The following is a 72089-nucleotide window of genomic DNA, read 5'->3' on the forward strand; positions in this document are numbered from 1 at the left end:
TAGGCACCGATTTGTAATGTATTTAAGAGAGTCGTGGAATATAGTTGACTAGTTTGACTAATGCTCTCTACATTCATGTGGTTAATTGTTCACATTCTTGGTATTCATGAGATCTAGGATCCTACAATTGGTATTAGAGCTTACGCCTTCATCACATGAAGGAGATCTCTATGAATATTCATGAATATTTTTCATCCACCTTCAAACTCAAACCTTCAAATCTTCATCATCTTCATCGTGAAGATATGAAGATCTTCAATTTTTTTCGAAAAATTTTCGAAAAAATTTTCGGTACCGAATTTCACCGAAACTTATTCAAACTTCATAATTCAAAACACAACAACACATACACTATTTTGATTTCATATATCACTTTTATTTCACAACAACAAATTACAAAATTCTCAGATTCATTCTTATTTCAAACAGCTACAGTACTCGTGAGTTTATTCATATTCATCATTCTAATATTCAAGTGTTCAACAACACCTTCAACATTCAGAATATTAGATTCAAGTGATGGTATATTGCTACTGCTCGTGCTTTTTATTCAAGTTCATCATGAACTTCATAAATTGGAATGATCAAATTGATGAATCTCTATGTTAATCAAGCTTAGATTCGTGATTCTATATAGAATCCTATCCTTCGTGATCATTCAGTTGTGATTAACAACTTCAAATTCACATAGATTGAGATCATGTTCATCGAAGTTCGATAACTCAATGTGATTTGGTCCTCAGAATAAATCATCATGTTTTGGATCAGTTCACGTGTAGATTCTGATTCACGATCAATCACACAAGCTATCTGATGCTTCATTTCGAATTAAAACAACAGGAGATCATTGATTCGAGTTCGTTTAACTTTTCTTAAAAGTCAAAGATTAAACAATTGATGAGATTAAGTTGTTTTCAGGAAGTGAAAATGATTTTCGAGTGTTTTGTGATAGATTTGCAACAACATTCATGAATAAATCGAGGGCTAACAAATCTAAATCACAAAATCAATTTTGTGTTCATAAAGATGAATGTCGATACTGTTTCAAGTCTGAATTCACTTGTTGATGATGTTTTGGCCTTGGATGCTATACAAAATCTTCAAATCGCTAAATTTGGAAGCTTCAATGATCGATTTCAAGACTCAATTTGATAGATTCATGATTCTTCAATTGTTGTTCATCGATCTTCAAAAGGAGCTGATACGTACACCACTTACTTTTTGCCATACACCACCAAAATTTAATTTTAGACCATTTTACCCTTTCTCATAATTAATTTAGGGAAAAGGGCCTTGAGTTAGAAAGGGTAAAATAGTCAAAGATTGTAGTTTGGTGGTGTATGGCAAAAAACAAGTGGTGTACGGATCAACACCCATCTTCAAACGGTTACAGCACATTTGGTACATGAATCACATTCGGTATATTTGCCGTATGAGATTCGGTATGTGATTCAATATGGATGTTACTAATTATGATTCGGTGTTGGTGATCACATGATTTTCTTCATTCGGTATGATTGATGATTATCATTAGGTATTGATGATGATGCTTATGATTCGGTATGGCTGATTCATTGATTGACTCGTTGCATTCGGTATGAGTTATGATTTTGACTCGGTTCTATGATTTGGTTCTATAGATGTGGATGACTCAGTATTTACCGAAGGATATTGATGATGAATCTGATTTGTAGAACAATAGATTCGGTACAGTGGCTCCTATCATAATTTGGTTACTGGATTTAATTCTCTTAATTGGGCCTAATTGATTCTGATGGCCCATGATATTTTCATAAGGCTTGCTTGAGTCCCCTTACCGAATTTGGTGGGTCCTATGTGCATTTTAACAAGTTCAGTCCCTGACAGTTTCAAAATTTTGCAAGGTCAGTCCAAATACCGAATTTGGCTCAGATTTAACAGTTTTGGTCCCTTGTACTTATCAGAATTTTCAGGAATGATCCTTTACCGAATCTAGACCTCCAAAGCATATTTTTAAACTACTTTTGAGGCTCGGATTTACACGGCTTTTCTCATACACATTATTTGCGATATTTTGGAGATTTGCCGAGCACGTCAACCATTTTAAACAATGAAGCTCTTAATTCATGCGAGCATCATTGTGGGGGAGATATGTATATATGGTTGATGTGCATATGACTTCTATACATGTACGGTATAGGACTCGGACCTTAAAGAAAGAATTGTATGTTTGGGGGGGAGCTAGAGACTCGAAGAAGATCCTACATCATATGGAGAGTTTTCTTATGACTAGTATCGAAAGTACTCTTTGGAATGATGAAAGTTCAAGAGGTGTGTCTCGGTATTGAAACCGACGGTATATATGTCATGACACTTTGATGAGAGCCCATGTACTTTGAGGGGGAGCTTCTAAAGTTTCTGTGATGATCGCTCCAAATCCATATGGACGAACACGTCATTCATCGATTTCATTGCAAGGTATTTGACCTCTATATGATATGTTTTGTAAACATTGCATTCTTTTGAAAAGGCACACCATAAATGAATATTTAAATCAAAGATTTTTGACATTTGATGATTTCTACATATAGACAATCACCGTAAATAATAGGCTACAATAGTAATTCCGTTGACAATGCAGTCAAAATAAGATACATGGTGATGATTTGGTGAATGCAACGTTTCCTTGATAAATATGCCATGTAAGAATCCATGCACATAGCTTGTCTAACATATAAGCAAACATCGGAAGACTTCTAGGGAACCTGAGAATAAACATGCTAACAAGTGTCAACACAAAGGTTGGTGAGTTCATAGTTTTAGTGTTTCGTATAATCTGTATATAAAGGTGGATCACAAGATTTCAGTTGTTTCATCCGAAACGTTTATCAAAATATTCTACGAAATTGAGCACCCTGGTAACTAAACTTAACGTATATATAATTTATACCCTTTGTATAATCATCTTAATAATACACATAAACCAACGTGTACGCTTCTCAAATAGCATACGTCCGTTAAAAGGCTAGTGCTCTAGCTCAGACGGGGATATCAAGCCCTATGGATCCATATACTACTACTCGCGCCCACCAGTTCTTATAATCGGCAGTTACTAGTTACCAAAGCTAAGGGATTTTCGGTTCAAACTCGGTGTAAAATTTAGTATGTACTTGTATCCATTGCGTTTAAAATAAAGTGCATGTATTCTCAGCCCAAAAATATAGATTACAAAAACAATTAAAAAGGGAGCAAATGACACTCACCTTAGCAGCACATAAGGTCATTCATCAAAAAGTGACCGTAGCTCGGAATGCAAGATTAACCGTAGATCTCAACCTAGAGAACATATGTTGGTCAATACATGTCTAATAAACTAGGTTGGGTTATAGTGTATCAAAATCCTAATGCTCGAGATCGACATACAAAAGTTATCAAAAGTCATTTCAAAAAGTCAATTTTGATAATTGTTCAACAAAACGAGACGTGCCTTATATAAGGATTCATTTACTTGGCTAGTAGTATTTTATCAATCTCATAAACAGGTTGTTTAAATATTAATTGTAGATTCAAAAGCAATTCCAATTAACGTCAATTATAATTCAGTTGACCATATCTTTTGTTTCGTTCATCGAAATTACGCGATTTCTAAATGAAAAGTTATTGATTTTTCGCCAGCTTTTCGAAAACATGTATATCATATACCTTTTACCAGTAATATATGTATTTAATTCGTGATTCATTATAAACTGTTTAACGAAGAAATTTAGCATACAAGCATGTATAAATATATACTCGAGCACTAGACATGTATACACTATTAATATATAAAAGATAAGATATGAATGCTCACGTATCAATATTGAGATTCAATATTGCAGGAAAGTATGTAGACGCAACAGAGATGATAAATACTAGGTTTGACTTGCGAACAATACCCATGAACATTACCCATAACCTCCATAGCTATAACCCATAATTTCCTTAGTTCTATCCCGTTTGAAGCTTGTTTTGAAAGTGACACGCTCATGACCTCGTCGTAATATTTTATGTATAATATTACTAAAAATATTAAGATTAATAATAATATAATAATAATCTTAATAATAATAATAATAATAATAATAATAATAATAATAATTACTTACGGAGTAATATGTGTAAAAAAATATGCGCAAGAAACCTGGTATTTATAGCCATAATTCCCGATTCTGATGCCCATGCGATCGCATGGGTTTTATGCCTATTTCTCATGCGATCGCATGGCCATCAGATCCAGCTCACATATTTTTTGTTTTCTTGTTTGTCGACATAATTAAATATAATATATATAATATATATAATTTAAATAATTAATTATATATTATATTAAATTCATGTGCATAGTTGACTTGTAATTTTCGTTCCGATGACTCGTACGTTGTCACTCGACTTATGTCCCAATTCCGGTTTCTCGAACGCATTTTCGTACGCTTAGAAAACTCGCAATTTACGTTTTGTGACTCGTACTTTTGTCAAAATATAGTCTTAAATTATCAATAAACTATATCATTCAAAGTGTATCTTAAACTTTCGAGTGTTTTGGTCATTTACTTCTATAAATCATTGTCTCGCTATTTGTTAATATATATATTTTATATATATATATATATATATATAAACAAATCATTTTATGACCAAGTTAATATATATTTTCAACATTCATAAACACGTTTTAAATATACGTCGTAAGTTATTCATACAATTAATATTCAAACTTATCATATATATTCAAATAAATATTTAAACCAATAAGTTTAATGTACGGTATCAAAAAAATTAATACATTGTTACATTTTCAAGTTATAGTATATATATATATATGTATCTATATACATATAATTGTTCGCGAATCATCGAGAACAACCGAAAGGTATTTGAATATATGAAAATAGTTCAAAAATTTTGAGATTCAGTTTTACAGACTTTGTTTATCGTGTCAAAAATGTTACTCATACAAAGATTAAGTTTAAATTTGGTCAGAAATTTCCGGGTCATCACAGTACCTACCCGTTAAAGAAATTTCGTCCCGAAATTTGAGTGAGGTCGTCATGACTAACAATAAAAATGTTTTCATGCCGTATATGTGTTGATAAATAGAGTTTTATCACCGCTGAATAATATGGATAAAACAATCCGATTATTCGAAGCGTATGAGAGAAGTTATCGTAAAAGAGTGAAATGGAGAATAGAGATTCGCCTTAACTCTTGACGTATTAACGATTGATTTCCGTAATTTAAGGAATAGAAAATCTTCATAATCTAAATAAGATTTGATTCTTCGGAATTTAAGGAAATTAAGATTTCTTTTGATTAAATGCGTAATTTGCCTCGATTGCTATGTTTGATATTTCGCTATAAATTGACCTCTTCCGTTTCATTATTTTCATCACTCTTACATCTTCTTCCTCATTTCCTATTTTCAAAAGATTGTAAAAGTGCTTCATCCAGTTCTGATTCTTGATATACTCCTAACTTTCATATCTGTCATTCTTCTTTTTCATCTACCACCGGAGGAAGTTATTTTCTTCTACCATTACCTTGGGGTTATAGTGTTTTTCATTCTCCCGTATCTTTATATTGCTATACGCATTGATATACACGGTTTGTAATTTCTGGGTGGTTGTTGGGTTTTATATCTTCCCTTATATTTCGATGTCTCTGCTTCTGTCTTTCCATAATCATTGACATCCACAGTTAATACTCTCTCCAATTTACTGTGATTTATATATACTCCCATTGATATTTTGAAGCTTCATGCTTTTGTTTCATCTTCCCGACTTTAAATCAAGCGAATAATGGTTCAGAATTCGTAGGTATAAATTTCGGAATGAACATAATTAATGTTCTACAAAAAACGGTAATAGCACAATCTGACTTGTCAAATTACCAGAATACCTCGAAAAAGACCGAATCATTAAGAAAATATTTTCTTGATAGTTTAGAGGTTAAATAGAATGAAAGAGTTATGTAACATGGTTTATAATGAGGGTATGATCTGTAAACCTTTATCACGTTCCATTAGAAACTCAGCATGAGTTACTGTAATATAATCACGTTGATCAAGTGTCATTATATTATACTAACTCATGCTTCAGTTCCCAACACCACTTCAAAAATATTCATATTTTAAACTCGAAGGTTTCAGAATTTAGAAACTAAAATAGTTTTTTTTATGATGTTACACAGATATCGCAAGGAGAAAATTGATTTCCGATGAGAATGATTATGGAATTATCTCCAGAAATATGGAGGATATTTATAATGAAAGATACGATGATATCTTAGAATTTCTAATATCAGAGGATGATGAAGAATATTGTCCGCAAGGGTTTAGATTCGGAAGCAAGGTATTCGTTAATGGCTTCAACAAATACTGAATAATTTAGATTCTTTGAAGGCAGGTTTAGTCTTTGTGATTTATCCACAGTCTCCTTCATACTTTGCTCAATCCGTTTTCCAGTTCCAAACCTTCTCTTTTTCTGAGCTTTGCCAACACACTATTCTTTATCATCAAATTTTTGACTGTTAAGGTCGTTTACAGTTTTTTGCTGCTTCATCAGCATTCAAAGTTATCATAACCGAATCGTTGGTTATTAATCCGAGGTGTTTTCAAAAGTTTGAAGGGTTTGCATGAAGATTGTAATTGTCAAGATACATATGATGTTCTAGAATATTGAACGATACAAATTTCTTTTTCTTTTTTTTTTCTTTTTTTTTCTGGGTTTATGAATAGAAGTGATGTTCTAGCACAGTTTTGAAGTCAAAGTATAGCATTTGAAAGATGTAAGAATCTAAGAGTGATGTTTTCTGTTAAATCTTGGCTTGAATTCTGATTTTTCAAAATCAGAATATGTAATTGAATTTGTATGGAAACGATTGTATATCGCTGTGAGCATAGTTAATAATTTTTGAATCAAAGTTGAAGAATGTACAGTATAACATATTAATTATGAACTTATATATTTCCCGAGTATTACCTACCAGTTAAAGATTTAATAATTAATACTTTGTACAAAAGAATTTTTTTATTACCGTCTTTATGAAAATATATGTATGTATATTTTCTTCAGATGTAATACAGATTTGATGAGTTAATATCATATTAAGCTCATTTGATTTTTGAATTGAATGAATAATCTCTAAAACAATAAGGATTACATAATCTTCGCGGAGTATTTCACTAATGAAATCAATACTTCATTATTTATTCTTATTCCTCGGTGAAGGATGTTGATGCTCGTGGAATTCTTATGAACTTCATAAGATATAAATGATGTTTTCTAGAAAGTTTCGAGTACATCGAAGATAAAAGTGTAAAATCAAACATGTAATTGATTAATACACTAAGTTCATTATGAAATGGAATTCATTGAGTTGAAACAGATATTTGTAGTTAACGATGGTTAAGTTGTTAACGAATGATGTACATTATAGCATATTAGTAATATGAATTAACCGAGTAGTATCTACCCCTTAAAATTCACACGTAATAGCTTAGTACGAAAAGATTCATGATGGTTTTAAAATTTATATATATAAGATATACATATAAATTCTTTAGATGAATTGAGTTATTACTTCATAACTCATTGATATAATATACTCGTTGTTGACTCGTAATGATGTCCACGGTGCTTTCTTAAACTAACGGAGCTTGTGATGTTAGAGGTGCTGCTGATTCTGACGATGTTGACAGCACTGACGGTGCTGGTGAGGCTAAGGGTACTGTTGATGCTGTTGGTAAAACAAGTCTAGCTTGTATCTTACACCATTCGGATAAGGGTTTCTACTCTATCTGATTTAGGGTTAAGGCTAGAATAGATAATCTCTAAACTTTAGAAATTACATAATCGCAGTAGAATGTTTCTCCGATGAAGTTATGAATTCATACTTCATCGTTTGTCGTTGCTGGTACTTCTTGGTACCTATGGTTCGTATGATGTTGATATCTGAGGTACAAATTATGATGTTGAGGCGTGTGATGCGGATGTGGTTGTTGGTGGTGGTAATGATCCTATTGGTGTGGATGATGGTGGTACTGGTTATGCTGCGGGTGCTGCTGCTGGTGTTCGTAACCCTTGCACCATATTCTCCAAAGCCACTACCCGAGCACGAAGCTCGTTGACTTCTTCTATTATACCGGGATGATCGGTGGTTCGGACAATCGGATAAATAAGATTTATAATATGGGATAGTATATAATCATGATGAGATACTCTGGAAATGAGAGAGAAAATAGTATTACGAATAGATTTGCCGGTAAGTGCTTCAGGTTCTTCACCAAGAGGTGAATGTGGTGGATGGAAGGGATCACCTTCTTCTTGCCTCCAACGATTAAGTAGGCTACGAACCCATCCCCAATTCATCCAGAATAGGTGATGGCTGATTGATTGATCCATTCCGGTTACACTTTCTTCAGAGTTCAGGTGAATATCCATATCGGAATAGCTGTCGAAATTTAAGGAATTTGAACTAGATACGGGATCCATCTTGTATAATTAGAGAGATAATTTTTGATATGAAATAGATTATAGAATTTGATTGGTACTCTTCAATACATTATACACATATGTATATATAATACCAAAATCCCGTAAATTACGGAGAAATTTTCGGAAGATGGCAGTCAAAGTTTACTGTAATAGATATGCCAAGATATGAATTTTGTCTATACACTATCTATGCAATCAATGCAATAAGACGCGTTTAGACTTAAGATGATAGACAGGTAATTTCTGACAAGAAATGATAAGCAAAACTTTTGACATGCAGACACAGTCGAAGTCCAGACTTACTAATGCATCCTAACAACTATCAGTTAGACACACTTATGCAAGACCTGGTTCACTAGGACCAACGCTCTGATACCAACTATGACGATTGCTCCAAATCCATATGGATGAACACGTCATTCTTCGATTTCATTGCGAGGTATTTGACCTCTATATGATACGTTTTGTAAACATTGCATTCTTTTGAAAAGGCACACCATAAATGAATATTTAAATCAAAGGTTTTCGACATCTGATGATTTCTACATATAGACAATCACCGTAAATAATAGTTTACAATAGTAATTCCGTTGACAATGCAGTCAAAATAAGATACATGGTGATGATTTGGTGAATGCAACGTTTCCTTGATAAATATGCCATGTAAGACTCCATGCACATAGCTTGTCTAACATATAAGCAAACAGCGGAAGACTTCTAGGGAACCTGAGAATAAACATGCTAACAAGTGTCAACACAAAGGTTGGTGAGTTCATAGTTTTAGTGTTTCGCATAATCTGTATATAAAGGTGGATCACAAGATTTCAGTTGTTTCATCCGAAACGTTTATCAAAATATTCTACGAAATTGAGCACCCTGGTAACTAAACTTAACGTATATATAATTTATACCCTTTGTATAATCATCTTAATAATACACGCAAACCAACGTGTACACTTCTCAAATAGCATACGTCCGTTAAAAGGCTAGTGCTCTAGCTCAGACGGGGATATCAAGCCCTATGGATCCATATACTACTACTCGCACCCACCAGTTCTTATAACCGGCAGTTACTAGTTACCAAAGCTAAGGAATTTTCGGTTCAAACTCGGTGTAGAATTTAGTATGTACTTGTATCCATTGCATTTAAAATAAAGTGCATGTATTCTCAGCCCAAAAATATATATTGCAAAAACAATTAAAAAGGGAGCAAATGAAACTCACCTTAGCAGCACACAAGGTCATTCATCAAAAAGTGACCGTAACTCGGAATGCAAGATTAACCGTAGATCTCAACCTAGAGAACATATGTTGGTCAATACATGTCTAATAAATTAGGTTGGGTTATAGTGTATCACAATCCTAATGCTCGAGATCGACATACAAAAGCTATCAAAAGTCATTTCAAAAAGTCAATTTTGACAATTGTTCAACAAAACGAGACATGCCTTATATAAGGATTCATTTACTTGGCTAGTAGTATTTTATCAATCTCATAAATAGGTTATTTAAATATTAATTGCAGATTCAAAAGCAATTTCAATTAACATCAATTATAATTCAGTAGACCATATCTTTTGATTCGTTCATCGAAATTACGCGATTTCTAAATGAAAAGTTATTGATTTTTCGCCAGCTTTCCGAAAACATGTATATCATATACCTTTTACCAGTAATATATGTATTTAATTAGTGATTCATTATAAACTGTTTAACGACGAAATTTAGCATACAAGCATGTATAAATATATACTCGAGCACTAGACATGTATACACTATTAATATATAAAAGATAAGATATTAATGCTTACGTATCAATATTGAGATTCAATATTGCAGGATCCTACAATTAACCATGAATGTGAACAATTAACCACATTGTAGGATCCTAGATCTCATGAATACCATGAATGTGAACAATTAACCACATGAATGTAGAGAGCATTAGTCAAACTAGTCAACTATATTCCACGGCTCTCTTGAATACATTACAAATCGGTGGCCAATGTTAGTGACTAAGGGAGCCTTGGTGTTCTATATATAGCCCTCATCTATAGAACACCTCCCTTACAATCTAAGGGATATAGTTAGCTCTTTTTAGAGACCTAACAATCTCCCCCTAAGAGATAACTATGTCTCGAAGATTGCTCACTAGGTAAAATGCATACAAAATTACAATGAGAAAGAATTAACTATTTCTAACTAACTCCCCCTCGAATATTGCATGGCCGTTGAAGTAGATCTTTGAAACTTGGAGTTCTTCTACATTCAATGGTCTTTGAGTTTGCATAGCGGAATGCGCATAATCTTGACATTCATCGAAGCATCACTTTATGTTGATGAAGAACTCAACTCCCCCTCAACATTTGCCTTGATTAGTAAGCTCGAAAAACTTTGAGAAACTCCCCCTTTAAAGTATATGGGGCACGATTTAAAGCATATAGATCGTTGGCTCCTTCGAAGTTCCTAACATCTCATGTACTCCCCCAAGGATATGGAAGTCTCATTCAGTTTCGCGTGCTCACTCGTCAAAGAAGTAATGCTTTAACTTTGTCTCTTTGAAGTCGAGTCCAATACCGTACGTGTATTGAAGTCACACGCATATCAACCATATCTATATCTCCCCCACAATGATGCTCGCATGAAATAAGAGCTTCACTGTTTAAAATGGTTGATGTGCTCGGTAATTCTCCAAAATATTGTAATTAACGCGTATGAGAAAAGTCGTGTGAATCCGAGCCTCAAAATTAGTGGAAAAATAAGCTTTGGAGGGCTAGATTCGGTAAAGGACTAGGCCTGAAAAATTCTATCAAAAGTCAGGGGCCAAAACTGTAAAAATTTGAGCAAGATTCGGTAAGGGACTGGTCTTGCAAAAATCTGAAAACTTTCAGGGACTGAAAGTGTCAAAATAGCTCTCAGATTCAGTCAGTAGGCTTGTCACAGATTCGGTAGCCTGTTGGGCTTAATACTAGATTCGGTAGCCAATAACATTTTTGACAGAAACCGAATGTAATGTAACCTCGTTCATCTTCATCAAGCCTTCAAATTGAGATTTCAAAATTGAACGAATTAACTTGTAAAATCGATTGAGACAGCAACTAAATGTAGCAATTTAAGCTTTTTGTGAGCAAATCAGAGTCATAACAGCAAAAATATCCGAAATCACAGCATGAACAGGAGCTTCTTCAACTATTGAACTCGAAATCCAAATTAACAATCTAAGGAATGCTCGGGATTGATTTATAACATCTGAAGATTTCATAATCTCACCAATTCGAATTTTGAAATAGCAGTTGACTTTTTCTTCGTATGCTTTGACTCTAAAATTAGATCTCAAATAATGATGATATGATCTGAGATTTTGCAAACACGTTCAAGAGATAAAGATGAAGAGATCTACATTTTTACTTTTTCTCAAATTGTTACAAATTTTTTCGAAGCTCAAATCAGTTAGTGATGAATATAAATAACGAACACAAACAAAATTTCTTCGATTCTGTTGTTGTGAAGCGAAATTAGTTGATCACAAGGATTCATTTCTGGATTAGGAACAAACTTATGAGCTCAATTCGTGATAATGATTATCAGTTGTGGAAATCAATTTGAAGCTCAAGGAGGTGAATGACGAGTACTGTAGGTTTGAGATGAGAAGTTGATTTTGATCTGCTCATGATATTTTACTCTGATTTAATGATGAAATTGTTCTTGATAAACAGATTCGGTAATCTGTATTTTGATTAGGATGTTTTAGATTGAAAACTTGTTGATCGATGTTGATGATATGAGATAGATGATGATGTTCGATGTACAGTAATTAGGAGAGAGATGAGATAGATCTGGTACAGTAGGTGTCAGATGGAGATTCGGTATATTGATTTTTTATTTTTGTTTTTGTGTTTTAGAATTTATGAATTTTAATATGTGGATATAAGATTCGGTAAGTGATAAAAATAGGATTCGGTCCGAAAAAATTTTGAAAATTTTTCAAAAAAGTTTGAAGATCTTCATATCTTCATGATGAAGATGATGAAGGTTTGAAGATTTGGTTAAAGATATATGTGTTTGGTGTTTGAAGGTTTGAAGGTGGAGGGAAAACATTCATAATATTCATAAAGATCTCCTTCATGTGATGAAGGCCTAAGCTCTGATACCAATTGTAGGATCCTAGATCTCATGAATACCATGAATGTGAACAATTAACCACATGAATGTAGAGAGCATTAGTCAAACTAGTTAACTATATTCCACGGCTCTCTTGAATACATTACAAATCGGTGGTCAATGTTAGTGACTAAGGGAGGCTTGGTGTTCTATATATAGCCCTCATCTATAGAACACCTCCCTTACAATCTAAGGGATATAGTTAGCTCTTTCTAGAGACCTGATAAATTTGATTTATGAAATGTGTTTAGTTATATTCCTTGTCAAAATACCCTTCCAACGATATAAGATACGTGTTTTGAGTGTTTTCGGTTCATAATTTGTGTTTAAAAGTGTTTTTGTTCGAGACTTGTGAAATTTCAGCATTCAACAGCCCAGGTGTTTTTGGACGCCATCCCAACCCTTGGACGCCATCCAGGCCTTCTTTGCTGGACGCCGTCCAGCCATTTTGGACGCCGTCCAGATGGTCTGTCAAGGGTTGTCCAAATTTTCGTTTTCACGTTTAATTCTAACTATGCTACGCACCTCTGATTAACATGAAACTTGTTCTAACATGCTCATATATGATTATGAAACTCAGAAAAATTGTCCGAGACCCGACCCGAATGTGTTGACTTTTTCGTTGACTTTGACTTTGACCAAAGTTGACTTTTATTCAAACTTAACCAATACATTGTTTAATCGTTATAACCTCTCTCTTGTACTTATATCTTGTATGAAACTTGACAACGTGATTCACATGCTATATAATCGAGTCGTAACGAGCCATAAACCTAATTGAACACATTTCGCCCGACCTTGTGTCGTAACCGGTAATTGATACAACTTATTTGTTTAGGTCAAGGCTAAGCGACTTTCATTTGTACAATGTTTAATTACAAGTACTTTGGCATGCAACTACGGTGAGATCATAGTCCCATCTTTTCAACAACTTTTATACTTTTAAATCATGAGATGAGAAACATATACGGTTTATACTTTTATACTTTGAACACAAGTACGAGACAAACATTCCACGCACGAGTTAGAACAAAAATCCTCAAGTCTAATTATCATCAGTTACACTTGCAGGGTGTAAGTGTAAGCGTGAACTTATGTTGTGCGACCATACGGGTTTGACAAACCCTCATTTGGACGGTTCGCTACCGTCGGTGGATGAAATATATTTTCAGGTATAGTGTAGGTTCTAACACAATGATTCAGAGGTACCATTCAGTTAAGCCTTGATAATTGGGTGCTCGAAAAACGTACAACATCTTCGGAATGCAAACGATTTGGATAATCAACATATACTAAATCTTGTGGTTCAAAAACAACGTTTACAAATACACCTATGATTTCACCAACGTTTTTCGTTGACAGTTTTCTATATGTTTCTCAGGTTCATACTTGGCTACTTGATACATACTTCCGCACACTTTGATTACTTGCTTGAGGTCAAGCATACATGCATACGCTAGTGATAGCACCTTTGGATTCAAACTTAAAGCATACATACTTACGCTATTTATAGCAATCGTGATTTTCAACTTATATTATGTCGCAAGTTATTTCATTTATACTTATTAACTTTTGTAAACTTATACATGTTGTCAAACCATTTGGTTTACTTAAAACTTTGCAAGTCTTATACATTTCCAATGAATGCGACATAATTTTGGTCAACCGCGTCTCATTTAGGGACTATGACCATGTAGCGGGACCTAAGTTAACGGCGCCGTCAATGGCGATTTTTTCAGGGCGTCACAGTTGGTATCAGAGCATTGGTTGTAGGGATCTAGGATGTGCATTAGTGTGTCTGACAGAGTCGTTAGGACGCATTAGTGAATCTAGACTACAACCGGATAGTTAACTATTGCATTCTGACTTGCATTTGCTATATATAGCACTTACTTGACTACTTGTGCATTATACTTGAATCTTTCTTAGGTGAATTTCTTAATTGTACCTAACTCTCGTCATGCGAACCTGTACTCTGCCACTCACTGGCAACACACATAAATTCAAGATTCATACACGTAAGGATGACGACGACTTCATTAATTATACTAGTTCAGGAACTTGTCTCCCAGGTTGTTATTCACCACCGTCCCAGCTTACTATCCACAAGTGTTGTGAAGTTCCCACCACTATGGCAATCACTAACCACTATCGATGTTACACCGGTAATCTTCACTATCTCCATCTTCTTGTTACTACCACCACTACTCTAGATGAGTATCGTCATCACTGCTTGTCACTACGGTTACGTACTACTCGTTATCATAATTCGTAACTCTTTTCATACCTAAGGACATTATTGTTTGACTTGAACCGCATTGACGTGAACAACCAATTATACACTTCCCTAGGGAAAATCATCTTCAGAGTTACACTAGTTCTTTCGATTAAATACGAGCCACATTAGAGATGCCGTTATACTTTGTCCATTTTAAATCTTCACGATTACACGAACTTGATTCTATGGAGTGATGTGGGAATGGAGGTATAAGTTAGCGTAATATAACGACACTCGATCAATGTGGTTATATTATGGTAAGTCATACCAAAGTTCTAATGACTCATGATGGTGATTGGACTCGATCAACCTAGTCACCACCATGTGCCATGTACATGAATTTATTCTTTTTGTTGTTTGAACATCCAAAAACTTTGAGAATATTGATAACAACCATAACAAGGACACACCTTTGGCTATTGCCAAACCATATTGATACTTCTGAATAAACGACCAATTCTTTCAACTTCAACATATATGTTACACGTGTACACTATCTCGTTTTCGCACACTCTTATCGACGAACTACGAAATGCTTGATATGCTCTCATCGAGGCAGAAATTTCTCTCGCATTACACTCGTACTTTCGTGTAAGGAAATCCTTTATCTAAATTCTCAATGGAGAGAGAGACTCTTCACGTTATACCAGTATTCACCACGAGGGTGAATAGTCCTAACAAACGTTTTTTAGAAGCCGATAAGAAACTTGTCCTAACAAACGTCTCTTAGAAACCGACAAGATGGGAAATACTTGTACAACTATACCTTATAGGAATTCTATCTCGACACGGTGTGTCATTGTCATTTATTTCAGATCGAGATGCTCGTTTCACTTCTAGACTTACAAAAAGCCTTGGAAACACGTTTAGACATGAGTACCGCGCATCATCCACAAACCGACGGACCAAGCTAACGTACGATTCAAACCTTGGAGGACATATTACAAACTTGTATTGTTGCTTTTGGCCGATTTCCGCATACAATGATATTCATCATTCGAGTATTAACGCCGCACCTTCCAAAGCTTTATATGGCCACAAATATCGTTCTCCTATTCGTTAGGCCGAAGTAGGTGACAAGAAAATCACAGGACCCGAACTCATTCATGAAATAACCGTTAAGATCATTCAAATCCAAGAAAGACCCAAGACGGCTCATAATCGCCGCTATGCCGATGTTAGATGTAAGCCTCTCGAATTCCTAGTGGGTGATCGCGTAATATTAAAAATTGCACCTCAGAAAGGTGTAATCCGTATCGAAAAATGTAGAACGCTAAATTCGCGATATTTTGATCCTTTTGAAATCTTGGAGCGTATTGGACCCGTTGCTTACCGTTTCGAACCCCCAACTCAATCGAATCCCGTTCATCCTACATTCCATGTATCAAACTTAAAGAAGTGTCTTGCCGAACAAGAACTTGTTATTCCTTTCGATGAGCTTAATATCGATGATAAACTCTACTTCATAGGAGAACCGGTTGAAATTATGAATCGTGGAACCAAACTTTAAAACAATGTAAAATCCCGATTTTTGAAGTTCGTTAGGGATGCCAAAAGAGGACCCGAGTTTACATGGGAAAGACAAGATCAAATGCAAAGGAAGTACCCTCACTTATTCGTAGAATTTGCAACGCAAGGTCTCGAGGAAGAAACAATGACTACTACTTCCAACTAAATTTCAGGATGAAATTTCTTTTAATGTGTAGGCAATGTAATGACCCGCCTTTTTTCATTAAATTATTTTAACGCCCGTCTTTTTTTTATTTAGATAATACCTTTCGTTATCTAAATTCGTATCTTCCGTTAACTAATGTTCTTAATATTCCCATTATGTAATTATAATATCTCCCGTTACTCTCGCATATTTAAAATAATTTGTTTGGTTAATTCACGAACCCGCTTTCAAACTCGAGGGACCAAAGTTTCCAAGGGACCAAACTAGTTGACTAGGTCAACTAGTCACGCCCCTCCCCACCATTCATTCATTTCACCTCTCATTTTCCATATTGATACTTCCATATTTTTCTCTCAACACCCAAATTCATTCAATCATCATCTAAATCGAATCTAGGAAGCTCATCACAAAACAAGTTACGTATTTGGAATCCTTGCATCTTTCTCTACAACTTGATACTAATTTCATCTGGTTTGGGTAACTTTCTAAAAACTCTAGATTTCATATTCTTAGTGTTCTTGACTTAAAAGTGTGTTAGTTGGTGTCTATGGCTTAAGTCTAGCATGAATATGTGATTTGTTTGCTTGATCTCGTTATTTTGCATAACTAGCATGAACACTTAAAATGGGTTTGTCAAATCTTTGATTTTGGTTGATTAAATATTGTTAGATGTTAAACCTTATGTGTTAAAAGTGTTACTAGCATCATTAGCTTCGTTTTGGTATGTGGGATGACATGAAAACCTTACATTAACATGATTATCGATTTTGTGATTTTTGGTTAGGGTTTGATAGACTTAAATACGAACTTTTGATGCATTGAACGCTATGAAATATTGTTGTTAAGTGTTTAGTTGCAATGTATGTTTAATTACCTTCGAAATGGCGTATCGTATGTGTAAATTGGATTCCCGAGTCATGAAATGCATTTTATGAACTTGAAACTTCGATAATGAACTTTTAACGATCATTCGATGAGGATTTTGTTGTTGTAAATGATGAATTTGATTTATGAAATGTGTTTAGTTTTATTCCTTGTCAAATACCTTTTCAACGATATAAGATACGTGTTTTGAGTGTTCTCGGTTCATAATCTGTGTTTAAAAGTGTTTTGATTCGAGACTTGTGAAATTTCAGCATTCAGCAGCCCAGGTGTTTTTGGACGCCATCCTAACCCTTGGATGCCATCCAGGCCTTCTTTGCTGGATGCCGTCCAACCATTTTGGACGCCGTCCAGATGGTCTGTCTAGGGCTGTCCAAATTTTCGTTTTCACGTTTAATTCTAACTATGCTACGCACCTTTGATTAACATGAAACTTGTTATAACATGCTCATATATGATTACGAAACTCAGAAAAATTGTCCGAGACCCGACCCGAACGTGTTGACTTTTTCGTTGACTTTGACTTTGATCAAAATTGACTTTTATTCAAACTTAACCAATACATTGTTTAATCGTTATAACCTCTCTCTTGTACTTGTATCTTGCATGAAACTTGATAACGTGATTCACATGCTATATAATCGAGTCGTAACGAGCCATAAGACTAATTGAACACATTTCGCCCGACCTTGTGTCGTAACTGGTAATTGATACAGCTTATTTGTTTAGGTCAAGGCTAAGCAACTTTCATTTGCACAACGTTTAATTACAAGTACTTTGACATGCAACTACGGTGAGATCATAGTCCCATCTTTTCAACAATTTTTATACTTTTAAATCGTGGGATGAGAAACATATACGGCTTATACTTTTATACTTTGAACACAAGTACGAGACAAACATTCCACGCACGAGTTAGAACAAAAATCCTCAAGTCCAATTATCATCAGTTACACTTGCAGGGTGTAAGTGTAAGCGTGAACTTATGTTGTGTAGCCATACGGGTTTGACAAACCCTCATTCGGACGGTTCGCTACCGTCGGTGGATGAAATATATTTTCGGGTATAGTGTAGGTTCTAACACTATGATTCAGAGGTACAATTCAGTTAAGCCTTGATAATTGGGTGCTTGGCAAACGTACAACATCTTTGGAATGCAAATGATTTGGATAATCAACATATACTAAATCTTGTGGTTCAAAAACAACGTTTACAAATACACCTATGATTTCACCAACGTTTTTCGTTGACAGTTTTCTATATGTTTCTCAGGTTCATACTTGGCTAATTGATACATGCTTCCACACACTTTGATTACTTGCTTGGGGTCAAGCATACATGCATACGCTAGTGATAACACCTTTGGATTCAAACTTAAAGCATACATACTTACGCTATTTATAGCAATCGTGATTTTCAACTTATATTATGTCGCAAGTTATTTCATTTATACTTATTAACTTTTGTAAACTTATACATGTTGTCGAACAATTTGGTTTACTTAAAACCTTGCAAGTCTTATACATATCAAATGAATGTGGCATAATTTTGATCAACCGCATCTCATTTAGGGACTATGACCACGTAACGGGACCTAAGTTGACGGCCCGTCAATGGCGATTTTGTAGGGTCGTCACAATTAGGCAAGCCTAATAATCATATCTAAGCTAATCATATCGTGAAACTTAGTCGTCACCCTCTTGCACGGATGCAATCCGGGAGCACTAAGCCACTTTTGACCCGCCCAAATTACCCCCTATAAACTCACCTTGCTCTAAAGAACCTTCTTGTTTCCTTTTTGCTTCTTTTCCTTGAGTAGCACCTATTATTATGCCAATTTCATTAATATCTTACTTAACTTAAACAAGCAAAAAACTTAAACCATTAACCCCCTTTTTTTTTCTTATAATTAAGACTTTAAACATTTTATCTATAAAAATACCTCATGACTAGCTCATGAGTCTTTTCTATGCAATTTAGTTCCAAAAAACCATATTTTCATTTTCATTTTCATTGAGACATTATACAAACACCTTATGTGCATAAACTTGGTTTTAACCAATAACACATCAAAACATCCATTTTTCTCATCATACTTGTTATTTCAACAAGTTCTTCAAACAGGTTCTTACATAAACACATCATTCAATAACTTCTCTAGTATGTAAAATTCATAAACATCCCTAAACTCACAAACCCACTTTCATATATTTCTAAAAATAACATTAACTTGTACATTAGCATTCAAATCCGAATTTTAACAAGTAGTAAACATAAATCATGGATAAAACTATGGACTAAACACTTATTAATCATGAACCTTAATCAATTTCACATGTACAAGTATTACCTCAACTTTCTTAAAAAGACTCTAACTTGGAATAGATGAAGAGAGGATGTTGATGATGATATCCTTACTTCCTTTGAGTTACTAGCACCCTTGATTACTCAAATTCTTGCTTACATGAGTTAAAATCACAAATTTTGAAAACCCTAAATTATCTCTTGTATTCACCACCATTTTTTTTCTAACTTCTTTAAATTTCTAGAATGAGCTACTATAGTTTTCTCTATATAGTATAACAACTAACACATATGGTCAACTTGGGTCCCTCCCTACCATATCAAAGGTGGTCCTAGTCCTTAACTAACCTTAATATCTAGTTAACATTGCAAGACTAGTCCTTTTTCCTTTACTTATTAATACAAAATATCAATTATAATATTACCTTGAAAATTGGGGTGTTACATTTTTCTTTCTTTTAAAAGGCAAATAACTTTCTATTATATAAAAATGATAAAACTGTTGTATGCAGACATCATACAGAAAAACATATTGGAGCAACAAAACAATTGCCAAGATTACATCAGAAGAAAAAATGGAAAAAAAAACACTACACGAACTATAAAGCTTATCACTAAATTACATATTAACTATGATCATCAAACGAATTTGGATTAAGAAGCCACTGATTCCAATCTAGCTTGATTTTCTTCACACGTTTTGATAGCCATTCAAATGATTTTAATTAGATCTCATTTTGTGCCATCGTCCCATTTCCTCTTTTCTTCCGAAATACCATCGAGTTCCTAATTAACCCTTTAAGTTCGTTTCCTCTTTTCTTCGAAAATACCATCTCATTAATATGGTGATAATAAGTGTTCATAAGAGTTTTTAAGATTTCGTGTTATTGTATAAAGAATGAAAGGATGATTTCAAAGAAGATATGAAAATTAAAAAAAAAATTAAATGGCTTAAATGATGCATTTATGGAATGGTTTTAATTAAATGCTGTATAATAATAATAATTTTTTGAATTTCTTGAATTGCTTATTTACTTTTTAATTTTGAAAATTAATATTAATATAGTTATGACATAAGCACTATTGAATTATACAATCTAACATGGTAACTATTAAAAGATTCTTATTTCTGGGTTAAGAATATATTTCAGGTTGCATTGAATATCGCTGAAGCATGCACGGTTGTTGAATTTAGTAGAAGCTGTTAATGAAAGAGTTTAGCAGAAGCTGTTAATGAAAGAGTTTAATTTAAAAGCCCAATTATAATTTATTCATGGATTAAAAGAAAAAAGGCTATTTCAACTAAAGCCCAATGAAAGCCCAAGAGGAAAAAGCCCACACTCTATTATACCTCTAGTATATAAGAGTTTTTTAACTTATTTTATTTATTCAATTTTTCATTTTTCTGTTTTTCATCAGTATCCGTTCATCATTCTCTCTCAAGATTAGGGTTTTCATTCAATTGTTTTAATCGTGAGAAATAACAAGATCAAACTGTATTGATGTTGTTGAGAGTGAATATTTGTATACTGTATGAACTGGATCGAGTATTTGTGCTTATTTCAATTTGTTTAACCTCTTGTGATTAGAGCTTTTACCTTCTGTAATTGAAGGATTATATCTTATGATTCTTCTACTTGTTCGTTCATGGTATCAGAGCGCTGGTTCTGGTAATCATCTACTGTGTTAGTGATTTCATTCATTTTGAGTGAAATTGAGGTTTCTGTGATTTGGTCAAGTGTATTTGATCGAACCATGTTCTTGACTGTGTTTGGGTTTGAGAAGGATCTGTGGGTGTTGATTTTCGTTAATCTCAGTTAGATCTAGAGTTTTTCATTCAAAAACCCCAGATCTGGTAAATTAGGGTTTTCTCAAATCCTAATTTAGTCTTCCGCTGTTGGTATTGATTCTGATCTCTTTTCTTTTGTCTCAAAAAGGACGCACTCACTGTAAGTCTTCTTTCATTATCCACTTATCTGAGTCAAAGTGAGTTCTTTTGGGAGAAGATAATCCTCGATTTGCTAACAAGATTAGTGTGAAAACCTGGCCCTGTCTTCTCAGTTCAAAATTACTTACTGTCATTGGAGTAGTCAAGAAGAACACTCTTCTTGACCTTATTACTCTGTTATGTATCGAGTTTTTTTTAACAATCTATTTTTTGTTATATATTGTTGATCCTAATATTGCAGGTTGCCTGGCTAGTAGCCAGTCGATTGGAGTTTGTATTTCTATCATTACAGGTGTCTGAACCGTGGATTTGTTGAAGTTTTAAATACTATTTGTGATTATTCTTTATTTTGTGATATTGCATGGTATCTGATTTACTGTTTTACTGCATATCTTTCAGTTTTCTTGGTGTTTAATTTCTTTTTAGACTATGTTTTTCCCGCTATTTGTTTGTTGTGCTTGCAATCATGTCTGAAAGTGATTCTACTACTTCTGGTATTACTAAAATTAGTAGTTTAGAATTTAATGATCCACTATATCTTCAACCTAGTGACACTTCTGGTGCATCTTTAATTACTCATAAATTAAAAGGAACAGAGAATTATAATGTATGGTCATGTGCTTTAAAACTTGCTTTTCAAACTAAAAACAAACTTGGTTTTATAGATTGTACATGTATTAGAATTAGATATGAGTATGAAGATGATGAAGTGTTATTAAATCAATGGGATATGTGTAATTCTGTAGTTCTTACTTGGATTTTGATTTCATTATCTGAGGATGTGTATAATGGACAAATATTTTCTAAAACTGCTGAATCTGTGTGAAATGAACTTAAAGAAACCTATGATAAGGTTGATGCATCTGTTACTTTTAATCTTTATCATAAAATTAATTCTTGTAGTCAGTGTGGTCAATCTTTTTCTGATTATTATCATAAGTTGAATGCAATGTGGAGAGAATATGATGATATGATTAAAATAGATGATATTGTGTTTGCAAATAAGTCATATCAAGAACATAGTCAGTTTTTAAAATTAATGCAGTTTTTGGGTTTAGATGATGTATACACTTCTGTTAGAAGGCAAATTTTAACTAGTGATCATGTCCCTTCTGTCAAAGTTGCTTTTTCAATCATATTTAGGGATGAGTCACACATGATGCACTCTAATAATACAGTCTAAAAACAACCTGCTGCATTTGTTAGTAAAGCTAGCTATAATAATTTCAACAATGGTAATAACTAGTTTTCGAACCCTCGCTTCGCGTCGAGGGTTCAGTTTTCAATGTATTTTATTGCGTTTAGTTTGTAAAATTATTTCGTGGCTAACGATGATGTCGTTGAAGCGCAACTCGAGTTAAACTAAAATGTATAACCCACGAAAGATTTAAATGTTATTTTAAATTAACAATATATGTGCATCTCCGCGTTTCGCTATGGAATTTTTGACTTTTAAAAATTTAACGCAAAATCAACATGTATGAAAAGTAACTCAAATATTTAGCGTTTTTTAAAAAGCGTCCGTTTTGTGTATAGTTAGTGACATTGTATTCCTAAAATTATTTCGAGTTTAATAATGGCTTTGGAAAAATTTAACTCTTTGCGAGCGAGAAGATATGCCCCGTTGAATTTTCGGTGGAGTTTATTTAAGATTTTTTTATAAAAATGGTTATTTGACAGTTTACCCCCTATTTGGGGGATCGTTTTGAATTTATGAAAAAAGTGTAGGGCGCTTTATTGGTGTAATGAAAGTTAGTTAAAATTAAAAAAAAAGTGAAATGACGAAAATACCACTAGTTATTATTCACCATTTTTGTCTATTAGATAATATAGTAATAACAGGAAAAAAAAATACAAGAATCCATCTCTCAAGTGTACAAAGTGTAACATGCTAGGTCATATTGTTGATAGATGTTATAAATTGATTTGTTATCCTCCAGAGAATATTAATAAGCTTTTCAATCAAGGTTCTCTTAGGTTTAATAGTAATAATTGTGTTACTGACAAAAATGATTGTATAATTCAATAAGCATGATTTTTGTAGAAATGTGATGTGATATTTTAGAAGTTAAGATTAGGTAAGAATAGATTGATAGATTTAGACAATCAACCAAACTTAACTAAAAAAGGACTAATGAACACACGTCCTTTACTTAAAAAAAAACTGGCATGCTATCCCATCATATATTTTATCTTTTTTAATTTTCTTATCCAACTTGTAATCCATCCCATTTTTACGAATCTCACTCCTGCCCATGCCATCTCATGCCATGCCATACTATATCTCAGGGGCGGAAACAGAAGGGGGCCGAGTGAGGCGCTTGTCTCAAGTGGATTTGAAATTTTTTTAGCTCGATAATTTTTTCTTTTGCCATCAAAGCCTCAATATTTTTCCTTCAAAGTCTTCATATTTTATTCCAAAACCTTCATATTTTGCCTAAAAGCCTCCATACTTGCCCAAAATCCTCTATATTTTTCCAAAAAAAGTTACTTCGCTTTTAAAAAAGATTTCTCCCCCAGTGAAAAAAAAATTATGATTCCGCCACTGATCCCATGCCATGCCATCATCTTTCTGTCTCGAATTTGATTATTGTAAAAAAAAATAATTTTTAGTATCGATTAAAGTTAAATTTTATTACCGTAAGTATGACGCCGAATGAGAATCTCTGTATAATCAACAAGATATGTATCTTCAACTTAGACGTCTCAATTATAAATCTTCTTTTGTAGATCTTTCTTATTAGTGAACTAATGTAATATTGTGTTATTGTTAATTTTTTGTTTTTATATATTTAAGTTAAATTATTGTCACTACCTCCGTACTAATTTGATTGTATTGTTTTTATTGTTGAGATGTCCAAAATTAATAATTCACTTTTATATAGATAAGAATAATGAGATGAGTTTTTTTAACTTTATGTATGTTAAACAAATACGTATGTAAAAAGTTAATGCAACAGCGTATCTAATAATGTACAAGCAAACTGCTTATATCATTATTATATTGTCTAACTAGTTTTTAATCCGCGTTTTCGCGGGACTACCATATGATTTAATATTAAATCCGATAGATTGTTAAAACAAATGTAACGTTTGTTTTAACAATCTATCGGATTTAATATTAAATCTAAGGCTGAAAGTACATAGGATGTTGAAATTAACGACATCATATTGTCATGTAAATCAAAATTATATAAAACTGAAAGGTCAAATAATCCATACAATTAAACATGTTGTATAATCAGAAATTGTACTGACAATACTTTGTAAATAAAAAACAAAACATACGAAGTATAACCATAACCATATAGATGAGGAAAAATGGCTCGTAAAGGTAACATAAGTTACAGGTTTTGTCAATAACGGTATATGAGTTTTGCTGATGTTCGAAAAGGATTACGTGTTCTAATTTTTTCCCAAAAAAGATTATGATTTAAAAAAATGTGCAATTGAGGGTAATATTGTCAAATTCATTAACGCCCGTTAATCAAATTTTATTAAATGCTTACAGGTGTTTAGCATGTGAGGGACAAAATTGCACGATTGATCCTTATAATACATTCTTTTCCATCTTTGAAAGGACCCGTCCTAATCCATCTGGACGAATACATTACATTTGGTTACATCGCGAGGTTCTGACCTCTATATGATACATTTTACAAACATTGCATTCATTTTTAAAAGACAAACTTTCATCACATCGAAAGTTGACAGACATGTGTAGTGACCCGAACTTTTCCATGTTTATATATATATATATTAAATGAAATTGTTAATTACATGATTAAGTATTTCCAACATGTTAAGCAATCAAACTTGTTAAGACTTGATTAATTGAAATAGGTTTCATATAGACAATTGACCACCCAAGTTGACCGGTGATTCACGAACGTTAAAACTTGCAAAAAATATATGATGACATATATATGGTTATATATATAGTTAACATGATATTATGATAAGTAAACATATCATTAAGTATATTAATAATGAACTACATATGTAAAAACAAGACTACTAACTTAATGATTTTGAAACGAGACATATATGTAACGATTATCATTGTAACGACATTTAATGTATATATATCATATTAAGATATATTCGTACATCATAATTTCATGATAATATAATAATTTAAAATCTCATTTGATATTATAAACATTGGGTTAACAACATTTAACAAGATCGTTAACCTAAAGGTTTCAAAACAACACTTACATGTAACGACTAACGATGACTTAACGACTCAGTTAAAATGTATATACATGTAGTGTTTTAATATGTATTCATAAACTTTTGAAAGACTTCAAGACACTTATCAAAATACTTCTACTTAACAAAAATGCTTACAATTACATCCTCGTTCAGTTTCATCAACAATTCTACTCGTATGCACCCGTATTCGTACTCGTACAATACACAGCTTTTAGATGTATGTACTATTGGTATATACACTCCAATGATCAGCTATTAGCAGCCCATGTGAGTCACCTAACACATGTGGGAACCATCATTTGGCAACTAGCATGAAATATCTCATAAAATTACAAAAATATGAGTAATCATTCATGACTTATTTACATGAAAACAAAATTACATATCCTTTATATCTAATCCATACACCAACGACGAAAAACACCTACAAACACTTTCATTCTTCAATTTTCTTCATCTAATTGATCTCTCTCAAGTTATATCTTCAAGTTCTAAGTGTTCTTCATAAATTCTGCAAGTTCTAGTTTCATAAAATCAAGAATACTTCCAAGTTTGCTAGCTTACTTCCAATCTTGTAGAGTGATCATCCAACCTCAAGAAATCTTTCTTATTTACAGTAAGATATCTTTCTAATACAAGGTAATACTCATATTCAAACTTTGATTCAATTTCTATAACTATAACAATCTTATTTCGAGTGTTTCGAGTGAAAATCTTACTTGAACTGTTTTCGTGTCATGATTCTGCTTCAAGAACTTTCAAGCCATCCAAGGATCCTTTGAAGCTAGATCCATTTTTCTCATTTCCAGTAGCTTTATCCAGAAAACTTGAGGTATTAATGATGTTCATAACATCATTCGATTCATACATATAAAACTATCTTATTCGAAGGTTTAAACTTGTAATCACTAGAACATAGTTTAGTTAATTCTAAACTTGTTCGCAAACAAAAGTTAATCCTTCTAACTTGACTTTTAAAATCAACTAAACACATGTTCTATATCTATATGATATGCTAACTTAATGATTTAAAACCTGGAAACACGAAAAACACCGTAAAACCGGATTTACGCCGTCGTAGTAACACCGCGGGCTGTTTTGGGTTAGTTAATTAAAAACTATGATAAACTTTGATTTAAAAGTTTTTCTTCTGGAAAAATGATTTTTCTTATGAACATGAAACTATATCCAAAAATCATGGTTAAACTCAAAGTGGAAGTATGTTTTCTAAAATGGTCATCTAGACGTCGTTCTTTCGACTGAAATGACTACCTTTACAAAAACGACTTGTAACTTATATTTCCGACTATAAACCTATATTTTTTCTGTTTAGATTCATAAAATAGAGTTCAACATGAAACCATATCAATTTGATTCACTCAAAACGGATTTAAAATGAAGAAGTTATGGGTAAAACAAGATTGGATAATTTTTCTTGTTGTAGCAACGTGAAAATTGGTAACAAATCTATATTAATCATATCCTAGCTAACTTATATTGTATTATACATGTATTCTAATATATTATGTAATCTTGGGATACCATAGACACGTATGTAAATGTTTTGACATATCATATCGACCCATGTGTATATATTATTTGGAACAACCATAGACACTCTATATGCAGTAATGTGGGAGTTAGCTATACAGGGTTGAGGTTGATTCCAAAAATATATATACTTTGAGTTGTGATCTAGCCTGAGACGTGTATACACTGGGTCGTGGATTGATTCAAGATAATATATATCAATTTTTTTTCTGTACATCTAACTTTGGACAACTAGTTGTAGGTTACTTACGAGGACAGCTCACTTAATGAACTTAAAACATCAAAATGTATTAAAAGTGTTGTAAATATATTTTGAACATACTTTGATATATATGTACATATTTGTTATAGGTTCATGAATCGACCAGTGGCCAAGTCTTACTTCCCGACGAAGTAAAAATCTGTGAAAGTGAGTTATAGTTCCACTTTTAAAATCTAATATTTTTGGGATGAGAATACATGCAGGTTTTATAAATGATTTACAAAATAGACACAAGTACGTGAAACTATATTCTATGGTTGAATTATCGAAATTGAATATGCCCCTTTTTATTAAGTCTGGTAATCTAAGAATTAGGGAACAGACACCCTAATTGACGCGAATCCTAAAGATAGATCTATCGGGCCCAACAAGCCCTATCCAAAGTACCGGATGCTTTAGTACTTCGAAATTTATATCATGTCCAAAGGAGGATCCCGGAATGATGGGGATATTCTTATATATGCATCTTGTTAATGTCGGTTACCAGGTGTTCACCATATGAATGATTTTTATCTCTATGTATGGGATGTATATTGAAATATGAAATCTTGTGGTCTATTGTTACGATTTGATATATATAGGTTAAACCTATAACTCACCAACATTTTTTGTTGACGTTTTAAGCATGTTTATTCTCAGGTGATTATTAAGAGCTTCCGCTGTCGCATACTTAAATAAGGACAAGATTTGGAGTCCATGCTTGTATGATATTGTGTAAAAACTGCATTCAAGAAACTTATTTCGTTGTAACATATTTGTATTGTAAACCATTATGTAATAGTCGTGTGTAAACAGGATATTTTAGATTATCATTATTTGATAATCTACGTAAAGCTTTTTAAACCTTTATTGATGAAATAAAGGTTATGGTTTGTTTTAAAATGAATGCAGTCTTTGAAAAACGTCTCATCTAGAGGTCAAAACCTCGCAACGAAATCAATTAATATGGAACGTTTTTAATCAATAAGAACGGGACATTTCAACATGCATACCATTTCAGAATATATCTAACTATAATTGACTTAATAATAATCTTGATGAACTCAATGACTCGAATGCAACGTCTTTTGAAATGTGTCATGAATGACTCCAAGTAATATCTCTAAAATGAGCAAATGCATAGCGGAAGATTCCTTTAATACCTGAGAATAAACATGCTTTCAAGTGTCAACCAAAAGGTTGGTGAGTTCATTAGTTTATCATAAATATTCATTTCCATCATTTTTAATAGACCACAAGATTTTCATTTTCATTTCTCATAAATATACGTCCCATGCATAGATACAAAAATCATTCATATGTATTGAACACCTGGTAACCGACATTAACAAGATGCATATAAGAATATCCCCTATCATTCCGGGACATCCATCGGACATGATAAAACAACATCGAAGTACTAAAGCATCTGCTACAACGGATGGGGTTCGTTAGGCCCAATAAATCTATCTTTAGGATTCGCGTCAATTAGTAGACTGGTTTACTAATTCTTAGGTTACCAAGAAAAAGGGGCATATTCGGCTTCGGTCATTCAACTATATAATGTAGTTTCGATTACTTGTGTCTATTTTGTAAAACATTTATAAAAGCAGCGCATGTATTCTCAGTCTCAAAAATATATATTGCAAAAGCATTTAAAAATGGAGCAAATGAAACTCACTATACTGTATTTTGTAGTAAAAATACATATGACGACATTGAACAAGTACAGGGTTGACCTTGGATTCACAAACCTATATCAAGTATATACATTAACACATATAATCGTAATCGAACAAATTTATATATTGTTATTATTAATTGTTATTTTAGTAAATTATATGTTTCATTAATAATTTAATTCACTATATTTATTTTATATACTTTAGATACATAACTAATATTTATTATGAAAATATTAATATAGTTATGTTATATGTAATTATTTATATATATAATGTTAATATGTTTAGTATATGATTATATGTAATATTAGAGTATATGTAAAAAGTATATTTTTATATAAATAATATTCATTTGTTATGATAATAGTAGTAATAATAATAATAACAATAATAATATATTTATCAAAATTAAATTTATATCTAAATCATAATTCTAATACTTTTAATATCATATCTGTACATACACTTTATTATCCTATCAATTTAATAACTTTGCTATTACATGGATACTTAATTTACTTTGCCATCCCGAATTATAATTAATGTATTTTAATCACGATAATCTCTTTAGTTTCCATTCATTAATATTTTATAAATCTTTTACTCAAAATTATATTATCTAATGTAATAATATTAACGATAATACTAATAATACTTATAGTACTAGGAATAATAATAATACTAGTAATGATAATAATAATTAAAATCATAATAATAATAATGATACTAATACCTAATTAATAATAATAATAATAACAATAATAATAATAATAATAATAATAATAGATATAAAAATAAGAAGTATACCCTCTTTAAGGAGTTTTTACAAAAAGAATGCTCCAAACCATAATCGAACCCAAGACCTCTCGCTCCACAACTACTCCCGTAACCGCTGCTCCGTTTTTTTTATTTTATGTTTTAACTAATCATCTAAACTAATTTAACCCATTTACGAAATAGAAATCCAAGTAGAAGGAATTGTTTGGCCCGCTCAATAGCCCAATCTATAACAACCCAAGTATATGATCCAAATGGCAGTAAATAATAACGATCGAGGGTATTGTAGGGTTCGGTTTTTGTGTGAACGGTTCCAATTAACAGGAAATAGAAGCAGCTCACGATTGTGTCTGCAACAGAAATAATTCGAATAGTAGCAGATGATGGTTTTATCGAGTCATCACGTATCGTTATCATCCATGGATCCTTTTCTTGTCACGTCACCTTGATTCATAGACACACCATGGTCAAATAAAAGAAAAAAACGCGTATGAATTTGTTTAATCATGGGGCCGGTTGCTTTTCCCCCCTTCGATTAAGTTATTATTACTTTCCAATATTGATTTAATACCACTAATAAAATAATTGGCAAGTGGGTATTCTCTTGTTTGGTAAGTGTCGGCAATAATATAAGCAAGCAACAACGATTTTATTAGCTCATGGTTTGGTTAAAGGAGAAGAAAAAGATGGTGGTGATGTGGTGGTTTAAATAGAAACGGAAAACATAAGTAGCAGTTGCGGCATAAACAACTTGTATCATCATCAAGCTTGTACAGTGACGTATAGCAGCAGTCCAGGTTCAATTATAAATAGGAAATAGTGAAGGAGCTGTAGCAGTGGTTGCATTAACGAGTTGCAGCAGGAGAAAACAAAATATCAAGCAAACGTGCTATTGGGTGGGTCTTGGTTTCAAACCGATTAGAAATAGGAGCAAACAGATGTAGTAGTTCAATGAGAATGATGTGGTTGTGTGGGTGTGCGTGTGGTTCATCGTCTTCTTCAGATCGAAACAGAAAAGAACTAGCCATTCGAATGGTTGGAGATAACAGTAGCTCGTTAATCATCTTCATCATTCATTATCTTACGGATTATTATTAATTACAATCACCATTATCATTATATTTTCAAATCACCATAATCACGTGGTTGTTTATCATTAATCTTTATGATCGTCATTATCACCAACATCATACATCTCCAGTTATTATTGTCACCGTAATAGTAAACAAGAGTAAGAAAGATATGCAGCTGTAACAGTTTAAATGGTGATTAATTGGGTGTTAATGGAAATGGTGGCGATGGATAATTGAAAGACTTTTTCAATATCCTTAACAATTCGATTCATTTAGAGGGTGGAGTGGTTGACAGCCTTTATGAATCAGACAAAGAAGGAGGAATAAAAGTACAATACAGAATTAAAGTAGATATGGACTCCTAACAAAATTTTGGATTGTATCTTGTGATTAAACACTGATTTGTACGATTTTGAGAAAGAAGAGTAAATCATAAACAGGTTGAAAGTGATTTGGAACTGAATATGTAATTATTTGTATATATAAAATTTGTATATAACAGTAATTATATCTATATATAACTGTATATGTAATTATATATATATATATAACTGTATTTATGTACGTATATGCATCTGTATTATATACCTATATCTAAAAGGTAAAGTGCAAATGAATAGTACTATTCCTTTTTCAATTTCCACAAACTTAACCCCTAACTTTCATTATAATACAAATCGAACCATACATATATCTAAAAGGTAAAGTGGAAACGAATAGTACTATTCCTTTTTCAATTTCCACAAACTTAACCCCTAACTTTCATTATAATACAAATCGAACCCCCACTTTATACGTATATTTTTTTCCCAAATTTCACAAGCTTAACCCCCTAACTTTTATTAAAATACAAATCGAACTCCCACTTTACTAACTTTTTTTTTTTTTACTAATATTCAATTTTCACATACTTAACCCCCTAACTTTTATTAAAATACAAATCGAACCTAACTTTTATTAAAATACAAATCGAACCCCCACTTTACTAACTTTTTTTTTTAAAATAAAACTCGAACGCTAAAAGAGGCAACTTTCACAAAAGGAACAACCCTTCAATGTTATGTCGAAAAAAATTCTTTTTTACAAAATAGATCAAGACTTTTTTTTTTAACTCGCATTCAAAACGGAGCCCCGACGCGAAGCTAGGGCTCCACAACTAGTTAATACTATATACGTATATTAATAACAATATCAATACTAATAATAACTATATAAATAATAATAATAATAAGTTAATAATAATGATAATAATATCAATAATTCTAATAATAATAATAAATATACTAATAATAATAATGATAAAAAGGATAATTTTAATAAGTATAATAATAATTTCGTAATAAGAATGATAGTAATCATATTATTAATATTGCCATTAATAACACTACTTATAATAATAATAATAATAATAATAATTCTTAATAATAATGATAATGATAATATCTGATAATAATACTAATATTAATCATAATAACTAAAATTATAATTTTATTACTAGTTATAATAATAATAATAATGATATTAACATTGATAATTATAATGTCAATAATAATAATAATAACATAACAAATCAATTGTATCAATTTTCATATATATATATATATATATATAATAATATTAATAATACTGATATTAATATTAATATTAATATTAATGTTTATGAAAGTAATAATATTAATATAATAACTATATTCTAACTTGTATTATATTTTAATTATGTAATATTTAATAATCATATAATATATTATATAATAACTTTTATTGAATATTTATTATTTATAAATTTTATATATAATACAATATACATATAATAATAATTATACATAGAAATCATATATATTTATATATGGATTCATTTTAAATTACACTTAATTATTTCGTATCTTATTTTAATATTTAATTCTAATGATTAGTTTTTTTTTATTTTATTATTATTTCACATTATTATATATATACCCTTATCTTTATATATATATATATATATATATATATATATATATATATATATATATATATATATATATATATATATATAGTGGTAGGATCAAGAGGGAAGTAACCATTCGGGGGGAAGCGGGGGGAAGCAAAAAAATTTTTTTTTTTTCGTTTTTTGAAAAAACTTTGTTCACGAACATTATAGATGAGATGAAAATATGAACATTTAGTAGAGACACTTTGTGATAAATATTTTTATTTTGGCGGGAAAACGCTCGAAGAAGTAATATATAACAATTATCGTGTTTTTCGAGCGTATTTTGAGGTTTTAGCTATTGGGGTTTAGATATTAGGGTTTAGATATTAGGGTTTATAGGGTTTAGATATCAGGGTTTAGAAATTTAGGGTTTAGGGTTTAGATTTAGGGTTTAGATTTAGGATTTAGATTGAGTTTTTAACACGAACGGTTTAGAGTTTAGGGTTTAGGGTTTAGGGTTTGGTGTTTTGGGTTTATGGAATAAACCCAAAACACCAAACCCTAAACCCTAAACTCTAAATCGGGCTAAATTTTACTTCACAAAACATGAAAAAAAACGTTCATATTCTTCACGAACAATATTATCTTGAATGTTATTTTTGTCGATCGTTTTTCCGCCTAAATAATAACATTCATCACGAAGTGTCTCTTCTAAATGTTAATATTTTCATGTGATCTTGATGCCGGAAAAAAAAATTTCAAAAAAAAAAAAAACGAAAAAAAAAAAAATTTTGCTTCTCCCCGCTTCCCCCGATTGGTTACTTCCCAATTGATCCTGTCCATATATATATATATATATATATATATATATATATATATATATATACATACATATTTATTTACACACAATTGTTCGTGAATCGACGGGTATAGTCAAAGGGCAAATGCATTCATGAAAAAATAGTTCAAACATTTTGAGACTCGATTAAATAGACTTTGCTTATCATGTCAGAATCATTAAAAGATTAAGTTTAAATTTGGTCAGAAATTCCCGGGTCGTCACAAACTTTACACCATTCAAAACATATTTACCAAATTCATGCATTTTATAAATTATATAGCAAAATAACATATATTTTACTTTTAAGGTTAATGACTTTTATCTACAGAATCGTTTTTAATCACGTCATCTCTTATATTTATGTTTTCAACAATACCAATCTCGAAGAAGCAAAGATCAAATTACTAAAAATCTCATCATTTGAGCCATAAAGTTTTGTTATACATGTCTTTTCAAGTTTGTGTGTATATGGCTTGATTTTATTTTATTTTATTTTTTTGCAAAAAACATGAAATTAAATATATAATACCTACTCACGCAAAGTGAATAGCCAAGCATTACAAAGGTGTATATGGCTTGATTGTTCATATTACTATTTACTATCTCATAATATAATGTGCGTGAATTTATAGCTTTAAATATATGACGATAATACAAATGAAGGGGATTAATAACTTCATTCTAACTTTTTTCCTCCAATTCCATTGGGGTGATTTCGATTAAGGGGAAAAAAATACACGTGATTGAGGAAATTTGATTAGAACTCGGAGACACATTTTGTATCGGAAGAGATTTAGATCTAAATCATGTTATTTTAGATCTAACGGTCTACTTTTAATTATACTTTTTAATCCAAGGGCTATTATTTTGTCATGTCAACTTTTATTAAGTTTGCTTTGCTAATATTACTTCTATTATAATATATAAAAAGAAAAGAAAGATTACCACCGAACTATTGGTTGAGTGGTAAAAAGTCTCAGTTGGTTGTGGACATGTATCATTGAAAAAATAGGTGCATGTTTAAATCATGAGGGGGGGAGTTTTCTCCAAGGTTGTACCTCTGGTATCCTTCACTCTGTCCGGAACAAGCATTTAACCTAAAACATTCCGGGTACGCTTTGCACGATGGATGCGAGAAGTTTCTTCTTAACGGGTACGTGAGTGGCAACTGAGAGGATTACATGCCAAAATTGCCACTCTAAAAAAAAGAAAAGAAATACGGAGTATTTAGGAACAAAGTGTTAGTCATAGAAAAGATCATTAAATACTATTTCGTTTATATGATTAACATCCTTTCACGTAATAATAATATTATTATTATTATTATTATTATTATTATTATTATTATTATTATTATTATTATTATTATTATTATTATTATTATTATTATTATTATTTGATTTGATATTTGATTTGATAGGTCAAATTATATACTTTGTGTAGAAGTTTAGAAGACTAATGATTTAACATTTTTTATTATACGGAGTAAGATTTTTTGTTTTGTCATCACAGTGATCACAACTTGATTAATGAGAATTATTGGAGTATTATTTAAATTTAAATTTAAATTTAAATTTAATTTATTTATTATTTATATCCCGCCATTTCACACCGCGCACCATTTCAAACACTTCCTTCTCTCACACAGACCAGCCACCGTCACTACCACCGCCGCCCGCCGTCTCCGCCGTCACTTCATCGTCTTTAATATTCTCAAGTTTTCATCGATTAAATTCACGTTTCAGCGGTTAGCTTCTATTCAATCCTGTTTCTATCTCCCTTATCTACCCTAAGATTATTACAACATGTATATATGCTCGTTATTAATTTCAATTTACCGTCTATATGTTTAACGTTTATACATTCGCCACTTGTTGTACTTAAATGATATGTTAATTGAATGAATGTCTCGTTATCTTTTTATTAATTTGATTTAGGTGCTGGATTGTACTCATATTCCTCAAATGGAATCATCTAACATAATTTAGGGTTGTTTTGTTAGAAATTAAATTAAAAGTATAATGCTATTGTTAATTATAACTCATTAGTAGTAGTACTCCTCATCAACAAATAAGTTGAAAAATGTATTTCGATCAATAGTTAGATAATGCTTTGGTTGAAGTACACTGACTAAACTAGTTACATGTAATTGGTATATGTCTCTATGTTGCTTAACATTCGATGTGTATGTATAAGGATGAAGATGACATATTTGCAGACAAGTCTAGTATAATTGAGTTAATTTGGTGTCATTAATTGGGTACGAGTTGTATAACCGAATTTGAAACTGTCTTAACGAGAAATAAGAAACTCATCTATTATTATGATTGTGTAGCATTAAATTATCACACAATCATACATATCCCCATGAATATAAATGTATTCATCATCACCGAAAAGTATTCCTTTTATCTTAACTACTTTTTATTCAAATTTGCTTTTTCAACTGCGTGTTTGTAGATATTATTTCCTATTGACAACAATGGTTGCCTCTTTTGTTTTTCTGCTTGTGTTGAATTACAAGATGCTGGAACTTATTTGCTGGTAAGTGAGCATGCTAGCGAATGACTGAGGTAAACTACATGAGGTAAGAACACTAGCTGCATTTTTTTTTTTTTTTTTTTTTTTTTTTAAAGGCAAGCTTGCATCAGTCCGGACCGAAGCCTAGTCATCATTTGCACACACACACGCGCTTTCGGGCAGGAAACCCGAACCACACTCTGAGGATCCGACCCTTTAACCATCCCGAGGGATGATAATGACTTCATTTGTTCCCAATTTCTTTTGATTTTGGTGGTTTTTATATGATCAGAAACAACTTTAACGGAGGTTCTAAACATGTGGACAAGTCTAAGAGGGATAATTGGTCTCAGCATGCCAAAGCACAACATAATTTTTCAAAGCAAGATGAATTTTTGAAATCCAATTTTTTGTTCTCTTTGTCATCACAAAAACCTTGTGCTGCAGGAGCAATGACAGCCGCTGTAAGGTATGTTTTCTACGTTATTCAGAAAGCCTAATCATATTTATCGTACATGTTAGATTTATCTGGGATCCTGATATCTAAGTGCGATTCTTTACCAATATTTGCTCACCATTTATCCGTCCAAAGTGTTGAATATTTCGTTTTAGCACTTCTGTTCAGTCTTGTGATTTTTACGGACTTCTCTTTTGTCTTACTATGGTTTGGATTATCGGTTCATACTCGGACTATTTGTATTCAATTCAATATTTTACTTCATGTTCCTAATCAGCACATCATCCTGGTGGAAACATATATCTGTTTCACATTGTTATCATATAGAACTTGTCCATGCCAGGGATTGTTTTTTAAGAAGCTATCAAATAATTTGCTCTTACGATGATATGGAACTTTACTAGTTTTTTTCTTTGTGCAGATCATTGTCAGGCCAATTTCAAACTGTTTCAAACTCACATAGTCCGCATGCTGACAAGGTATATCATGTTACTTGTTTGTTTCTATTTAAATATTGTTTTATGACTATCTGGGTCATGAAATTTAATGTTGCTTTTCTGTATTTTCTGTTTTGTCTTTGTTATTATCAAAAAGTTTGATGACCATTCTAGGGAAGAACTATACTGCCTAGAATAAGGCACAACAATTATATTTAACATTTAATAATATAGGTGGTAAGATGGGCGGCTTAGGTGCTTGGTAAGAGCTCAAAAGACGTTTTGGTTGCGATGGGTCATTTTTAGTATAGGTAGGACCAGGCTGAGCTGAGCCCCTAAGTCGTTACTCTCTTTTTGTCCATATTGGTTTATATTCTTTTATTAAGTTATGCATCATGATTGAAAAAACAATTTTATTATAATATAATAAGTTTTATGATGTTGTGTGTGATAAAAATAATTCTGGCGACTTTCAACACTCTACTTTGACCCGTTCCTGTTTTAGCTGGATTTATTATCATCGGTTTGAGATAAAATAAAATTTCATGTCCAAGTTGGCACTTTTGTAAGAAATGGGTTGATATTGCCTGATATGTAAAGAATCTCTTTGTCTTGCCTACATTTGTTCTTTTGGTTCTTCATAGGTAAAAGTTATTTTTAAAGTTCAGAATAAAATATGGAGTTTTCTAATACATTAGATTTTTGACAGGCTTGGCAAGCTTTTTCCAACCTTAAGTTGTCATCCAGAAACTACATTAAACCTGGTAAAACCCGGCCACTGACTAATAATGGTGGCACTGTGTTTATCCAAGATGTCAGAAGACCTACTCAACAATGTTCATCTGATGTGAATAACAAAACTTTGGGACAAACTCAATCAAACCGCTCCAATGAGGCTAATATTCAACATAGTGAGCCTAGACACAAGACCAATGGGTTTGCAGCAGTTACCACTTCTGTGGCAGAAGCTGGAAGCTTTGGAATGCCGCTTAATGGGGCTTATGCATCGAGTTCCATAGATGCTGGTTGTAGTAATATAAACAGTTTGTACAATAATGCCAAAAATTCAGGCCATGACATACACAACTATGCCCCAAATTCGAGCCATTCAAAGGTGTTCCAGGAGACTAATGCTGGTGGCTTTGATGACGATGATGATCTACTTCAGGTCATTCACGCAACTACTAAGGCCTGGACTGGACAATTCTGTACTTAGAGTGTTAATATGGACCGGGTTGGGTATTGGGTTAAGAGGGGTCATTGTTCAATACGGGTCAAAACGGGCCGCATCTTGCTCGCTAACGTGGTTGACTCAAAACATATTTGTTAATTCTTATTATTAATGTTATTACTAAAAAAATAAATTATATATAATGATTTGCAAGGCTGTCTGCAATTTTGTTCGAGTTTCAATCCTATTGATCGTTCAACCCATTTGACCTGCCCCCTTTTGTAGCTAGATTACCCCCTTTTAGATACAACCCAGTTCTGACCTATTTATAAGTAAGTGGGTCGAAGTTTCCTTCTTGATTCGAGAGTAAAAAGGATAAAAGTAAGCAAGTTGTAACATGATGTGTCTGACATAGTACTCACATTCTAGCAGAAAATTGTTTAGAGTAACTGTCTTTGTTTAACATATCGTTTAGTGGCTTACTTTCATTATCATACAACTTCAACTTCCAGATTATTGACTTGGATCAAATAATTAGTCAACACTATCAATCAGCTAGCACACCACGGTCATCAATTCCACATTGTCCACCTGTCACCCCAGCTGTATGTAATAGTGTTTCGAGGCACAATGACCTGAGTTTGCCTCCTGAACTGTCTGTGAACTGCAGCCATGGTCATAAGGCAAGTAACTCAAGCCATTCAGTTTGTGGTTATATCATATTAGTTTTTGACAAACTAACTTTTGAAATTGATGCAGCTAGGACTTTGTCCTGAAGCTTCAAACCATCTGCAAATAATGAAGGACATGCTCATTTCCATTGCAAATGATCTGCTTGACAATGTTGACCTGAATTCAGATCAAATAGAAAAGCTTCGTCAAGATAGGTATCATCTCTCGCTGCCTTTTGAAAATGAAATGGTGTTTTTTTTTTTCTCTTCTAATTGGAAGTTTTTAATTAGTTGAAAGTTGGTTATATCTTGTCTGTCGTAAAACAAAGACTCAATTGAAAACATATCTGCTATAATTTGAGATTTCCAATATTGATTCACTCATGAGTATTTTTTTGTTTTTGTTTTGATCTTATCTACCAAATGGGTCAAGGCCAATAGGGGAATGATTCTAATCGGTTGAACGGTTTGAAAGTCGCCCAAAGTCTAATTTAACGAATACAATTTCATAAAATTGTCTCATTTCAAAATGTATGATTGTTAGCTTTATAATATGGTTAACGTGATCATAATTAATGTGTTAGTTATTTATAAAATTAAAAAACGTTTGTATGTGGGTCAACCTGCCTGGCCTGGCTTGGATTACCCCGTTTCGACCAGAACCTACCTGTTACCCAACCCACTCAATTTGCCCATTTAGTAACCTTTTGCTATGATCATCATTTATCAAAAAGAAACAATAAAGTTAGAAGATGGCGCCATAGGTTTTCCAGGATTCATAACCATTACAGATGACAAACACATTGATATATTCAGTTGTATTTCTTCCTCTTGTCTCTGCTTTGGTTTATTATATAATTACCACCAAATTTATAAGATTATCAAACCTGTTACTGGGTGAGTTATTATTTTTATGTTCTATTATTTGTAGGCAATTATTGAATAAGCAAACTCAACAACTCGAGAAATATCTTCAAACTAGTATGGTTGTTGATTTAGGGCCGAAATCAAGCTTTGCTGCAAATGCTACACCTAGAGATTTTCAGTATGAAACTCCTCCGACATTTGCATCAAGGATTGACCCCACAAGACTTGACAATTTTTACATGCATAACGAGGCAAATGGATCTACTACATGGAACTCACCATCTGTATCATATTACTCAAATGATAACGTTGGTTTTTCTTCAGCCCCTATAGAGAGGGAACCATACGTCCCAAAGTATATCGAAGTCAATTACAATGAAGGTTCAGCTGACAAGAAATGGAGCAAGAGAGATTTTCCATGGACCAAGAAGTTGGAGGTATGTCATACAAAAATGATTTGGTGAACCCGACCCATACCAAAAGTTTCTGTCTAAACCTAAACTCGTTTTGACCCATTGCCTACCTGCCTATTATACAAGCTGTAGTGACACTTTTCCCTGTATCTCTGCAGGCCAATAACAAGAAAGTGTTTGGAAATCATTCTTTCAGACCTAATCAAAGAGAGGTGATAAATGCAACAATGAGTGGGAAAGATGTATTTGTTTTAATGCCAACTGGAGGTGGAAAAAGCTTGACTTATCAGGTACTACATTTTTCCACTACTAATTATGTTGCTTAGAACACAGTATTAATTTTTTTGACCAACTGATTTTCCATAACAATTGGATCTTAAATACTTCTTATACTGCAGCTCCCTGCTCTTATTTGTCCTGGTTTAACATTGGTAATCTCACCCCTTGTTTCACTGATTCAAGATCAAATAATGCATCTTTTACAGGTATGCGTTTGTTTTCAGTTTGTTTTTTTCCCTTCCCAAATGTGCTTCTTTTTTATCTTCTTTCATAAGTGCATTGGTATTACACTTAGGCAAACATCGCTGCTGCTTATTTAAGTGCGAATATGGAATGGACTGAGCAACAACAGATTCTAAGAGAGATTTCCTCAGAGTCATGTAGTTACAAGCTGTTATATGTTACCCCAGAGAAAGTGGTAAAGTGAGTCTTTATTATCATCCTTAAACTGTGAGTCATCTTATTGTGCAAACATACTATGTTGGCATTTGACTAGAGGTAAGCTAAATAACGTAAGCATGTGACAATCACTTGTTTTGTGTGAGAATTTTATGCTATTTCTCAACAGAGTGAAAATGATGGTAGATTCTATGGCGCAAAGCTGCAAATTATATGATAAAGTAACTATTACTAAATACTTTAGACAATATAGCATGTTTTTGTGGTCCAACTTCTGGCATGTACTTAGCTGGAGTTACTACAATGATTTGGTGGATTGCAGCTTGTTTATTCTACCCCAAACATTTGAATTTGTTGGATCACTGAAATTGCAGGTTGAAACATGTATCTGGTTTTATATCTTAGCTGGATAGATGGACATGTCTACCCTGATTGATAATTGAATTTTAGGTAATTTTATAGGTCACCGATAGAAATGACAGCCCTATCATAATAGAGATTTCATGCTAGAACCTGTAGCATTGTATAAACAATTGAACAAACTGCATCTTGCACCTAAATTCTAGTCACTAGTTATCAACTTACATTTTTCTTTCTTATAAGCTCTTTATTAAACCGAGCTAGGTATGTTTCAAATGCTGATTCTAGTCATTTATCAGTTTTAAGGTTTTATGGCTTCATATTCCTCACCTTGTTGTTGAAGATCTACTTTTATATTGATTCGACAATGCAAAATATTCTTACTGACAATCATTTAATGAACATTTAAAAAGATAAGTGAAACTTGTAATGTTAATGAAGCTCATTTCAAATGATACTTTGCCATCCTACTATTAAGTTGCTAATCACTAAATTAATTGGTACACAAGTGCAGAAGTGATTTTTTGCTTCGACAATTGGAACACTTGCACACTCGGGGATTGCTAGATAGAATTGTTGTTGATGAAGCACATTGCGTGAGCCAGTGGGGGCATGATTTCAGGCCAGATTATCAGGTGACGGCTTTGACTGCATTATCGCATATTGGATCAAACATTGCAAAACATATTTTGAGATTTCAAACAATAAATTTGGCTAACCTCTAAATAATGACGATCAACATAATTATAACTGAAAACTATTCATATTGGAAGGTTAATATCCTTTTTGGTTCAGTTTATGCTTTGCTTTGTCAATTTTGTATAAAAGCCTAAATAAGGGTGTTATGTACAGGGTCTTGGTATTTTGAAGCAGAAGTTTCCAAAAATACCCGTATTAGCTTTAACTGCCACTGCTACAGCCAGCGTTAAGGAGGATGTTGTGCAGGCTCTTGGTCTGGTTGACTGTATCATTTTTCGCCAAAGTTTTAACCGCTCAAACCTAAGGTACGATTTAAGGTTAGATAATTTGTGTCTATACTTTGTTTAACCTTTTACTTATGATAATATTTCAGGTTTTCGGTATTTCCTAAGACGAAAAAATGTATGGAGGATATCGACAAATTTATTAAAGACAATCATTATGATGAATGCGGAATCATTTATTGCCTTTCCAGGATGGACTGTGAAAAAGTTGCTGAGAAGTTGCAGGTTCTGTTCCCCTAGGCCCTAACCTTGAATGATAAGATTAGAGCAGTAACAGTTAGTATTATGAATCAAGTTACTTATTATGGAAAGATTCTTCTTTTCAGGAGTGTGGGCACAAAGCAGCGTTTTATCATGGTACTATGGACCCTGATCTACGTACATCAGTTCAAAAGCAGTGGAGTAAAGATGAGATTAATATAATATGTGCAACTGTCGCGTTTGGGATGGGTATGATCTAATTCTCAGTTACCTGTTAGATAAAACAAATTATCTAATTGCACATATATTACAGGAATTAACAAACCAGATGTTCGGTTCGTCATTCATCATTCTCTTCCTAAATCAATTGAGGGCTACCACCAGGTATTCGTTTATAATAATTATGTTCTAGTTCTATTCTCATATCATGAAATGATAACTGTAACACGATGTGTTTAGTTGATAATAAACCACAACCTCTGTAATTGTTTACTGTATTGTAGGAGTGTGGCCGTGCAGGCAGAGATGGCCAGATTGCATCTTGTGTGCTTTATTACAGCTATAGTGATTATGTAAGTCATCTATTATTTGGTTGTTTATCGTTCCTTTATAAAACGACACCATATAAAGTTCTATGTTTTCTATTCATGATTCAAATCTCTTTGTATTGAAGATCCGAGTCAAGCATATGCTTAGTTATGGAGCTGTAGAGCAAAGCTATTTTACACCTGGACAATATTGTAAGGGCTCTTCAAATTCAGGAAGGCTGGAAACAAATTCTGAAAACCTTTTACGAATGGTGCTTGCTCTTGTCCTTTTTTTTAAAACTTATGGGTGGTACTTATATGATCGACTTATGGAACTAAACTCTTTATTTTGCAGGTCAGCTACTGTGAAAATGATGTTGACTGTAGACGTTTTCTACAGCTTGGTCATTTTGGTGAAAAGTTTGATTCTGTCCACTGTTTCAAAACATGCGACAATTGCCTGAATACACAAACACTTGTAGACAAGGATGAAACGGAGATAGCAAAACAATTGGTTAGAATCATATGCAAGTTTGTTGTGTTTATGTGTTGCGACATCATATACTCTGTTTTATAGAGATGAAGTATGGTCATTATGGTTGTTTGTTATAGTTATTCTATTAATCTGCAGGTTGACTTGGTTAAATTAGCTCGACAGCAATACTCAGCATCTCACATCTTGGATGTCTACAGAGGTTCCATGAGCCAAATTGTAATTCTCAGAAATGATATTTCTTTAAGGTGGCCAAATGGGTGGGTTGGGTAACTAGTCAATCTGGTTTGGTCACAAGTAACACCTCTTTATGCTTATTTTGCTAAATATATATACAGAGAATATATAAAAACTTTTTTACGTTTGAATACTCTTTAGATGAGTTTTTAAAACATCGACCCATTTCTAATTCAGTCAATTCCTTTAGCTTAACACATTTGACCTGTTAAAGTATTTCAAGATGCCACCTCTAGTATTTCACTTCAATTTCACAGTTTCTCTATGTTAATATGATAGTTGTGAAAATACAGGTAAAAAGGAACAAACACGATGCATTACGTTTGCATGGAGCTGGGAAACATCTAGCTAAGGAGGAAGCATCACGTGTACTACGTCATCTTGTTGTTGAGGAGATTCTTGTGGAGGATGCAAAGAAAAGTGATGTTTACGGATCTGTATCATCGGTCTTAAAAGTAATAATTCTCAATTATTAAGATAAAATAAATTTACTTTGGCTGGCTGGTTAAGATACAGTTTGCCTAATTTCTAAACGGGTTAAATTTGTATTATGCTCTGTGCATACTTATTCTGTTAAGTTCTTTTCTATATAAAATATTTCAGTTTTTTATGTCTTGTGTTGTCCGCAGGTAAATGAAAAGAAGGCTGTCGATTTACTTGCAGGTCGGCAGAAAATAGTTTTGAGGTCAGCGTGCTTTCTTGTTGGCTTTTGTCATTATGAACATAAATATAGTAAAAATTTACATTGAAGAACGAAAACAATACAAAGATTTCAGTTTTAGAGCTGATATTAATATACTATATTATATACTCTGTAATGAATTTAGATTTAGATTCAGTCTTGAATGCAAACATATCTCATTATTCTTACTCGGTTATGTTGTAGATTTCCTTCTTCCACTAAAGCATCAAAATCTTGTAAAAAGGATGCAACTTCAGCAAGAGGTTCTTTAACATCGACAAAACAACTTCCTGTTCAAGTAGATGCTCCTGCTACTGCTCGATCAAAACCAGGGATTGACTCAGTATGTTGACTTTTCCACCCGCGTTTCCTATATCTATAATATTTTTAGAATTTACAAAGCAATATTTACCACAACTACTTAACTAGTTTCATAAATGGTACAGGCACTCTCGGCCAATATATTCACAGCTTTGAAAATGCTTCGAGCTGATATCATTAAGCAGCAAGGAGACAAGTGTTACGCACACCACATATTTACGTAAGTTATTTATGCTGAAAGAATGCCACGTCTATATGAACTCCTAAGTTAGATTATATGCACCTAAAGATTATGACTTTTTCCAGCAAATATAATTTTTGACTGAAAAGTCGTCTTTATAATGCATTATCTTGATCTTGATGTAGGAATGCAACCCTGCAATCTATTAGCAAAAAGATCCCCAGAACTAAAGAAGAACTTCTGGATGTTAGCGGGGTTAGCAGGTAAGTTCTTAACGATTTTAATAAGAGGCGGCCATTTGGACAGTTTACTTATGAATTAGTCTATTTGGAACCAAAGAAATAGCTAGTGAGATGAAATAGACAAATGGGTTGAGCTGGTCAGTTGGGTCAAAATTCACCTACGATAAATACAGCTCTTAAATTGCTTCTTAAAGATTTATTTTTCTTGTTTGTGTTCATTATAATCACACTAATCATATTTTTTAGAAAATGGAGAAAGAAAGTGTTTAGAGTGGGTCAACCCAGCCCATTTTGTCATGTCAGTAAATTTGGTACCTTTGATTGACTAAATAATGGTTTAGTATGCAAGGCAAATGCTAATGACAAGCTTAACACAGGGCAAAACTAAACACATACGGCGACAGAGTTCTGGAAACTATCGAGGCTACGATAAATAAAGACAACAGTAAATATAATAAACACAACATAAACATAGATTCGTTTTACGAGAGGCAACCACAACCGTCTTCGAGAGGTGCTAAGGGAAGCCGTAGCAATAGTTCCAATTCTTCAAAGAGAAGACGAAGCACGGTTATCGATCCATATGAGGATTCAAAAGAAGATGATGATGATGATGATTTTGTTGTAAGTACTGCACGTTCAAAGAAAAGGGTACCCGAGGAGCCTAGTGCAAGTGTTGAAACTGTTGACTTTTTTGACGAAATTCCCGATGAGGATCTGTATTTCTATGGCATTTGACAATGAGGCCCAACTCCTCAAATTACATCTGAAAAGTGGCAAGACCTTTGTGTGATTATGTCATCAAAAAGTTAACCGGAATGATTAACATAGGCCAGGTCAATCTGCTCTCATTGTTAACTAATCATGCCATTCACACAGTTGGTAGCCCATTTTTGCAAACACATCCAAACAATTAATATTCGATTTTGAAGCAAATAAAAAGATTCGTGTAGCCTACTTGCTGAAAGCACAAATGTTTGTACAGTTGATCATGCCGTTCATGCTATATAGGGGAATTTGTTAGTGTAACAGGTCAGCTAATTTTCTTGTAGACATGATATTTAATGTCTATATTAACTGATTGCAAGCATCTAATGAACCTTCAACCTATTTGCTGAAAGTGATTATGAATGGTGATTACTAACACATTACAAATATTTGATATGTCTTAACATCTTAAACATAGCAAAACTATGTTTAAAAAATTATTAAATAAATATTTACTTCGAATAACCTAAACATTTCATTTCGTATCCGTTTAAATAATATTGCAAATTACGGAGTAATGATTACGGATAAAGAAGGTTATACCTGCGGATTCAATACACGCATACGTGTTTACGGCAACTCAAATAAATAATGAATAATCGGTCCACATTTTATGAAAATCTCAGCAAACCCCTAATTCTTTCATCTCATTAACGTTATTGTGGAGAGAGAAGATTTCTGATTGGTTGAGAATGGAGTTATTGAGATTTTCTAAAATTGTGTGTAAAAAGTAAGTGGACACTTGTAGTGGGACGGAGGTAGTATGATACTTCGGTGACCAACTAACTCGAACAAAAAGATAAATGACAAATGTGCAATATTTTCGCATTGCCTAACCGTTAGAAAGTTACATATCATATTTACTAATAGAATTTTGCTAATATATGACTCATATAGCATACATTAAGCTCTATTTAATAAACCGGCAAAATCCGTATACCCTATCATATGCATTTGTTGATTCAATTATATTTTTACTATTTTTATGTAATCTTTATTGAAAAATTCTAATATTAAAAATTATGATTTCATTAAATGCAGTTTAAATTAATTAAACACTTCATTTCATTTCATCTAAGACTAAGACATTGGATTAACCGGAATACAAAAGAAAAATACAGATAGTTGAAACTCCTTAGGTGCTAGGTTTTCAATATGGTTTTGGGTTGGAAGATCAAGTGAGGTAGATAATAGTTGCTTTGACGTTCCCACAAGGTGATACCGTGACTAATTTCTTCCTCGGCTTGATTTCAAATGCATCTTTTAATGAGAACACCACTATTGTAGGCCTGTTAGAATTTTTAGAATTATACATTGTATTTAGTTTCCTTTCTATTTGTATTTTCAAGTTGTGGTTAAAAAATGTATCTTTGCCTTCAAAAAAAAAAAAAAAAAAATTTTTTTATTTTTTTTTAAGACTAAGACATTGGAAAATATCGAGTACGGACAATGTTATACCTACAGATTCAATAAGTTTCTACGGCAAATGAATAACCCGTTCGCAATTATATGAATTTCTCAGCAAAAGTCTCTGCTTTTATCTCATTATCTATTACTCCGTATCTATTATCTAATGTGCGCCATAATGATATAGATCAAGACATTAATCCTATACTACTAAAAGTGTCGCCGATGTTGGCCGCTTTATTTGATATTTTAATCCTAACAAATTTCACACATAAAGGGTATGTTTGGGAAGGGGCTTTTTGAAGCTTTTAACTTTTAGCTTTTAAGAAAAAGCTCCTATATAATATCTAGCTTCGTTTGGTAAAACAAATTTAAAGCTTTTAATGAGATGAAACAGCTCCAAATTTAAACGCTATAGGGAGTAGCATTTGAGTTTGTGTACCAGCGTTTGGTCCGTATGTTACTTAAGTACCCTTCTAGTCTAGACTTAGGAATTCTTCCACGTATATCTAACTGATTATGGAGCATCCATTTTCTAATATATACCAACAGAGAATATTATATCCAATATACAACTAGAGATATATCCAATAGAGATATCAAATAAAGAAATACCATATTCTGCCTTTTAACTTGTTTTTCGATAATATATGAATTCACGACTCATCTTTACTTTTATATAAATATAATGTATTAATATTAATATTACTTAATTAATTAATTTATTAGAGTACGTATCATGTTTTATATTATTAAATATTTTGTTTTATGGTAGTGCTTTTATAAGGATAAGAAATATTTATATTTATATGTATCATTAAGTTTTTTCCTCGTGCCCATTTTTGTCATTTTACATATTTTATAACAGCTCCAGCTACTTTGCCAAACAATTAGATATAATTAAAACGCTTTCAGCTAAACGCCTGCAGCTAAACGCTTGCAGCTTCAGCTAGTTTTGCCAAACATACCCAAAATGATTTTCTTTTTATTTTCTATCAAAAATTCAGAATCCCAAGTCCTAGTTAACAAACCAAATTCACTCCCACATTCTACGCACAAATACTTCAAAATTTTATGCCAGTTTAGTCAAAAAATTTCAATAAAAATTCCCTTTCACTTTTCCAATAAAATTATACGGAAGTAGTCCAATTAAATAAGAGACTGTTATAATAATAATAATAATATAGATATGGATAGTCAATTTTGGTGTATACATATAGTCAATTTTGGTACACAAAGTATGTATTTTTATATTGAGATTTTAGGCTATAAATACTCATGAATGCAAGCATTAAACTTGCACCATTTCTCACACTTACAAAGTGTTTCTTTCTTTCTCTCCATTATCATCTTTGTTCTTACACTTCATTATTAGTATTCTAAATCAAGAATCAAACCACTAAAGGTAGTTATAAGCCTACTGAATTATAACATCAAGAATCAAACCACTAAAGGTAGTTATAAGCCTACTGAATTATAACACGTTATCAGCACGATAATCTTAATACTAAATATGGTTGGCTCTGCCACCAAAATGATATATGGTCGGTTATACCACCAAAATGATATATGGTCGGTTATACCACCAAAATGATATATGGTCGGTTATACCACCAGAATGATATAGGTCGGTTATACCACCTGAAAAAATATATGGTCGACACTGTCGTCAAATTTTCATTTATGTTTACTAATATTTATATTTTTGTTATATAACATTTATTTATGATTGCTTACACATGATCGACACTGTCACCTACTTATCATTTATGTTATATTAAATTTATGTTTAATGTTTATATACTTATGAATATAAATTGACTCTAATTTATCATGATGTTTGTTTTAATTTTTGATAATAGAAAATGTCGAATCTGGAAAAGCTTAAATTTACTCCTTTAGAATCAACTGGAAACAACTACATGCCATGGGTTATAAAAGTAAAAATGCATCTTAAATCAATGGGCATTCTTGAAACCATAAATGAAAACAACACTTGTTCTGAAAAAGAACAAGCTACGGCATGTTGCTTTATTCATCAACATATTGATGAATGCTTACAAAATAATTATGTGACTGTAGAAGATCCCCATGTTTTATGGGAAGGTCTCAAAAGCAGATTCAATAATCAAAGAGAAATTTTACTTCCAGCTGCAATGGAACAATGGAGAACATTAAGGTTCCAAGACTTTAAGAAAGTAAATGAATACAGCTCAGCTCTGTATAATACATGTTCACAACTTAAATTCTGTGGACATGAAATTAGTGATGCAGACATGATGGAGAAAACTTTCTCCACAATGAATGCTGCAAACATCACAGTGCAAAGAAATTTGAGAATGCTAAAGTTCAAAACATATCCTGAACTTAATTCATATCTCTTAGTTGCAGAGCAAAATGATGAGCTATTAATGAAAAATCAGCAATCCCGTCCTACTGGTACACTTGCAATCCCTGAAGCAAATACTGCAAATAATTATAAACAGGGACAAGGACGCGGGCAAGGTCGTGGTTATAATAACCATCACCATCATCATGCCAAAAGCCATAACTATGGTAGAAACCATCCTTATGGTAATGGTAATGGGCGTGGACGTGGTCGTGGTCGTGGCCGTGGTGGTCAAAGAAATAGTAATCCACGAAAATATAAATATCAACCACAAAACAAGCCCATTAAACAAGATGTTGAAGAAAATTCTTCTAAAAATTCTGAAGAATCTTGCTACAGATGTGGTAGAATGGGCCACTGGGCTAATACTTGCCGAACATCTAAACATCTTGTTAAGATGTATCAGGATTCGCTGAAAGGTAAAGAAAAGGAAGTAAATTTTGTGGATAATATTGATCCAACAGTCACTGAGAAACCATCTGATTTATATGAAGATTTCTTGAATGTTTAAGTTGTGTGTCTTTTGAAAAATAAACGATTTAATATCGTCTGTCTTTGTCATTATGTTTGCTAAATGTTTCAGTACTATCTATTTGCGTTTAAAATATTGTGTAATATTAATGTACTCACTATTTATTTCTTATATATGAAGTTCAATATGAATTTTGCTGGAATACAACATCAATCAAGTGGTGGAGATCTCTGTATAGCAGACAGTGGAACTACACACACTATACTTAAATCCGAGAAATATTTTATTGATCTAAAACCAACGGAAGGAACTATACATACAATATCAGGACCTGCTAACTTGATAAAAGGGATAGGAAAGGCAAATTTCATACTACCAAATGGTACAAAATTTTTAATAAATGATGCCTTATTTTCTCCCAAGTCAAGCAGAAATTTATTGAGTTTCTCCGACATATACCTTAACGGGTATGATTATCAGTCAGTGACAACAGAAAATGAGAAATATTTAAGTATCACTGACAAGAGTCATGTGGTTGAAAAACTGCCAAGACTTAGTTCTGGATTACATTATACACATATAAATGTACCAGAAATACATATGGTAGTTAACGAAAAATATATTGATCCTGGTGTATTCAGTTTATGGCATAACAGATTAGGCCATCCAGGATCAACAATGATGAAAAGGATTATTGAATGTACTCATGGACATCCACTAAAGGATAGAAAAATCCATCATGATACAATGGTTCCATGTACATCTTGCTCTCTTGGAAAATTGATAACTAGACCCTCACCACTTAAGGTTGAGAAAGAATCACCAATGTTTCTTGAAAGAATTCAAGGTGATATATGTGGACCAATTCATCCACCATGTGGACCATTTAGATATTTCATGGTTCTAATAGACGCATCTAGCAGATGGTCTCATGTTTGTCTGTTATCAAGCCGTAATGTGGCATTTGCAAAATTTCTTGCCCAAATTATTAAATTGAGAGCTCATTTTCCTGATTACACCATTAAAAGGGTGAGACTTGATAATGCTGGTGAATTTACATCTCAAGCATTTAATGACTATTGCATGTCTATAGGAATTGTTGTTGAACATTCTGTTGCTCATGTGCATACACAAAATGGTTTAGCCGAGTCATTGATTAAACGTTTACAGTTAATCGCTAGACCATTGATAATGAGAACAAAACTCCCTGTATCTATATGGGGTCATGCAATTTTACATGCTGCTGCATTGATTCGCATCAGACCAAGTGCAAGTCATAAATATTCCCCCCTACAACTTGCTTTTGGTCAAGAGCCAAATATTTCCCATCTTAGAACATTTGGTTGTGCAGTGTATGTTCCAATTGCGACACCACAACGTACAAAAATGGGTCCTCAAAGGAGGTTGGGAATATATGTTGGATATGAAACATCTTCAATATTAAGGTATATTGAACCTATGACAGGTGACGTTTTTACAGCACGTTTTGCTGATTGTCATTTTAATGAAACATTGTTCCCTAGATTAGGGGGAGAAATGAAAAATAAAGAAAATGATGTTTCATGGTGTGAACCTCAATTAAAGTATCTTGATCCTCGCACAAAAGAATGCGAGACAGAAGTTCAAAAGATAATGCATATACAAGAACTTGCAAATCAATTGCCTGATGCATTTACAGATACAAAAACGGTGACAAAATCATATATACCAGCAGTAAATACTCCAGCTCGAATTGAAATTCCAAAAGCTGGCAATAACGTCACTCATGAATCTTTGCCACGTCAGAAACGTGGAAGACCAATCGGTTCAAAGGATAAAAATCCTCGAAAAAGAAAATCAGCTGATAATGAAGTAAAAGAAAGTGTTCAAGAAGAACCACAAATCAGTACTCCTACTGCAGAGGAGATTGATGATGTCAATACAGAAATTGCAATCAATTATGCATATTCAAAAATATTATGGAACCGAAATGAAATGAAAAATCTTGATGAGAAATTTTCATTTAATGTTGCATATGACATCATGAATAATGATGATGATCCAGAACCAACATCTATGGTTGAATGTCAAAATAGACATGATTGGGCTCAATGGAAAGAAGCAATACGAGCTGAATTAGAATCACTCAATAAAAGAAAAGTTTTCGGATCCATCATTCTCACTCCTAAAGATGTGAAACCTGTAGGATACAGATGGATTTTTGTCCGAAAAAGAAATGAGAAAAATGAAGTTACAAGGTATAAAGCTAGACTTGTAGCTCAAGGTTTTTCTCAAAGACCGGGAATTGATTATGAAGAAACTTATTCTCCTGTTATGGATGCAATTACTTTTAGGTACTTAATCAGTCTGGCAGTTTCTAAAAATTTAGAAATGCATCTCATGGATGTTGTGACTGCTTATCTATATGGATCACTTGATAGTGATATATATATGAAGATACCTGAAGGATTTAAGGTACCAGAAGCATCAAATGCAAAACCCAAAGAAATGTATTCGATTAAATTACAAAGATCTTTATATGGGTTAAAACAATCGGGACGTATGTGGTATAACCGATTAAGTGATTACTTGATAAGCAAAGGGTATACAAATAATCTTACTTGCCCTTGTGTTTTCATTAAGAAAACAACATCCGGATATGTGATCATAGCTGTTTATGTTGATGATCTTAACATCATAGGTACAAATAAAGAGATCCATGAAGCCATTCAACTTCTAAAGAAAGAATTTGAAATGAAAGATCTCGGAAAAACCAAGTATTGCCTTGGTTTACAAATTGAGCATATGCCTAATGGTTTACTTGTACATCAAACAACATATACTGAAAAGATTTTGAAACGTTTCAATATGGACAAGGCAAAACCATTAAGTACTCCTATGGTTGTTAGATCACTCAATGTTGAAGCTGATCCATTTCGTCCATGTGAAGATCAAGAAGACATTCTTGGACCAGAAGTACCATATCTTAGTGCAATTGGAGCTCTTATGTATCTTACAAATTGTACAAGACCTGACATTTCTTTTGCAGTTAATTTGTTGGCAAGGTTCAGCTCTGCTCCTACCAAAAGACACTGGAATGGGATCAAACACATATTTCGATACCTTCGAGGAACTACTGATTTAGGATTATTTTATTCTAACGAATCAAAACAAGATTTGGTTGGTTATGCAGATGCAGGTTATTTATCTGATCCACATAAAGCTAAATCTCAAACTGGATATGTATTCCTAAATGGAGGTACTGCAATATCATGGCGTTCTCAAAAACAAACACTTGTTGCTACATCGTCAAATCATGCCGAAGTGATTGCATTACATGAAGCTACTCGAGAATGTTTTTGGTTGAGATCAATGACACAACTCATTACTGATTCTTGTGGACTAGAACGCGATAAAAGTCCAACAACTATCTATGAAGATAATGCAGCTTGCATAGCACAGATGAAAGAAGGGTATATCAAAAGTGACCGAACAAAACACATACCACCTAGATTCTTCTCATACACTCAAAATCTCATTAAGGACAACCAGATTGAAATGAGATATGTGCAATCTAGCAAAAACTCTGCTGATCTTTTCACGAAAGCACTTCCAACTGCTATTTTCAGAACACACGTTCATAACATTGGCATGAGACATGTTCAAAAGATGTAACAGCTGAAGCGATGTCTACTTGAGGGGGAGTCAACTCCATGCTGCACTCTTTTTCCCTTAGCTAAAGTTTTTTCCCACTGGGTTTTCTTTAGCAAGGTTTTTAACGAGGCAGTAATTTATAGTTGATCTTCAACAAAATAAAATTGCTATCCAAGGGGGAGTGTTATAATAATAATAATAATATAGATATGGATAGTCAATTTTGGTGTATACATATAGTCAATTTTGGTACACAAAGTATGTATTTTTATATTGAGATTTTAGGCTATAAATACTCATGAATGCAAGCATTAAACTTGCACCATTTCTCACACTTACAAAGTGTTTCTTTCTTTCTCTCCATTATCATCTTTGTTCTTACACTTCATTATTAGTATTCTAAATCAAGAATCAAACCACTAAAGGTAGTTATAAGCCTACTGAATTATAACATCAAGAATCAAACCACTAAAGGTAGTTATAAGCCTACTGAATTATAACAGAGACCACAAGTTATGCCATTAGATAAATCCATATAATAATCACCTCAACTGCTTGTTTGATTTCACTTCATTACATAATTGTTGTTGCTAGAAGAGATGCTCAGAAACCGTAATTTTGCGGTTCGTAATAGGAAGTGGAAACCGGTGCTGATTCTTCTCTGAAAGCGAAAGCTCGATAGTAATAATGATGATGCTCAACATTCTAATTTCGTTGAGACGTTGGCGCCAAATGATGAGTTTGCGGCTCCAAATGTGGATGATTATCGTGACGATGTCGCTATTGAAGATGAAAACCTTAGAAATTATGATGATGAGAGAACCGATGAAAGTTGTGAAAATGAAAGCTCTAAGTTAGGGTTTGGTATAAATAATGATGATGCTGAGATGGATAAAAACCCTAGAAATGAAGATGATGAGAAAATGGACGAAAATGATAAATCTAGATTGGGTGGTTTAGGTTTAGATGTTAATGACAATGAAGAAGAAGAAGAAGAGTTGAAGGATTCAAAATCAGGAGGTATGATGATTGCTCTTAAGCAGGATATGCCTCCTGATGATGATTGCTGTCCAATCTGTTTTGACAATTTCACCATTGCTTGCTGTAAAACCAACTGTGGACACTGGTTTTGTGGTAATTCTTTTAATCCAAATTATTTTTAATATGGTTACCATTTCTGTCAAGTTCTTATCATATCATCATCATTAGTATTATTTTAGTTTCATATATTGCTTTGCCTGTTATGTTGGTTTAATATATGCAATGTTTATTACTCCTAGTATTAGTTGTTAATTATAGTGATGTTTTAATCTGGAGTTTGTCAATACTATTAGTTGAGCCAAATGCATATTGCAATTGTGGACCCATAAAACAGTTCTTCAAAACAGCTGCCCAATTTGTACACGTCCGGTTAGAAAGTCGACACCAGAGGCATCTTTACTACTTGTGAAGGAAGTGGAAGTAGTTGAAATTCTAAAAAACGTGCAGAGGTATAACCTCCTTTTACAGGGTGGTTTCAATGGTTTTATACAGGTAGGTTTACAATCTCATTATTCTTAGGTATGCCAACAAGTATCCTGATTTGTGCTTCGATTCCCCCTCTTTTAAACAGTTCACGCTCATTATCCTTAAGTCTTTACTTTTTATGGTTGTGTATTATGCCTTATTAACTCGTTATTAATTTTTCGTTTCAATTTTATGCTCCCCTGCGCAGAAAGTTTTTGAGGTTCTAAATTTGATTTTAAGAATGCTGTGTCGTCTGATAGATCCAGACAGATTTAGAGGAAACTACTACGGAATGCGTTTATTTGCTGTAAGTTGATATAATGATATGTGATCACTTTGTGTTTGTATTAAATGATAAACCGTAACCTTTTTAGGCATCACCCTGATGTGTTCTATAATAGTATGATTGATTAGGTTTATACTCTTTGCTCACCTTGAATGCTAATCTTTTTTGGTTGTAGTTCATGATGAGTTGCATTTATAATCTTAGTCCTTTTGACTTCATTCCAACAGGTATCTACTCTCATCTGCTCTTATTTGTTAATGCTGTTACAGATTAGGACATTAGTATTTTTCTTTAACGCCTGTAACGGTAGGACACTATGCATCGGCTGTTAAACTAACACACAATTCTAACAAGTATGTATATTATGAACTGTAAAGTATGTATTTTTGCAGGCACTTTAGGGGCGAGGATGTTGTTTGATCTTTGTGCTGTAGCACTAGTACTATTTCTGTATGTTGTTTGCATCTGCCATCGATTGGTGCTCAGGCGACGTGTCAGGGGATTGGCAGGTAACTAAGTTTGAGATGATGCTTCAACCAATGAGTTTGCAAGGTGTAGGTCTGGTTATATAACACTCCTTTACTTTTCACTATATACTGTATGAATACTACTTAATCCTTTAGTAGGATGAAACGCCAAATGGTCATGACCCATCCATTAGATAAGCTCTGTATACATATTTGATTCTGCTGATATATCTGTAGTTAATACTTCAGTTGGTAGGTTGGTTGCTGTACATTTCGGATTGGATTCGCTTCCCACGTTGTATACATTTCATCTCTACTTGCTGTCACCACGATAAATCAGTGCCGTGTATAGTATCGTTTTCTGTGAGATTTCTCTTCTACTTTATTTGGAGAAAGTGAGGAATTATCATATGTATGAGCCCAGATCCTCATATTTTTTATAAAGCACGCATCTTTAAGTGACTCGTGGTAAAACTTGGTACTAAGGTAAAACAAAAATAATAAAAAATTATGAGACTGCCAAGGTAACAAATTACGATGTGTAACTAATTTGTTTACGGTGTGTGACGTATAAAGTTGTATTTAATCTAAATAATTAAATTATAATTCTTTTATACGTATGGTGACTACATTTATAATGGAATGAAGAATATAAAAGATTTGGGTGAAAATTATTTACTCTCTGCGTTTCACGGCAATTATCAATTTATTTATTTATTTATTTATTTTTTGAACGGTGATTATTTTATGATAGATTTGAATTGTTAGTTTGCAATTGTATATGTTAAGTATGTTTGATTAAAAGTTATTATTATGAATGAAATTAAATGATTAATAATAATAAGTTGAGCTTAAACAAAGAGCTTAATGAGGGGAGTACTTTGAAGACGCCATTGCCTTTGAGGCTTTGATCTGATCAAATATGAACTAGAAAGAACTGGACACGTTTAGGTACCTTCGGGCCATACATACAACCTGTGGCCCAGGCTCACTAAGTATAGGCCATACTATACCTCTGGGCCATATATAACCCGTGGCTCAAGCTCACTAAGACGAAGATTGTACACATATGAGCTGGGTTATAGTCGATGTTCATTTTGTTTTAAGAAAACAATTACATTGTTGGTACCCGGCATTTGTCTGGTATTGCACATTTATCATTTATCTTTTTTTCCCTTCCTAGATTGGTCTCGTTTATTACGCTATTGGTGATCTCTCACTAACAACCACTAATTTTTTTGTTAAGTTCAAACACGTGCCATGCACACGAGGGTAGTTTTGTCATATCATATTCCCCTCCATCTTTATCCTCATGTGCATGGCAAGTGATTGAACTTAACGATTTTTTAACACTCGTTAGTAAGAGGGGCCAACCGTGTAATTAACGATACTTCGGTGATCAACAGAGTGAAAAAAGAGTAAATGAAAAATGTGCAATATGAGTGTCAGGGACCAATTAACTGCGTATTTTTTCCTTTTTTTAACCGTACAAATATATAAGAAAAAAGTAGTTGATGTTCATTTTTTTCCCTAAATAAAGAAGCAAACGGTTAATGTTATTTGATCAAGTTGTTCCGAGTACAAAGATAACTGTAGTAGTTTTTACTAGCTATACAGGCATTCGACTTTGATCATGGTGTATATGGGACCTCTTAAATTTTGTTAAAACGTGATATAATTAAAAAAAAACTTATTTGGTTAGCCAACATTGATTTACTTTTTCCCTAACATACCCACATCTAAATTTGGCTATTGCTATTCATATGCCTGGTTAGTTATGTCACAGTGTCACTTTTGATAGTAACATTTCAACCTTACCATGTGGATGTTCCTGTTGTTGTCGTGTACTCGTGCCTTTCTAATTGTGTTAATGCATACATGCTCTATTTATCTATGCCGTAACAAAGTTTTCTACTTGCACGTTCGGTTGTTGTTTATAATTAGTCAATAGGTTCTTTTTACAGCAGAGAACAGATCATGACTTAAACTTCCGAATTGTGCTTTAGCGAAACAATAGTTCGTGTGCATACGTATGTTCACATTTTAGCAAATTAGCAATTGTACTACAAGGATTAACTTTCTTTTTAGCTGATGATGACAATTGATGACATTTTTGTTCAAGTGTTTTGCTCTTTTATTTTCAGGTAAGAAACTTTTAATAAGTATGTGAGATCTGTTACATTGCACTTAACAAAAGTGCCACTTGTGAGGATGAGGGCTAAAGGAAGCAAAATTGATGGGTCGGGTAAAATGGGTACGTGTCCAAGACGGTAAACTTTTAACACTAGTTAAACGTCCGTTAATACTTAATTAGTTGTCCATTTTCTATCTTTATATATAGGTAAGCATTTGACACCTGCCTGCGGAAAAAAATTATTACTTGTTAAAGATATAAAATAACACGAATAACCCCATTCATAAGAAATTGGGTCAGAAAAATGCCACACCAACCCAACTGACCCACCCATATTGCCACCTCTGTATACACATCATTTTGTATCCCTTCATATGTAGTTCCGATTCTCAAAAAAAAAAAAAAAAAAAAAAAAAAAAAAGCATACTTATATGATCTTTCGTAACGATAGTGTCATAGTGAACGCATATGTTAGGATATGTGACCCCTCCAATATTGAATACATATATATGTTTAGGAACATTGACTCCTTTTATGGAATAAAGATAGATACTTTGTAGAAAAAAATGTATCTTCATTGTAGGTAGTGGATTCAAAAGAACAGTGTGACTGAATAATACTAATGCTTTAGGATTCTGGTAGGGTAGTGATTACACACACTCATTACTTATCATATTATCACCAATATGTTTTTGAAGTGTGATTATTATATATTAGGTGATGGTAAAGAATGCAGTTGGATTACCCATTTGAGTCAAGCTTTAATAAGTCAATTTTGCTGTATATGGTGATTAACAAATGGTATAGTAGGGTCACAAGTCAACTCATTTGAAATGAAATCATTGTTATTAACACATAAAAAAAACTCAACTTGTTGAAGTTAACACTTTTTTGTTAAATAACACTAATACAACCATACTATATGACTATATGATGACTGACTAAAACAATAATGTGAAAGGAATACAGGGTACATGTTATTGATATAATTTGTATTAGAGCACGTCGAACTTCTTTTGACACAAAGTACTCTTACTAGTCAGTAGTAGAATAATACCGAGTACTCTTTAGAGATTAGGTCCACCATTCATGTCCGGCGTCCCATAAAACATTCATTATGTGTACTAGCATTAGATGTGTCCATTTGGACTATTTACTTATAAATGCGTCAACTTGGGTTATGTCGATCTATATCAAACGGGTCAAATCAAAAACCTTAGGTAGTTGATAGATTAGATGCGTTGAAAGTTCCTCATAACTATTTTCTAATGCCCACATCCTCCTTATGTAATTAATTCAAATGTATTTGAATAATTATTGTTATCGGTAATCATAACGTTTTTCCTTTCCAAAATAGAGAAAAGTGTTCTTTCTCGGGCCAACCCAACTTGACGGGATCCTTTTTGACCCATATTCAAAATGACATATTTCAACCCAAACTCATGTCATAGTAATTCAACCTCCCTTACTCACCCATCTTACCACTTGTAATTAGCACAAGATTATTCATCAAGTTAGACGGTATGATTGGCTAAAAAATACATTCATAAAAACCATGCTAAGTATAGAAAAAGATTGTCAATGGAGTTGTGATAGGAAGTCAACTTCCATTTCCATCACAATAAAACCAGGAACAATAATAATAAATAAATGACAAGGAGTGAGTTATTGAGTAGACCTTGTTTTTTCCTTAAGCAAAAGTGAAGTATTCTGAAAAGGGAAAAGGAAATGTAAATGAAGGTAAAAAGGAAAAGAGATGAGTGAATAGGGAACAATGTGGGGTTGAGTTTGGGTCTGGGGGGCCTATTGGACATGCATATTTAGTTAGACACACTACAATCCCTACATTACATTGATTCACCCAGAAATTTACCGAAATAGACACTTTTGACCCTCTCTCTTGTATATAAGCATTGTCAGACCAACTTTTACGCATGTAAGCATAAATTTCGCCTAATGTTTAGGCGAATTAGGCGAAACACCTTCCATCCAATAAAAGCGCTCCACATCATCAAAAAACTTCCGCCAAGTTTTTTTTCAATTTTTTAAAAATTTTCGCCTGACCTACCTTTTTAGGCGAATTAGACGAAACATTCTAAAAAATAGTCTTCATCTTCCTTTTCAATTCCGGTCACAATTTTTGGAAAAATATAATCTCAGAATGTGAACAAATTTTATGACAAAAATTATGTAATAACCACAAGTACATTGAGAAAAGAATATTCACAACCGGGTAGCACAAATTCATATAATGGTAATGCTACATCATGTATATCACAAGTGACTCTATATGATAATGAACATCTTGAAATTCTCTATAAATTACTTTTTTTTTTAGAGAACATCTTGAAATTCGTTTATAAATGTCATTTTTAAAATAAAAGAGAGTTTCATATCAACCTATTTTATATGTCATGCCAAACTAAAATTACTTAGATCATCTTCCACAAAATCATTCCTACTTGTTGTGATAAAGACACTTGACTGCATAAAACTAAAACTAAAAACCAAAAGGAAGTTTTTTACAGTGCATATATGCCTTTTTAAAGAGCATATATAGATCCATAATTGAATGTATGACATTATAACCAAAAATTGCAACTGAAACAGAGGGAAGAAGAAGGCTTATTTTTTAGAACATTTCGCCTAATTCGCTTAAAAAAGTTAGGTAATGCGAAAACTTATAACACACGTGGCGGATTTTTATTGGTTATATGGTTACGCCTAACTCGCCTAAAATAATTTCGCTTAATTCGCCTAAAAAGGGTAGGTTAGGAGAAAAGGTTTAAAAAATTGACAAAGAAATACAAGAAGGAAGTTTCTTGTACACGTGGCGAGTTTTGGTTGGTTAAAAAAGATTTTGCCTAATACGCCTAGACATTAGGCGAAATATATGTCTATTGTTGAAAAAAGGATTCTGACAATGTTTATATATGAGAGAGAGGGTCAAAAGTGCCTATTTCAGTAAATTTCTCTTTAAAAAATTGACAAAGAAATACAAGAACGAAGTTTCTTGTACACGTGGCGAGTTTTGGTTGGTTAAAAAAGATTTCGCCTAATACGCCTAGACATTAGGCGAAATATATGTCTATTGTTGAAAAAAGGATTCTGACAATGTTTATATATGAGAGAGAGGGTCAAAAGTGTCTATTTCAGTAAATTTCTCTTGATTCACCCCCTTTCATCTTTTTATTTTTTATTTTTATTATTATTATTATTCTTTATTTAAAAAAAATTAATAATTCATCATACAACTACATATAACCAGAAACAAAGATGAGACAAAAGCTTCATATCTTCTTATTTAAAAGAGAAACTGTTTTACTTTTGGCTAGCCACCCTTCCCAGAAAATGATTTGGTAAATTCAGGAATAAAGTACAACTTTTTTTTTTTTTGTTGCATTGGCTACAGTTTGCTGTAGGTATAGAAAAGAAAAAAGAAAAAGTTGGTACTGGTAAAGATTTTACCTTTGTTTATTAAGCTAGAGCCACCACAGGAATCTTTATCTCAAGATTGTACAAGTACTCAGTGTTGCCTGCCTGCTTTTCCATGATTGTTTCACAACTGAAATGATTAGTTACTTCTCTTTTGTGTATTACTACTTTCATCATACCAAAATTTCAAATAGGACATACTTGCAATTTAATTATCTAAAGCATGAACATACACTTATTAGAGTAACCCTTATTGTTACTAACATGACTCAACTTCTTAATTGTCCCGTCTAAACTTTGATATTTTTCCCAATGAATGAATTCCTCTCATTAACTTCAATATATAGAAAATACAATAGACTAAAACCCTACGGGCTATACAATGAAAGTGGGTTATGGGCTAAACATCTACAATAAGCGTACATAACTATATACACACTAATACCGTCTAAAGTTATGTTATTTCATTGACTTGCAATTCGTAATAGTATTCCCGTTAAAGACGTTCTCATTAAAAGACATATTTTGCCTTCTACTCATTTGAACGTGTGTATTTGGTGCTTGGAGGAAAATGAAGCGGTCAATCACCTTTTATTACATTGTAAGTGGACGTTTAAAATTTGGTCGAACCTTTTTAGATGGTGGAATATTTGTTGGGTTATTCCGGGTTCAATATCGTTCGATTGGTTTTATGGCATAGGCATTAGAGTTTCAAAGTTTTGAAAATTGATCGGGCCCGCAACTATTTGGGCAATTTGGTTGGCAAGAAACGACTTTATCTTCAATGGGAAGTTCATGTGCCGGTCGGTTTTGGTTCGCAACATCAAACTTAAGACCTTCCTTTGGGCAACGAATCTTAAGCTTTGCAATGGTTTACACTCCTATGTATGGGATCATAACCCGTCCTTATGATGTTTTTAGTTTTGCTTTCAATTTGTAATTCTCAATTTGACCGAGTTTGACTCCGTCGTTGTATCTTACTTTATTTTTATTGTTTTGATGAAGATCTTTCAATTGATATAATTCATCTTTTTCGCCCCAAAAAAAAAAAAAAAAAAACTTCCTAACTGTCATGTCAGTGTGACATCACCATTCACCGCTACAAATATAACTAATTCATAATTAATTCATATACTCTCTTCGTCTCCTATTTATTGTCAACTACTTCGTATATTTTTTGAATGGTCCCAAATTAATTGTCCGCTTTCATATGAGAATAATAAAGTAAAGTTTTTTTATACCCTTGTTTTATCAATGTAAAAAATGTGGATAAAAAGTAAAAGGTAAAACTGAAAAGCTAAAAAAAAAAAAGTAGACGTTCAACTATCTTTAAAGTGAATGATTTTTTTCGATGGACAATAAATATGAAATACGGGACGGGGGAGTATTATTTTGCACTACATGTCGTAACACCCATAAGGACTCACACTAGACCACAACTACACACACATACACTCATACTTTTCTTTCTCTCTTACGTTATAATCATGGTGAAGGTTCTCTGCATATGGCGTGGTAGCTATGGCGGGAAAAAAATAAACATGGTGGACACACTATCATAAAACCTCATTAACTGAAACATGAATTAACTTTCACATTAACATCACATCATCATCACTTACCTACAACATTCAAAAAAAATCTTTTCTTAAATTACCCGACACTAACCAATCAGGAGTTAAGACTCACATTTGTTTTCTATTACCATTGTTCTACATCGAAAACTGAAAAAACGAGCCGCCACTACTATTAGCTCGAGAGTACCTCGTGGCTACAGTGCAATTTGTGGTGACGACTTAAACGAGGCCAACCACCGGATGTCCTCTTATTTAATATTTTTTTTTAATTTTTTTATTTTATTTTTATTTTTTGTTAAAGATGACATACAGATGCACCCAAGTACAAAAAATTCATCACGAGACTTGATGAGTTACCTTGATACCGTTAGGTCAATGACCCTTTAATCTTACTTAGAATACTTTTAGTTGTATATAATGAAAGATCCGACCTGGATTTTAAAAGCAACTAACTTTATACAAATAGACAATATCAAAAAGCAATAGGGTGGCTTATTAAATTCTTCTATATGTCAAAAAAAAGTCATATTGTGGAAGGACATACGACTTCTATTTCTAATCTCCTATGTATTGAAGTCATTCTAAACGAATATGTTCTGATCTATACGTACACTTCGTTATTAACTTAATATAGACAATGTTGTAACTTATAATAAAAAATAATAATACGAGTAATTAATAATTAATAATAATAATAATAATAATAATAATAATAATAATAATAATAATAATAATAATAATAATAATAATAATAATAATAATAATAAATAAATAAAATAAGAAATTGCTTTGTTTTGAAGCTAATATTCGTCATTTTTTATATTCTTGTGGTTTCTTATCTTCATCTAGTAATATCTTTTACTTTCCTTCAAAGGGAGTATCACATTCTCATGGTGGTGTATCTGTTCTTTCTTAGATTATGACAAAATGTCATTTATCAACAATAATAGTTAACTTTTTTTACATGCTGCATTTACACTTGATTTTTAATTAATTTAAAAGTTAAACTAAATGAATAACATTAAATGAAAAGCATTTATCAGAGCATAATTTTATGATATGTCAGTTTTGTTTTTAGCATCTCCATTTTGAGTTAAAAAACGTGAGGTCCAAAAGTGTCAACATCATGTATCTTAGTTCAAGCTCAAACTTTAAAAGTACACTATCAAGTGAAAAATGACTTTCATAACCATAAACAAAACAAATTAATAAATAAAAACAACGTTTATTATAAAAATAAAGAAAATAAAGCCTACCCATAGTCTATTTTGATTTTCTTTTTTCTTTCTACACAAGTCTAATCTCTTTTTTACGACAAAACGGGTGATACTCGAACTTTACAAGTTTTACTAATTATAGTAAAGAAGTAATAAGAACGAGACTTGAACCCACAGTCCCTACCCATTAAGGTAAAATGGCGAAAACATTCGACCCCACGAACCCTTAGATACTAAAGAGCAAGATGAGTGAAACCCGAGCATGTGGCCCATATGGCAAAACCTTTAACGCAAAACCCGAACCCTAATAGTTTAGATGATCGAATAATGAGATTTGAACACCTAACCATGAGTACACAAGTCCAATAGCTGCTTCCTAGCTTCAACAATCTCATCAAAGAAATCATCAAGTTGCACAATCATATTTTCAACTCCACATTGCAAACCAATAAAACAACTTTTTAACTTTTCAACCCTTTCACTTGTATCTAATTCCATTCCAGTCCCTCTAATTCTTTCAAGCTCCGTTTTCAATTCCTCAATAGCACTTCTTGCATTCCAAAACTCATATAGCAAAACACCATTCTGACCATCTTCATTCTCCATCAATTTTTCTTGTAACCTTGATGCCGAAACCATGAAACCCGACCCGAAAACCGTCTCACCTAATTCACTAGTGTTATTTCCATGACAAGATGATGAAGAAAAACTTGTTACAGGTGAGCAGTAGACTAAACCATTCAACAAAATCAACAAAAGCAACGAATTCATGTTCCTTAATGCGAAAAGAACTCCTCTGAATCCATTAAACCCATTGAATTTTGATTCCATTAATACGTTTTTGTCGAAGTTTATCATCAATGGTTGAATTCTTGTTCTGATCAAACCCCTATTTTCTTCCTCTAATCCAACTCGCTCTCTTTGACACCCATTGATCATTCTAAGAACCTGTAAAAAAGTTAAACTTTTTTTATAAAGATCAATTTTAATTTCAAGAACTAAAAATTAATTAATTTGCACGCAACTTATAGTTTACATTTTACAAGTTTACCGTGACATGACATCATAACGAACTTAGTAATGTCAGGGTAAAACTGTCAAATTTAAAATATTTGTTACGAACAAATATTTATTAATTTATAAATTTTGATGGTGTACAAATTATCAGTTATGCTGAATTTAGAGAAAAGTACATACTAATTAAATTACCTGTCGGGAAATTTGATGGTTTAAAAAGTGGTGATTTTCGAGGGTGGTGGCGATTGTGATTGCGGTAGAATAATAATTTTCCATGTTGGTTATGCCGGATTTAATAACGTGACAAACTTCCCAAAGACGTGCACTTTCGTCCATATATTCATCGAGCCATTTTTCGCCAACGGGCAAATGAAGTTTTTGGACAACTAGAATGAGTTGAGAATGGAAAGATTGTAAAGAAGAAAGTACATGTTGAAGAAAATGGATTGACATAAAATTATGGGCATGAAATGATCGAAAAAGATCGTCTAAACCTTGTTTTAAGAGGGTGTAGAATCCGTTAACGGATGTGGTGGCGGCGGCGGCGGTGGTGGTGGAGTAACGGTGCATGGTGGTGGTGAATGGTGGTATAATGTTGGATTGGTGTTAAAGTTTGATAAAAAGGTGATGGAGATTGTTGGGGTATTTAAATGGGTTGGGGAAGGACAAAAAGTAAGTAACTTCGGACTAAAAGCTACTAGTATATTTTATGGGGTTCGAATTATTAGTGAATATAAATAAATTTAGTACCGAGTATTTATTTACAAGATACCGAGTATTTGTAAATATCTCATATATATGTTTTGTGAAAGTATAAATATAAATAGAGATATTGTTGTTTCGATATTTAGCATTATTGATGTTTATGTGATTTTTTTAACAATACTTCGGGATCTAAATCACCCACGTGTCCATCTCTTGCAGTTGCATAATCCACTCCCAACTACTACCCAGGAGGAAATCCGGTCCAATCCGAGGGCATGGGCGGTAAAACCCCCTCCCCCACTACCCTCACAACGCGATGTGCGGAAGGCACTCTTAGGTGGAATTCATTTTTGTTCTTACTCTTTATGTGAATTTAGTTCTTACTGTTTCATTTTTGTTGTTTACATATTTTAATAATCTGAACTGGACTTGACGAATCTGATAAGCAACAAAAAAACCCACTCACAACTGTGACAGGTTCACCCGTGATAACTTCGTGATGGTTTTACAAAGCGAGTATTCGCCAAATTGAGTTGGAAACTTATTTAATAATAACAAAAAAAGAAAGAAAAAAAAAGAACACATATCATTAATACGCCTATGTACGCAATGAAGCTTAGTAGAATGTTACTTTTAAACCTTAAATTTAGGAAACTATATATAACTTAATAAAGCCATAATATCGGAAATAAATTAAAAGTAAGCCTTCATAGCTTTCAATCAAACTTGTTAAAGCAATTCATAAATCTTACATATAGCAAAGAAAATTTGTTGAAGAACAGAAGAAGGAAGTAACATGCTATTTTTGCCATCTAAAAAGTTTCACAATGAAGTAGCTGCTTCATGAAAAAGATGACTAGTTTACAAAATGTACTTTTTATTGAAACTTGTTTGTAAAAGTAATTTTGTGCTGAAAATTGTCATCTAGTGTTTTGTAAGACAAACTAATTGAAAATTGTCAATTATCTATGTACTAACTAATTTGAATTTGATCTTCCATTTTTGGTATTTTACATCTTGACATTTAATTACTAGCGTATGAGTATATTACACCGATAGTCTTGTGGTTTACAATGAATTACACCGATGATCATTATCTTTAGATAATTATACCAAACATCCCTGATTATATAAGGATCATACGGCGGTGGTCCCAAGCACTAACTTACGTTAAATCATTTCGTTAAATTAAATATTTAGCGAGTAACATAATCTTTTCATCATTTCTTTTTTCTTCCAACTCATGCATTTTCTCTTTCTTATTCTAACTTTTCACCACTCTCGCAAATTGTAGGTGAGTTGTTTAGGAATCCAACACACGCACGCACTTCTCTTTGGATTACAGAACAAAAAAAAAATCAATAGAAAAGCTTCATCACCTCTAACTTTGTTATTCGAAGAACTGGTTATATTATACATATAATCAAAGATGAAAGTCCCGAGCCTAGGCTCGGGTGACACGTGGTTGCTTTGGGTTGGTCGGCTAGACTTGGTTTTACTATTTCAAACGTCACATCAATTGAACTTATTTTAACAATCAGCCCCCTCTAACATTTATTTTTCCAGTTTAAGTCCTCACCCAACTTCTTTTATCGGTTTAAGTCCTAAAATTTTTTTCAGTTTCAACCCTCCGCTATCTTTTGACCGATTTTAGCCCTCCATATTTTTTAAACCTTTTTAAAAACTTTTTACATTCTTTTAACAATTTTTTAAAACATTTTTCTAACATTTATTTCAAATTTTTTTTTTATAATTCTTTTTAACAACTTTTCAACTTAAAAAAAAAAAAAAAAAAAAAAAAAACCTTTTTAGCAACTTTTTCATTCTTTATCCACATTAATCGTATATATAGATAGTTATAGTCAGAATATAATCGAAAGAAATATGATATGTTGAAAGAGATTATTGTTATTTGGGTTATTTTAAGTTCATTAACGTTAAATTATTATTGTTGAAAATATAGTTATATACTACAAAAAGTTTCTCATACGTAGCAGATGGTGGGCGCCGCAACGCGCGGCAGTGTTGTATTCTTGAAGTAACCGACTTCTTTACCTTTTCAATCCGTGAGGAGGACGAGAAGATTGAGGCATATGGCGTCAATTTTGAAAATTGTTTTGAATTTTCAATCTTTAAATTGTTTTTGTTTTCATGAGTTCATGTTTGAGTTAACATGAAACGATGGCATTGTGTTTAACAAGTTAGTGTGAGACTTTTTCATGTCTGACTTTGTAATAACCTTTTCGCAATCATCATCTTCTGTTGTTTTTCTTGATAGTTATCTCCTAATTATTAGTTGCTTTTAGGTATATGTTAATATTAATTAATTGTGAAATTTTGGAGAGTGCCCAGAATATGTTCGATTAAAAGGCTAATAGAAACTTATGTATATAATATGCACTTGAACATTTTATAAGAATTTTAGTCGTTTTGGCTTGTGATCGGATGTGATTATTTTGTTTTTGACAACAAATCAAGTTTAAACTACTGCAATCAAATCAAAAGTGAAGAATGTTAGAAAAAAATTGTAGCCTTGTAGGTGGGGGTGGGGAAGAAGTAAGAAATGGCAAAAAGACTGTTATCCTCCAAATATTAGATATAACGAAATGATTTAACGAAAGTTAGTAGCAGGGACCATCACTATGCAATCATTATAAAGTCAGCGATGATCGATATAAGTATCGAAAGATAAGGACAATCAGTGTAATTTAGGGTGAACCACAAAGACGATCCGTGTAAAATACTCTTAGCTTATATGCTAAAAAATAATTACATCACAATACTCGAGTATAAAACACTCATTAGCTAAAGGTATTTCGAATGCCCGAGAGACATATTAAATTAATGTGGCTAATATGTTTTGATCCAAGTCGGGTCATACCCAATAACAAGCTTATCAACACCTTATACGTATTTAATCTTAACGATTGGATCATTGATTAAATACGCGACACTTGAAATTTAAGAAAAATGGTTTTCTGAAATATTACTTGATGTGTACATATATATAAATTATGGAATAATTTATATATTATATGGATTTAATTATTTATAGGTTAAATAATTAATTTAATTATATTACATTTTATAAAATTGGTTTTATAAATAAAATGTACATAATTAATAATAATGACATGGAAGTTTATAAAAGGGAGGGTTTTTATAAATTTAGTTTTATAAAACTAATTTTATAAAAACAAATGAATGTGGCATGGGAGTTGGAGTTATTGGGTTCATGAACTCATGCTTTTGACCACTTTGTTTTCCCATCTCCATATGTACATGTCTAGCACTCTTGGAGAGATACACACATGCAAAGATATCAAGTAAAAGAACAAAAAAAAAACTGCATTTCTGCAGCAGCCTGGCCATGGGGTTTTAGGCTCCAAAACAAGTTCATCAAGCTTTTTTTGCAAGCTAATTTCAAGTGTAATTAAATCCTAACTAAAGGCTAGGTGTTGGTGCAAAAGTTTGGGGTATTTCTCCTTGAGGTTTCATCATTTTGAAGCTCCATTCATCATCATTTTCATCATCATCTTTTGTATTAACCCTCAACTAGCTTGAGGAGGTATAAACTCTAAACCCACTCTTAGTTTGTAAGTATATTTCATAGCTTGATCCTAATTGGGATTTAACTTTAAATAGTTAAAGATTAACAAGTTAATTACATGGTTTTAATTTCATTCTTCCGCTTTGTTGTTTCTCAAATGACATTATGTTTCATGAACTTGTTAAATCCCAACAATGGTATCAGAGCCGAAGTTGTTGAAATATGCTTCGAGATGATCTATTAAACCCGCTTGATTTTTGCATTTTATGAACATGCATGATAGTAGAATGCAAAAAATTTCGGTTTTGGGTGGGTTCCATTTTTGGCCGAATTATAGGAGTCCCAAAAGTGGGTTTTGGGCTCTTCTATTTGGTTCATATTTGGTTGTATGATGATGTTCACAATCTAAGCCTTGGCCTTGTATTTGGTTGATGTAATATTCATTCATTTTGGTTTGTAATATTAATTATTCAATTGGTTTGTAATATTATTTTGGTTATGTAATTTATTTTATATTTGGTATGTAAAATAGATTAGGTTCTATTTTCTTTTTTTAGAGAAAAATGTATTAGGATATATTTTGTAAAAATGAAGATTCAAGAAGGTGACAATGAAGAACACAAGGAAGGATGCAAGATTAAGTGGGAGATTTAAAATCTCCTACTTTGTGTTATAACCCCTTAACCGGTGGCATTTGTTTTCGGCTAGACAAATGCCTACCAAAAGGCTTGATTGTGAACATATATGTTTTGCATGCATGGTTGTTTATTGTATGATTGTGGATTGTATGTTTGTATGCTACAAGTTATCACACAAGTTAACAACAAGCAAAATGGAAATTTAATTGGTTGAATTAGACATTAATAACGACATGCAAAACGACAATTTAATTGGTTAAATTATAAATGGCTAAATGGATTATAATGATTGGTTATTAAAACACATATAAAATGGTTTATATCAATGTAATAAAATTGGCTTTATTACATAACATGAAAAATGAATTTTCAAATAAACCATACACTAAATCCCTTATTAACAAGGCAAACAAGTTAAACGCCATCCTTTTGTATGACACTTAAAAATATTAGGGAACTCTTAATGGGATAAAGGTCACCTAACCATTATGAACAAACTAATGTGATTAAGGTGAATTTCGCACACTTGTGGGATAAAGGTCACCTAACCACTTGTATGTTGAATTTACACGTTTACACAAGTAGGACGACTTGATTTGGGAATCATGAACTTAGGGTCACCGAAGCATAAGGATCAAATAGGCGTTGATGGGATAAATATGCCATGCAAAAGGATTGCATGATCCCATAACTTAGAAGTTGCAAAAGGATTGCAATTGTCATATAATGACTACCTAGCTGAATCAAATGACGGGATAAATGTCACCTAACCGAAATTTGGTTTACCGTTGGATTCTAAAATTTAATAAATATCAATTGGATTTAAGATATTGATTGTTAAATTAAAATAGATACTTAAACAACTTTGTTAAATTTTGTAGATGGCCGCCAATAACAACAACATTCCAAACGCACCCATCAACTTTAACAACCTATCGTTGAGGTCAATCCTCGAAAAGGAAAAACTTAACCATACGAACTTCATGGATTGGTTTCGCAATCTAAGAATTGTCCTCAAACTAGAGGATAGGGCGTATGTGTTGGAAGACCCCATTCCCGATCAACCGGACGAGGATGATACGGAAGGCATGGCTTATTGGGAGAAATATTGCACCTATTCGGTGCAAGTTTCTTGCCTCATGCTTGGGACTATGATACCAGAACTCCAAAAGGATTTCACGCATCATAGTGCATATGACATGATCACACAATTGAAGGAGATGTTCCTTCAACAAGCTCGTGTCAAGCGCTTCGAAACGGTTCGAGCGCTTCATGCATGTCGGATGGACGACTCCCAATCCGTTTCATCTTATGTCCTTAAAATGAAAAGCCTAATTGATCGAGCGAACCGTCTAAACTGCAACTTGTCTAATGAATTAGCCACGGACCTT

At 32.6% G+C, this 72089-nt stretch overlaps 4 protein-coding genes across 4 annotated transcripts; 3 read left to right on the forward strand and 1 right to left on the reverse strand.

The window, feature by feature from the left end:
* Positions 1-22224: 22224 nt before the first annotated feature.
* Positions 22225-22941, forward strand: LOC139887851 (uncharacterized). Its single transcript, XM_071870902.1, has 2 exons — positions 22225-22580; positions 22662-22941. Exons 1-2 carry the CDS (start codon positions 22225-22227, stop codon positions 22939-22941), a joined length of 636 nt encoding a protein of 211 aa, XP_071727003.1.
* A 13679-nt stretch (positions 22942-36620) lies between these two features.
* On the forward strand, positions 36621-46269 carry LOC139890824 (ATP-dependent DNA helicase Q-like 4A). Its single transcript, XM_071873738.1, has 26 exons — positions 36621-36643; positions 36869-37045; positions 37455-37512; positions 38180-38638; positions 39154-39324; positions 39401-39528; positions 40244-40616; positions 40751-40882; positions 40991-41077; positions 41167-41294; positions 42145-42265; positions 42483-42634; positions 42703-42838; positions 42940-43063; positions 43128-43198; positions 43318-43386; positions 43488-43613; positions 43697-43855; positions 43973-44053; positions 44365-44526; positions 44701-44756; positions 44958-45096; positions 45200-45294; positions 45441-45518; positions 45875-45988; positions 46025-46269. Exons 1-26 carry the CDS (start codon positions 36621-36623, stop codon positions 46233-46235), a joined length of 3630 nt encoding a protein of 1209 aa, XP_071729839.1. The 3' UTR covers positions 46236-46269.
* An 8440-nt stretch (positions 46270-54709) lies between these two features.
* On the forward strand, positions 54710-57044 carry LOC139890825 (uncharacterized). The gene is made up of 6 exons (XM_071873739.1): positions 54710-55300; positions 55506-55699; positions 55881-55979; positions 56134-56185; positions 56351-56467; positions 56682-57044. Exons 1-6 carry the CDS (start codon positions 55054-55056, stop codon positions 56822-56824), a joined length of 852 nt encoding a protein of 283 aa, XP_071729840.1. The 5' UTR covers positions 54710-55053; the 3' UTR covers positions 56825-57044.
* Positions 57045-65130: 8086 nt separating this feature from the next.
* LOC139887852 (uncharacterized) lies at positions 65131-66375 on the reverse strand. The gene is made up of 3 exons (XM_071870903.1): positions 65998-66375; positions 65832-65882; positions 65131-65736 (listed from the first exon to the last, which is right to left on the reverse strand). The coding sequence occupies exons 1-3, from the start codon at positions 66373-66375 to the stop codon at positions 65131-65133; spliced, it is 1035 nt and encodes a 344-aa protein (XP_071727004.1).
* Positions 66376-72089: the final 5714 nt, after the last annotated feature.

The sequence above is a fragment of the Rutidosis leptorrhynchoides genome, chromosome 2, assembly GCF_046630445.1.
Source record: "Rutidosis leptorrhynchoides isolate AG116_Rl617_1_P2 chromosome 2, CSIRO_AGI_Rlap_v1, whole genome shotgun sequence".
In the NCBI taxonomy this organism is placed as follows: Eukaryota; Viridiplantae; Streptophyta; class Magnoliopsida; order Asterales; family Asteraceae; genus Rutidosis; species Rutidosis leptorrhynchoides.

Bases quoted from the DNA above. Each gene is read 5' to 3' on its own strand.
- LOC139887852 (XM_071870903.1), bottom strand. From the start codon at position 66,375: ATGCACCGTTACTCCACCACCACCGCCGCCGCCGCCACCACATCCGTT. The intron at 65,883-65,997 runs GTAATTTAATTA...TAAATTTGACAG, and splicing joins ACCATCAAATTTCCCGACAG to TTTTACCCTGACATTACTAA. The intron at 65,737-65,831 runs GTAAAATGTAAA...ACTTTTTTACAG, and splicing joins TGTCATGTCACGGTAAACTT to GTTCTTAGAATGATCAATGG.
- LOC139890825 (XM_071873739.1), top strand. From the start codon at position 55,054: ATGGATAAAAACCCTAGAAATGAAGATGATGAGAAAATGGACGAAAAT. The intron at 55,700-55,880 runs GTAGGTTTACAA...TCCCCTGCGCAG, and splicing joins GTTTCAATGGTTTTATACAG to AAAGTTTTTGAGGTTCTAAA. The intron at 55,980-56,133 runs GTAAGTTGATAT...TTTTGGTTGTAG, and splicing joins ACGGAATGCGTTTATTTGCT to TTCATGATGAGTTGCATTTA.
- LOC139887851 (XM_071870902.1), top strand. From the start codon at position 22,225: ATGTCTGAAAGTGATTCTACTACTTCTGGTATTACTAAAATTAGTAGT. The intron at 22,581-22,661 runs GTGAAATGAACT...TAATTCTTGTAG, and splicing joins TCTAAAACTGCTGAATCTGT to TCAGTGTGGTCAATCTTTTT.
- LOC139890824 (XM_071873738.1), top strand. From the start codon at position 36,621: ATGACTGAGGTAAACTACATGAG. The intron at 37,046-37,454 runs GTATGTTTTCTA...TTCTTTGTGCAG, and splicing joins GCAATGACAGCCGCTGTAAG to ATCATTGTCAGGCCAATTTC. The intron at 44,054-44,364 runs GTAATTCTCAGA...GTGAAAATACAG, and splicing joins GAGGTTCCATGAGCCAAATT to GTAAAAAGGAACAAACACGA.